The sequence below is a fragment of the Gossypium hirsutum genome, chromosome D03 (genome assembly GCF_007990345.1).
Source record: "Gossypium hirsutum isolate 1008001.06 chromosome D03, Gossypium_hirsutum_v2.1, whole genome shotgun sequence".
Classification (NCBI taxonomy): Eukaryota; Viridiplantae; Streptophyta; class Magnoliopsida; order Malvales; family Malvaceae; genus Gossypium; species Gossypium hirsutum.
In genome coordinates this window covers 7,225,320-7,297,408 of record NC_053439.1, presented here as the reverse complement: position 1 = coordinate 7,297,408, position 72,089 = coordinate 7,225,320, and the positions used below count along the sequence as shown (strand labels likewise).

At 32.2% G+C, this 72,089-nt stretch overlaps 3 protein-coding genes, 2 long non-coding RNA genes and 1 pseudogene across 7 annotated transcripts; 5 read left to right on the top strand and 1 right to left on the bottom strand.

Annotated features, from left to right (window-relative positions):
• The first annotated feature begins 4,728 nt into the window (after positions 1–4,728).
• Positions 4,729–6,359, top strand: LOC107950034 (citrate-binding protein-like; annotated as a pseudogene).
• Positions 6,360–16,683: 10,324 nt separating this feature from the next.
• LOC107950587 (uncharacterized) lies at positions 16,684–24,388 on the top strand. 3 transcript variants are annotated; one of them, XR_005911129.1, is made up of 5 exons: positions 16,684–17,197; positions 17,302–17,538; positions 17,638–17,973; positions 18,084–18,183; positions 23,789–24,388. It is a non-coding gene; the product is annotated as an uncharacterized lncRNA (long non-coding RNA). The 3 variants fall into 3 exon arrangements; XR_001698119.2 differs by having other exon boundaries at positions 17,302–17,973; positions 23,789–24,387; XR_005911131.1 differs by lacking the exon at positions 23,789–24,388 and adding an exon at positions 23,351–23,565 and having other exon boundaries at positions 17,302–17,973.
• Positions 24,389–27,185: 2,797 nt separating this feature from the next.
• LOC107950588 (non-functional pseudokinase ZED1) lies at positions 27,186–28,733 on the top strand. Its single transcript, XM_016885466.2, has 2 exons — positions 27,186–27,434; positions 27,575–28,733. The coding sequence occupies exon 2, from the start codon at positions 27,586–27,588 to the stop codon at positions 28,606–28,608; it is 1,023 nt and encodes a 340-aa protein (XP_016740955.1). The 5' UTR covers positions 27,186–27,434; positions 27,575–27,585; the 3' UTR covers positions 28,609–28,733.
• Positions 28,734–43,207: 14,474 nt separating this feature from the next.
• On the bottom strand, positions 43,208–47,072 carry LOC107950591 (uncharacterized). The gene is made up of 4 exons (XR_005911128.1): positions 46,879–47,072; positions 45,707–45,809; positions 43,663–43,721; positions 43,208–43,544 (listed from the first exon to the last, which is right to left on the bottom strand). It is a non-coding gene; the product is annotated as an uncharacterized lncRNA (long non-coding RNA).
• Positions 47,073–48,094: 1,022 nt separating this feature from the next.
• Positions 48,095–48,899, top strand: LOC107950035 (protein MAIN-LIKE 2-like). Its single transcript, XM_016884782.1, has 2 exons — positions 48,095–48,148; positions 48,258–48,899. Exons 1-2 carry the CDS (start codon positions 48,095–48,097, stop codon positions 48,897–48,899), a joined length of 696 nt encoding a protein of 231 aa, XP_016740271.1.
• Positions 48,900–59,911: 11,012 nt separating this feature from the next.
• LOC107950592 (cellulose synthase A catalytic subunit 2 [UDP-forming]) lies at positions 59,912–66,641 on the top strand. The gene is made up of 14 exons (XM_016885471.2): positions 59,912–60,481; positions 61,385–61,580; positions 61,665–61,891; positions 62,004–62,106; positions 62,190–62,376; positions 62,484–62,750; positions 62,862–63,207; positions 63,381–63,518; positions 63,846–63,971; positions 64,065–64,277; positions 64,362–64,638; positions 64,749–64,942; positions 65,041–65,391; positions 65,603–66,641. Exons 1-14 carry the CDS (start codon positions 60,401–60,403, stop codon positions 66,185–66,187), a joined length of 3,291 nt encoding a protein of 1,096 aa, XP_016740960.1. The 5' UTR covers positions 59,912–60,400; the 3' UTR covers positions 66,188–66,641.
• Positions 66,642–72,089: the final 5,448 nt, after the last annotated feature.

Below are 72,089 nucleotides of genomic sequence, written 5' to 3'. Positions count from 1 at the left end.
GGTTCTTTAAATTATATTTTAAGACACCATAAAAATAAACTTGAGATTTCAAGAGGCCAAAACTCAAGTCTAGACATTTCGAATAGAAATTCTCTAGACACATCATTTTTTTTATGAAAAAGAAAGATAATACAATAATTATATTAGACTATCCATATTTAATAGATTTTCTGTAAACAATTGTAGACCTTCATTCATGTTAAAAGTGAATTTAGCGATGCAATCAGTTACAAGGAATATAAATAATTTCCCATTAAACCATTGCGGACAACATCAGCTGAAAACATCTGACAAGTGTTGAATTAAAGGACTTTAAATTTAATTAATTAATTTTAAATTAATTAACTAATTAATCAGATTTTAAAAAGAACATTTGAATTTAAATGCTCAAGATTGCAGCATCTCAACTTTTGTCCGGCCAAAATCTTTTTGGCAATCAGATTTGCATTTTCTGTCGAATTATTGTTTCGTGGACGAAAGCAAATAGTAGGGCTGACTAAGAAAATTTGAGAAATTAAAAATACACTTATTTGGATGGTTTATGAGATGTAAGTTTAAAAATTGCGGTTACTTAAAATCGAATTAAACATAATTTTATTTTTATTTAATATATAATTAATTTAATTTTATGATATAAAAATAAAATTATATATTTGAAATAGTGAAAATAATTTAAATTTTTTTAAAATTATTTTTTTTATAAATATTTATGAAAAAGATTGTTAAAGTATACACAGTGCATGCTGAATACTATGCATGTATCATTTTTTATATCCTGAATATAGAAAGGGTTTAATACAGTATTTATAGCAAAGATGAGATAGACGTGAAACTGTTAGCTTTCTTTAACAGAATAACTACTAACCGCCTGACTGCTAACTAACTAACACCTAACTATCTTTCATATATTCTATCATTCTCCTCGTCGTCAACATCTTTGAAGATTGAGTTCTTTGCAATGACTCGAAGTGCTAGTCGAAAGTCAGAAAAATGTTTGGGCGAAACAGGTTTGGTGAGCACGTCAGCAATTTGATTGGCTGAGGGTACATAGTTGACATGGAGCTGGCCATTAAGAACTTTCTCACGTACAAAGTGGTGGTCTATCTCAATGTGTTTGACTCTTGCATGATGCGTCGAATTTGCTGCCATAGAAACCGTGGAGGTGTTATCACACCAGACCACTGGTGTTTGTTCCATTGACACTCCTATCTCTTTTAGCAGTTGCTGGACCCATACCAACTCAGAGACACAGTTGGCCAAGCTACGATATTCAGCTTCAGAGGATGACCGGGAAACCACGACTTGCTTTTTTGAGCACCAGGCTATCGGATTAGGTCCCAAATACACCACGTAGCCCGTAGTAGACCGTCTGTCTTCAACTGAAGATGCCCAGTCTGCATCAGAGTAACAGATTAGCTGAAACCGTCCTTTTGTAAAGAACAGTCCATGGTCCAAGGTGCCCACCAGGTAGCGTAGAACTCGTTTAACCGCCTTCCAGTGAATCTCACTAGGAGAGTTCATATACTGACTGAGTTTATTAACGCAGAAGGACAGATCAGGCCTTGTGATGCATAGGTATTGAAGCATACCAATAGTGCTACGGTAAAGCTGACCATCAACAGGCTGCTGATTGTCGGACGTGGCAGCAAGTTTTGGAAAACTCACCATAGGTGTTGGAGTGGTAGCTGCATCTGTCATACCACTTTTCGACAAAATCTCTTGAATATACTTCTTCTGACTAAGAAATAGCCCACGATTAGTGTACTGCACATCAATGCCAAGGAAAAAATTAAGACAGCCCAAGTCTTTGAGTGCAAATTGACTGTGGAGTTGACTTATTACACTGTCAATAGCTGTACTTGAATTGCCTGTAAGGACGATATCATCAACATAACCATGAGGAAAAGTTGGTTATTTTCATTGACTTGAATGAACAATGATGGATCGACTTTGGATGCACGGAAACCCAACTTACTGATCAAAAATTGTCTGAGAGTATGAAACCATGCCCTTAGAGCCTGTCCCAGCCCATATAAAGCTTTATTTAATTTTCATACCAACCGCTGGCCGTTAGGTCCTGACACTTCAAAACCAGGTGGCTGGTCCATGAATATGTCTTCAGACAATTCCCCATTCAAGAAGGCGTTGTTTACGTCTACTTGTCGAAGAGTCCATCCCTTCATCATGGCAACAGCGAGAACCGTCCGAATGGTCACTGCTCGAACTACTGGGCTAAAGGTGTCCCGAAAGTCCGTCCCTGCATGCTGAGAGTACCCCTTGGCTACCAGCCGAGCTTTGTATCGATCAACAGTGCCATCAGCCTTATTTTTAATTTTAAATAACCACTTACACCCAACTATACGACGATGTAAGGGTAATGGACAGAGACTCCAGGTGTTGTTGCGAGCAAGAGCCTCTAGTTCAACATGAACCGCATCCCGCCAACAAGAGTGTGTCATAGTTGCATGAATACTGGTGGGAATATCAGTATCGTCACTCACATTACTGAGATAAGCTTTGGGCTTGAACACGCCAGCTTTGCTCCGGGTAACCATTGGGTGAGAGTTTCGCGGGATTGGACATAAAGGTGGGAAACTTGGTATGACATTTGGTGAAGGTATCAACTGATTGGAGGTAGGAGAAGGGAACTGTGTGCTGGACTGAACAGGTGAAGTATTAGTGGATATAAGCGAAGGTGCTGCTGTTGGTAACACTGGCCTAGGCGGTGATGGAGCAGAATATAGGGAACATGAATGACACGGGTTTGACTTTAGAACAAGTAATTTAGAGCTGGTGGACATATGACTGTTGGTTGAGGTAGGATGTGTGGCAATAGTTTTGAAGGGAAAGCTGTTTTCATGAAAGGTGACATTGCGGGTGACATATATACGACTAGTGCTATCTTGACACCGATATCCTTTGTGGGTGAAGGAGTAACCAATGAAGGTACAGGGAGTGGAGCGAAACTGGAGTTTGTGAGCATTATAGGGTCTTAGGTTAGGGAAACACAAACACCCAAAAGTCTTGAGAAAAGTGTAATCGGGTTTGGTGTAATCCTGTGGAGAGGAGACAGTAGGCGAGGGTGGAATCACATGTTGTGTGGAATGAATCATGTAGGGATTAGTCCAGGCAGTCGAAGGTTGGACTGGATGAGGCCAGCTGGGAGGAGATTGAGCTGCTGGTGACACAGAGGACAGTGTCCATGGAGAAACACCAGGTGCAAGCATGCAGACATTCGCTTGGGAGGTGGCCTGTAGTTGGTGCTTTTGTAGGTTGCATCAAACCGATGATAGCATCGATCAACTAAATGGCCAGATTTTCCACACAACTGACATTGAATACGAGTTCCAGATGATCTTCCACGCCCACGACTCCTGGTGTTGGACTCACGATATGTTGGCACAGAAGTATCAGTGCTAGACTGTACAGGTTGTTGAGTTACCAAATTAGCAGAACTTGGAGTTTCGATCAACATAGCCTGTTGCCTTGCTTCTGCATCCAGGAGCATTGTCATAACATTTTGGATTGTGTAAGCATGGTAACCAGCAAGAATGATGGAAACAGTAGGTTCATACTCGAACGACAGGCCATTGAGAATAGCCGTGATATGCTCATGAGTACTAATGACCTCTCCATAGCTAGCAAGATTGTCACAATATGACTTTATTTTTAGTAGAAATTCTTTCATAGACAGATCACCTTTTCGTTGAGAGTGGAGTGCACGACGATAAAACATCAGTCGAGAGGTAGTTTTGCTACCATATAGATTGACAATAGCATTCCAAATCTGAGAACTGGTATCAAGTCCAATGAGATGAGGAAGAACGTCAGGACTTACCGAAGACAAAAGCCATGAAGCAAGAGCACTATCTTGCTGCTCAGACTTCACAAATTTAGGGTTTTCTTGCAGCACCCGTTCACCATTGGTGACCATCGAAGGAGGTGGTGTGACAGTGACATCAAGAAACTGCTGCAGTTTATGAGCCTTGACTGCTAACAAAACCTGTTGCCTCCATAAGAGATAGTTGGAGTCATGAAGGAGAATACTTATCTTCTTGATAGAAAAGAACTTGCTATCAAGAACACTATTGGCAAGAGTGGACGCCATTGTTGGAGCAGCTGAGTGAGCAGCGGAAGGACTCAACGACGGCTCCATGCAATATGTACAATTGAAAGAACAAAACTTAACTAATGAAAAGAGAAACCTCTGATACCATGTTAAAGTATACACAGTGCATGCTGAATACTATGCATGTATCATTTTTTATATCCTGAATATAGAAAGGGTTTAATACAGTATTTATAGCAAAGATGAGATAGACGTGAAACTGTTAGCTTTCTTTAACAGAATAACTACTAACCGCCTGACTGCTAACTAACTAACACCTGACTATCTTTCATATATTCTATCATTTATTAAATGATATTCAAAAAGTCATAAAATAAAGCTTATTTTATAAAAAATAAATTTAATTTTTTTAAAAATATATAAAAAATTGAAATTAAATTAAATTATAATAAATGATTTTAAAATAGTAAAAAAGTGAATTGAATGGAACCGATATCGCAATTAAACAAGATAACGAGTTGCCTCATTTTGGGGCAATATTAGACTATTGTCCTGGAATTATCCCAAGCTATTTCAAGTAAAAAAAGAACCTTGGCTTTTCCTAGCATTCATGAATAAACAATATCAAGTCCTGGAATCTGATTTTTGTGGAAAAAGTCATGGATATAATACAACATAGCACATGGTTGGGATCAAAAATCGAGAATGTAATTTGCTTATGGGTGCTCCTTAAGTAATTATTGGAATAGTAGGGTGGCTACATGTTAGGGTTAGGAAATTAGGTTAGATATTATTCACACACACAAAAAAATATTCATTTATGTCTCTTTCATTCAATTTGAATTTATTTTGTCATTTGGCATCGGCTTTTTTGCCTCAAAATTCAAACCCATCCCACTATAAAGATCTACAAAGCACAACATTAAGAGGCACAAACAAACCAAGTATAATAGTTCAATTTCATTTCTATCTTGGACTTCTCAGTTCTTTTGAAGAGTTAAAAAGATGGTTAAGTTTTCATTTGTTTATTAAGTTCTTTGTGGCTAATGCTCAAACCAGTAGATTTACCGCAGTTTCTTTATCACAATCAAATTTTGAGCTACAAAAACCTTACGATAAGTCTCCACACGAATGATATAGTTTCAACAATGGCATCCACACATTTTGGGTGTTTGCTAATGACGAACCTCATACCATAACTAGCGATACTAAACCACGCTCTGAAATTCGAATTCGAGTAAGTTACAAAATTAAAGTGTTTACATATATATTTTTTAAATCATATTTTAAATTTTAAATTCTTCACTAAAAGATAATTTAGAATTTCAAGAACCATTTATTTTTATTATACTAATTTTAAAACACTTTTAAATTTAAATATAAAGTTATTCTTTAATACTTTTAATTATTTTATTTTGTATTGTATTATATTCTTATCAGCCATCAAAATCTATATTATATTGTCATAGTACCACCATTGAATTGGGAAAAAACCAAAAATTGAAATATTCAAACAAATTAAATTAAATATTTTTATCAATTTTTTAAAAAATAATATCTAAATAATTTTTTTCTTTTTAGATATTTTTAATAAAAAAAACCTTGAACAATAAGATAATAATACACTCAAAATGGTTGGTAAAAACTATTTGAGAAAAAAAAAACTGTTTAATAATAAAATGTGATTAATGAGCAAATTATAATATAAGAATATTTCTTAGAAAAATACATAAATATTTTTGAACATTATAATTATAATAGCAAAATATTTTATGAAAATTCAGTTATGGGTAACTCCAAGGGAGTAAGGTGGATCCAATTGCATTTTGGTTTGAAAAATTAATAATTCAGTTTATATTTTTCTTAACAAAATTGTCTTTAATTTTGAAATTTTATATAGTTTAGCTCATCTTTCTAGGGCTATGATTATTCATCTGGAGTATGGCAATTTGAGGGAGAGGCATATATCCCGAGCGGAACAGATGCAACATCGGTGATGCAAGTATTTGGTGCAACTACCATCATGCTCCGAGTTTACTCCGCCAAACTCACGGTTTACAGGTCTCCGACGGTGCTTGAAAATGTATATAATAGATGGTTCAAGGTCAACGTAATCCATGACGCGGGAGCTTCCAATGTCAAGGTTTACATTGATGGCGTTCAAAGATACGAAGGATCTGGTGCTGGAGGAAGCAATCATTACTTCAAATTTGGAGTCTATGCGGAAGATGGCGCCTCCCACCGTGTGGAGTCTCGTTGGCGACAAATTCGAGTTCTTAGGAAGAACTAATAATTACCAAGTTCGATATAATAGGATAAATAAGAATGGCCAAAAAAGCAGATCCTCGATGCTAATATTGTGGTAATTTATACAATGTGAGAGTGATGAGATATCTTTGAAACTTCTATTGCGTAACTCAAATTCCAGAGGCCTTCTTTCTTATACTCCTAACAAATTATAAAGTAGTCATGCAATAAAGTATTTTCTTTTATCCAAATTTATAAATAATGTTTCAACTCTTCTTTTCATATTATAATTACTTTTAATATCATCTACGTTTCACCTGATTTTATATGTTTATTTTTTAATCATTAAATAATAATAATATATTTACTAATTAAAGTAAAGTTAGTCTAATTCATAATAAAATTTTATTAATTTTAAAAAAAATTGAGATAATAAAATAATATTTAACAATAATTATTATATTAAATAATTAGATAAAATAATTTGTCATTAAAATTTATTAAAATCAAATAAAAATAACTAAACTTTTCAAATAATAATCAAAATCATATCTTTTTTGGTGATCGAAATAAAACCCAAAAATATAATTTTTTTCCAGTAATTATTTAGATGTTATTTAAATAAAAATGTCTTGTTAATGCATATATTTATAGTACTAAATGTTAATTTTAATTGTTACATAATTGTAACACTAATTAAATGTTAATTAATCTAAAATAAGAAGTTGAATTTAATATGGATTCAAAATATAATTAAGTGATAAAAACTATTACACTGAAAATGAAAACATTATTAATAAAATAATTATAATCATTAATAATTTGTTATGAATGTAAAACTTATCTATTACTTCTATATTCAAGATTTAATATAAACATTATCAATAAAATAATTATTATCACATTAAAATAAAATTATACTTATAGATTTTATTTTTATTAATTATAAAAAATAATTTTAACTTTATAATTATTACCGTATTTAAAATAAATCATATTTACATATAAAATATATATTTATTTAATTAAAACTTGTAACTAAAAAACTTGGGGCTTTATTATTTTTAATTTATCTAAATATATTCAATGATTTTATAGAATTACAATTTTATTAATTAATAATATATAATATTATTTTTTTAGGCAAAACTTTTAAAAGATATGTCCAAATTAATTAATTTCACATTATTATACTATTCTATTAATTAATATTACTTTTGTTATTATCAAGTAATACTAATAAATTATTTTTAATATCAATAAACTCCTACTTTATATATATTATAGATTATAAATCAAGTATTAATGTAAGTGATGAACTTAAATAACAATATGTAATTTTTGTTGAGATTATAACAAGAATTATATTTACAAGAATTATAAATAAAATGTCTTTGATCCCCCCAAATAAAATGTCAAATTCCCAACTGATTTTACTAGTATTTCAATAATATAAAACTAAGACATGCTAATATAAAATAGATGTATTAACATTTAAAACCTTTGGTAGTTTCATTCAACTAGTTATTAATGATAAAAAAAATTCGATTGAATCTTAATTCGACTGGCATGAATATTGTTGTCAATATAGAATGATGTAAGTTTGAGTGTGCTGAAGCGTATTATCCTTCTATTTATGGGTTGGGGAGAAGCTATGGGTAGTTCTAGGTATCGTGTAAAAAAAATAGATATGATGATAACCTATAATAAGATTGTTTAAAACAAATAATCACAAGAAAAAAAATTCAATTTTTATTGTTAAAACATATTTTAATTTCTGTTTTAATTATGATTCAAAATTTTTTATTATTGTAACATTTTAATGATAAAAATAATTAATATATTTTAATTATGTTAAATAATTTAAATATTAATAAAAATATATTATTTAATAAATTAAACAAATAAATGTTTAAAATTAACAAACACAAATAGAATAAAAGGCAAACTATACAATTGGTCACCCAACTTTCATAAGTTTTTATTTTGGTAAAAAAAATAAAAAAAAAGTTTGTAATTTAGATATCATCGTTACATATTTTTATCATTTAGATATCATCGTTACATATTTTTATCATTTTAGCCACTATCGCTATACACTTTTATCATTTTAGTCACCCGTCATTAATATGCTATTACAATACTCATTTTAGCCACCCAACTCTAATAACTTTTCTTTTTGGTCACTATTTTCCTTTTTAGTATTAATTTTATTATTTTTCAAAAAAAACCTCTAAATGTTTATAGGGAATTAAGTTATTCAACTGTTGAGATGAAATTCATGTTTTTTACCTGTAACTCAATTCTATGTAAAAATTCAAGTTTTTCTTTATTAACCTAGGTAATTCCTTGTAAAACCTTAGATTTTTCCCTTTTACTAAAAAAAACTAAAATTAATTCTAAAAAGAAAAGACAAAAGAAACTAAAAAGATAAAATGGTTTTTCCTAAACTTTTTCATGTGTCGAGCCCCCTGACCTGAAGGTTTGCCCGAAAAGTGGGAGGGTTTGGGAAAAAATATAGGCCCAAAAAATAGGCTTGGGCAAATAAGTAAGGCCTATTTAGAAAACGGGCAAGGCCTCGAGTAAGGTTTTTTTGCCCGATCTGGCCCAAATTTGCAAAAAAAAAACTATTATTTTGCTATTGTTTTCCCACTATTTTGCTATCATTTCACTATTTTATTGTTATTATTTAGATATTGTTAATTTTGCTACTATTTTAGAGGCATTTGCTTGTTAAGTTGCACCTATCTTAGTATTATTTAGGGCAAATTACCAATAAAATTCTCTTTATTTTCAAAATTACCGAAATGGGCCAGGTCCTAAATTAATTACCGGAATGGGCCAATTTCCCCCACAACGCGTCCACGTTAGCGCATTGTCAGGGGATAAAGCAGGAAAACGCTTCCTCAGGGAAGTGCTTTGTCCACATGGACAGAAAACGCGTCCTTGAGGGCGCGCTTGGTGTCCACGAAGACAAAGCGCTTCCTTGAGAAAGCGTTTTCCCTATTTTTTAGGGTTAGGGTTTTCTACAATTAGGGTTAAGGTTTTAGGGGTTTTTGGGGTTTTAGGTTTTAGGGTTTTAAGGAAAAAAATTAAATAAATAAGGGTTTAGGGTTTAGGGTTTCTTAATTAAATTATTTATCAATTTTAAAAAATTAGATTAGGGTTTAGTGTTTATGGTTTTTAAGGAAAAAATTAAATAAATTAGAGTTTAGGGTTACTTGAGTAAATTAATTATAAATTTTAAAAAAATTAGATTAGGGTTTACTGTTTAGGGTTTTAAAGAAAAAAATCAAATAAATTAGGGTTTAAGGTTACTTGAGTAAATTAATTATAAATTTTAAAAAATTAGATTAGGGTTTAGTGTTTAGGGGTTTTAAGAAAAAAAATTAAATAAATTAGGGTTTAGGGTTACTTGAGTAAATTAATTATAAATTTTAAAAAAAATTAGATTAGGGTTTAGTATTTAGGGTTTTAAGGAAAAATTAAATAAATTAGGGTTTGAGGTTTAGGGTTACTTAATTAAATTATTTGTTAATTTAAAAAAGCTCCTACGTGGGCGCTCTTTTGCTATAGTAGTTCCTGGAAAAATAATTTTGAGAAGACGTTTCTGAGCAAATAGTGTAAAAAACGCTTTAAGCAAATAGTGTCTAAAAGGAACGCGTCATTTATCGTTAACATCGGTTGTGCGAGAGACATATTTTCATTTAGCGGTGCTATTTCCAAAGCGAGCAGCGAGTTATGCAGGCCAAATGCAGGGAGGCCATGTATGGTGCAGGAAGGTATTGCAAGAAATTAACAAGGCAAAGGCGCGGATGAACACCATACACACAGTGTGTCACGATCGAGACAACTTATGGTTTCGTGTGACGGAGTTTGACAGACCGCACCAAGGTATTACTGGAAGGCAATATCGTGTACACTTGAGAAATAGGACTTGCGACTGTAGGATGTCTGACGCACTTCGTTATCCATGCGCTTATGTAATTGTAGCTTGTCAGAATCTTCGTCTGGATCCCATGAGCTATGTCGACTAAGTATACAAATTAGAATATATGTACAACGTCTGGAGACACGTATTCCTATCGGTCCCAAATGAACGTAAGTGGCCATCTGTATCGGTTGCTCCTTTTAAGCTGTTACCAGATAAAGAATTGCATCACAAACCAAAGGGTCGACCTTGCTCGACTAGAATACGTAACAATATAGATAACCAAGAAATAGCCAATCAACAAAAGTTGTGCGGATGGTGTAGGAACCCAGGCCATACAAGTAAATCATGTCCAAATCGCAATAGTTGATAGTTGTTGTAAAAAACTATGTTGTATTTTTTATATTTTATTAAATGAAATAATATAAAAAAATTCAAAATATGGCCTTATTTAAAAGAATTTCTATTTTATTAAAAATATAAAAGTAAATTACAATTACTTTATTCAAAACAACCTTTTATTTTATTACATGAAATAATATAAAAATATTTAAAATGTTTGTACAAATATATTAAAATAAAAATTAATGTCTGTGCCCACCAGATTCGGTGCCACATGGAGGTCATCGACGGTTACGCACTGGATTCCTCCTTTGTCCAGCTTCCGGCGGGGATTCTGGTTCCTCCGGTAGGGGATCTGGTTGTCGGTGTTGGGAGGATGACCCACCTTAATATAATACTGATTGCAAAGGTGTTTGCATCACCAATGGCGAAGGTGTTTGAAACCCATAAGGTGATGGGGATTGGTAAAAAGAAGAGCTCCTCGACGACCCCTCATGTGATCCCTCATACGACAGCGACCTATAGATCGACGGTCCACTCGGAGTAATCAAAAATGGAGATGAGCCGGGCCATGCATTCCAACTTTCCTTAGGACTAGAAAAAGGAAACATATAAAGGTTAGGATACATAAAAGGGCTAGGATAAGCACCTGACATCATTTGAAAAGGCCGTGCTGTGGGTGTCGTCGGTTGAAGTGTTGGGCCTGGTGATTATGTAGGTGCTGTTGCTGGGCCTGGTGATTGTATGGGTGCTGTTAATGGGCCTGCATCGTCGTCCCTTCTTCTTGGATTTAAAGGGCCACGTCGTTCCCTTTAGACACGCAATTGCCGCTGACTCTCCTCTTCCGATAGTAAATATGGCTTACCATGGATCTCAAACTATGGCATGTATTCCAGCATGCACGCTAACTCTGGAACGATGATCAATTCCCGAGTAGGTATATAATCAAACCGGTCTTCCTACATTTGGATATAGTGTGACCAAAATCTCGGCCAATCCGTATGCAATTGCCGTAAGTTGATTATGTGATGATCATCCAACACCTTAGGTGCCACGGAAATCGGTTGTTAGAATCCAAATTGCCGTAATACTCTATCTGACTGGTGCATCTCCACGATCGCAAAGTTGACCAATGGGACATTCACAAGCCAAGCGTTCGGATTTTGCAAGTATTCATTCGAAATTACTGCCCGAATTGCCGGATCCTTGTATGGTGTCCATTGAAACTATATGAACATGATGGAAATATTAGTTATATACATAATACTAAATACTAAATACTAAATACTAAATACGAATCGACTATCTCATTATGCATATCTATTTTATTTAATACTTACTTGTGCTTCCGACCGTTGGTCTAATAGAAGCCGTATATCTTTAAGAGAGGTAGGTAATCCAACATAACTTGTCGAATGGTTCCACCTAATTAAATAAATTTTTAGCATACGATTATATTTTAAATCTACGTAATAATTGTAAAATCTAATATGAAATTTACCTCGTTATGAGTGGGAATGTATATGGATGGCCCACTCAAGGACGTAAAAATGGAAAGCAAAACTATGTCCATGATTGCAGTAGTGAGGCAACCTCCAATTTTTGCTTTATTCGGTCGCGTCGCCCCGCACATCTCCCAGTACAATGTTGCCAACACGACAAACCCCCAACTAAATTCACCAGCTGCTCTAAAATCAACGAGTTTCAGCAGCCATCTCAGATGTACAAGGTTTCGTGACAAGTCTGGCATCAAATAACTTTCAATTATCTCAATAATGTATGCCCGAGCATATCGTATTCTTTCTAGTTCGGTAGAATCATCATCCGGCTCCGGGAATGTGTCTCGTAACCAGCCCATCTCGATTCGACCTCCGTTAATATTATCCGGAATAGCACCCAAAAGCTCGTAGCATACCGCTCCCCAATCACCAGATTGAACGGACCCAGTGACTGCGTACCCATCCACCGGCAATCCCAATTGCAAATTCACGTCTTCCAAAGCGATAGTACACTCTCCACATGGAAGATGAAATGTGTGCGTCTCGGGTCTCCACCTCTTTATCAACGCGCTAATGAGTTTCGGGTCCAACTTGCACCCCCGACTTATCGTCGCCACGTGTCAAAAACCCGCTTCCCGCAGGTAATTCTCTATCAACGGTGATGGAGGACCAGACATATTACGGATATAGCATTGCAATATCCAATCTACAGACTTTTATAAGAAATAATAAAATAAAAATGATTTAAAATTGCATAAATGAAAAAAATCTTAAATAATATTTAAAAATTAAATTTAACACTTATCATTTTCATTTGTTCGACGGATATGTATTTATCATCGAGACGAATTAATTCTCCGGCCATTGCTAACACGATCAATTTTTTTTATTTAAAAAATAAATTCAGAAAAAATAAAATTAGAGCTTTTTCAAAAAAAACTAAAGAGAGCTTTGAGAGGAATTTGAGAGAAATTTGAGAGAATACTGAAATATTGAAGATGGAAAGGATTTAAGTGTCAAAAAAATGAAATTGGGGTTTTATAGTTTTTTTTTACCGTTGGGGGGTTACCAACGGTCAAAAAAATAGTCGTTGGGGGGTTACAGTAGACACGGACAAAGCGCTTCCTTGAGGAAGTGTTTTCCTGCTTTATTCCCTGACAACGAGCTGACGTGGGCGCGTTTTGGGGGAAATTGGCCCATTCCAGTAATTAATTTAGGATCTGACCCATTTCGGTAATTTTGAAAATAAAGGGGCTTTTATTGGTAATTTGCCCGTATTATTTATGTATAAAGACTTTTTAATTTATTTTCAATTTGTTGCAAAACATTTACTTTAATATTTTTAGTGTTTTTGATGTATTATTTTTAATTTATATATTTTTTAATTTATATATATAAATAAAACATTTTTTTAATACGGGCTGGCCACGCCAAACCCGAATTTTACCATTTTTATCCAGGCTAGGTATGGATAAAATTTTAGACTTATTTTTGAGTCGGACTTATCAATTGGGTCGGGCCCATGGACAACTTTAGTTTTTTCTATAAAAATCCAGATGATTTCTTATAAAACCTCATGTTTTTTCCTTTTACTGAAAAAACTAAAATTAATTCCAAAAAAAAGAAAAAAAATAAAGGAATTGTGAAAGATAAATTAGTTTTTCTTGTAAAAACTCAAGTTTTTTCTATAAAAATTGAGTAATTGCCTATAAAACCTCTTTTTTTTTCCTTCCTTTTATTGAAATTACTTCCAAAAAGTAAAAATAAAAATAAAAAGATAAAATGGATTAAAAACAAAAATTAAAAAGAAATTAAAAAGATAAAATGAGCGACTAAAATGAAAACTTACTAAAGCTAGATGACTAAAATGAGTGTGTTTAATGATATATTAACAGTGAGTGACTAAAATGATAAAAGTATATAATTGTAAGCCTAAATTACAAATAAATAAATAAAAATTCCTTTTCAAGTTTTGTTTGAAGCAAGAGAGGGCAGTGATCGGAAAAAGAATGTGATAAATATCTGACTGTATATTTAGGAAATAAACTAATCCACTCCAAATTTTCCATCCTTCTGTCAATGCGCACTTTAATATTTGTCTCCAAAAGGTTGCCCCTTTCTCGTGTAAACCAACGCCTTATAGATCTCATATCTTCAAGATGGCAATCATTAAGTGCTTCCTTAAATTCTTCCATACGTCTTTCTCCCCTTAGTAGACCTCCCTATTTTTCAAACGAGTAAAGAATTTCATTAAAATTCCCACAAACCAACCATGAGGTATTTTGTTCTCTTCTTAATCTTCTTAAAAGGTCCCATGCTCCATTCCTTCCCTGTGCTTCTGGGGCCCTATAAAAACCTGTTATTCGCCACCTTACTCCTCCTTCATCTTCTTCAATATAAATATCAATATGATTAATAGAAAAACTTCTTAAGTTGACAATTAAATCTCCCTTCCATCCTCAACCTAATCCTCCCCTTGTGCCCAAAGTTGACACATCAATCCCATTATAAAACCCACATCGTCGTCGCCCTCCTTCCGTTCTCTTGTGATCCAACTTTGTCTCAAACAAGAAGACAATTGAGGGATTATGTTGCTTCAACGTATGCCAAAGCCTTCTAACGCCTCATGGATTCCCCAAACCACGAACATTCCAATTTATGATTTTCATTGTCCGATCTGCTTGCCTATTGGCAGTCGTCGATATCTTTTTCTGTAAATTTCCTCAATTTTCTCAGTCACTTCAGCCATGAAAGCTCCAATAGTTTTCCCCAAAATTTGTTTATTTGGTTTAGGTCTTTTCTTCCCTTCGCTATTAATCAAATGAATCTCTTCACTATCATCCTCCATATCTACACTTCTCGTTCCTCTTGACAAATCAATTTCCTTCATTTTATCTAAAGGACATCTTCCATCCAGATTGAACCTTAAAATAGATCCCATAAAATTGTGTTGGCGACATAAGTCAAAGATTCCAATCGACCTTCCTTTTCGTTCAGTGATTTAGCTTTCCTTAGGCTCCCCAAAATTACCCCCATAATTATCCTCCCTCAACCATACACTCGAAGTGATCATTTCTCTCATTTGTTGTGCTTTCAACGACAGATCCCATCCACCCACTACTTCTTGCATTCCAATATCTAATATTTTTCGACAAAATCTATCCCCATGCCCTAGACAACCACACAGAAGCAAAATAAAGACAATTTTTTATATTCCAAATTTACATAAACAAAACTTAATTGCAAAGCCATAATTTTTTTCCTCCTCCTTAATGGTTTTCGGACATCCAACTGAACCCTAATATGCATGAAATTTTTAAATTTCTAATTGATTTATTTGTATCATATTTCAGGAATTTGCCCATAAAATTACCAAGCTGTCTTACCACATTATCTAAGAAAAAATCCAATAGGAGATCATGCACTTGTACCCGAAAATCCGTAAAAACCAAATGAACTAAATTTGGGTCTTCCCCTTCCTTCAGCTGATGCAAAACAAGATGGTTATTAAAATTTTATGGTGTGCCACTTATAACACACTCCATATCAACTTCATGGAAAAATCAAAGCAAAAACTGTCTATCTCCTAGGTTTGATATTTGAATTCCCCCCAAAGAATACCACAAATTTGCAATGGTATTTTTCAAAGCAGGAAAGTGAACCACTTTTTCCGTAAGACAACAGCCCACCAGACAAAGATCATAGCCTGATTTTTGTAGAATAATCTTTTCCCCGAATTGCAAGACTTCTTCTTCCTCATCTTCAAGGCATAGATCTGCCATGTCTTTCTCCATCGATCAATCGTTCTTAGTGTGCCTACTACTCTCTTGACACCGACTTGATTATAAAACAACTACGATCAGACTTCTTTTAATCTTGGCTTGTAATCAATTAATTTGTTATGAAAGTAAGCAGAATCGTAATTGACAAAGAAAAACCTTAGAAATTTCCTTACTGAATTAGCAAACGATTTTATGCTATCAAAGTAGACCTCTATAAAAAATGTATTTTTATATAACTATTTTAAATAATATTTTAAATTCTTCTTAACATTTTGTTTTCTTTTCAAATATCATTTAATTAAGAATTCATTTATATTATAAATAACTAGATATCCATTATTTTTTATTCATTAAAATTTAATACATTAATTATCATCATTTAAATATATGAATTTTGAAGTCATCCTTTAGAATGTTTTTTTTATAATTTGGGATTAGGGTGAGATTGCCAGGATGTTGGATAATAGTAAATACCAAAAGAATACTGGAAACCCAATTGATGACAATTTGAATATTAAAATTATTTTACAATATCTTTAAAAAAATTTTGAATAAAATTTGGGACTTTGCATTAAAAATGGGTCCTGGCCTGAAGTTCATTACAAAAGCAAAATAAGAAAAGAAAACCTAAACCTACAAAACCGGACTCACTATTCCTCCTAAAACATATACCTATACCTAGCCCAAACCCAATTTTTCTTAAGCCCACCAGGCCCCTATTTCGATACCCCCAATGCCTAGTATCGTTATTTGAGGTAGCCTCCACTATTTTCAACATCTTAAATACCCTTTATTATTTCCGAGGCTCTCCCATTGATTACTTGCACCGTTTCTATAAACTTTCTGCTAAACCCCTCTTCTGTCTTTTCATATGCCATGCTCCCCCTTACTCTTATTTTTGCCCTTATCTACAAAAATTTCCTTCAACTTCTTGCTTCATTTTCACAACTGTTCCCCATGTCTGTCAATCCTCTTGTCTCCTTTTGATGCTGCCAGACTCCTCACATCTTTCTCTAGTGTTAACATGGCCTTCCTCGGTAGTTGATGTCCCAAGTTGGTAATCCTTAGACTTTCAATTTCTCATCTTACAAGTTCATGAACAACCTTGTTACCAAATCTAGATATTTCTGAAAATGACACTCTTCAAATCCTCTGCTTAATATTTGTATATCCTGTATGTACGAACATAGTACTGATCGATCCTCTTTTAATGCCTTTACTCATCAAATAACATTGAGTGCATCTCCTTCAATGACTACCCATCGGAGGCCCATTTCTAACCCCGCCTAAACTTCCTGTAGACAGGCTATTGCCTCTGTCGTGAAAGGTGTAAATACTCTCTCATTAACTATCATTTTGGCACCCAAGTTTTCTCTTTTTGAGTTCTTACATATTATACATGTTTCTGACTGCTTCCTTTGTTTATTGTAGGCCCCACCAAAGTTTATTTTGGTTATACTCTGGTCTAGTGGTTTCCAGTGTTCACTGTTAGTGATCCTCCTTCATATGTTATTCTTTACTATTGACCATTCCTCTATATATTTCCTTATAAAGCATACTATCTTTGTGGTTGATTGTTGTATTTTGTCATGCAACATTCTATTTCATCCTATCCAAATCACCCATATGGTAGCAAATAAGAGTTGTTTCTGCTTGCCACTACTTTTAGTAAGTTGACCCCTTTATCCATTCCTATAAAGTCTCATTTGATGTTGTTCCCAGCATCCCGAACTCAAGTTTTGACCATACTCTTTTATTGCATGACAGTCCACAAATGCATGCTCCAAAGTCTTTGTTCCCTTCCTGCATCTTGGACACAGCACCGAGTTACTGATTCTTCTATTGTATAGGTTTCTAAATGTAGGGATATAGTTGTATATTTTCCAGTTTGTTGTATGTCAAAGATTACTGTAATATTCTTTGCATGGGTCATCATTGTTAGCCATTTCTAGGTTTTTATTTTTCGTCAATAAGTTTCTGTAACCACTCATTACTGTGTATTCCCTCGTAAGTTCTCCACTCCAAACCCTTCTATCCTCCAGTGGGTGTTTTGCCAAAGGAATGTACAGGATCGCCTCTTCCTCTTTGTTACTAAAAATTCTGGTAATTACTTTCTCTTTCCACTGTCTTAAATTTAAATCAATCAAGTTTACCACTTTTGTTACACTATGATCATTGACTGACTCTTGAACTCTTTGGTTTTCCAATCCAAGAACCCAGACATCTTGCCAAATTGAGATGTTATCACCATTACCAACTCTCTAGGCCATACTATATTGCAAGACTTTCCCTATTGCCCAAATGCTTCGCCAGGTATATGAAAGGCAGTTTCTTAACTCTACTTGCATAAAGTCTGTATTAAGATAATATTTAGCCTTAAATTTCTTTGCTAATAACGAATCGAGATACTCCAATAATCGTCAGCCTTGTTTTGCGAGAAGGGCCACATTAAACTCGGAAGCCCATCCCACTATCCTCCTTTAACACGCATAATTTACTCTAATTGCATCAATGCATTCCTTGCTTCCCCTTCCGTTTTTGCTACCAAAACTTACACATAATCTATTCCATTTCTCAGCATAAAGAATTTGGTAAAAGAAAGCACGACATAGTATAGATTGGGATTGCTTATAACACACTTTTAATAAATACCTCTCTCCCACACTGTGACAGTGCCTTAACGCACCCATTATTAACACGTTCTGCCATCTTGTCCTTTAAACCCTAAAAACTCTTCTATTTTTCTACCACATTCGACAAACCTAGATACTTTTCTAGTTCCTGCAAACATCTTACCAGCAAGGCTCATGAAATTAATTCTCTCTATCGTCTCGGACTATTAGAACTAAAAAATAAAGCAAATTTGTCCAAATTAACCTTTTGCCTCAACTTGCACTTGTAGTTCTCAAAAACACCTTTCAACTCGTTTACCCCTCGCATTATAACCTCTTCGAACAAAATGCAATCATCCATAAAAAGTAGATAGGTCATCTCCGGGACCCTTTTACTTACCTTCACTCCTATTATTTTTCTTCCCTTACTAGCCATTCTCATTAACATTGAGAGTTCCTCCCCACAGATTAAAAATAAATAGGGGCTAAGAGGGTTACCTTGTCTTAGCCTCTATTCAATTTGAACTTCTCCCCTATTTCTCCATTTAAAAAAACCAAATAAGAAACGAAATTAATACATCTCATTATGAAATTAATCCACCTTACATTAAATCCTATTTTTACCATAATTTATTGTATAAATCCTCATTCCACCTTGCTCATATCGAGCTTAAGCGAAAACAAACCTGCATTCCCTACTCTCTTCTGCTTGAGCATATGCGAAATCTCATAAGCAAGGAAAACATTATCAATAATAATTCTTCTTGGTACAAAAGCATTTTATGCTTTATCAATACATACATCAAGCACTTTTCGAAATTGATTAGCCACCACTTGTGAGATAATTTTGTATAAAATAGAACAAAGGCTAATAGGTCTAAAATCTCTTAAATTACCTAGTCTAGAAGTTTTCAGAATTAACATAATTAGCATAGAGTTAATATCTTCCAAAGACTCATCTTCGTTGAGAATGTTAAGACAGAACTCCTCCACTTCTTTACCACTGATATGCCAAAATTTTTGAAAAGATAGAGCAAGGAATCCATTGGCCCCTACTGCCTTAAGTGGGGCCATCTCTTTTAATGCTGATATGATTTCCTCAATAGTGTATTATGCTATTAACATCTTATTCATTTCTCCCGTTATGCTCTTCTCAACTCCTTCAAGACCTCGCATCACTTCTCCCCTTCCATCTAATATGAATAGATTTGAGAAATACTCCTTCGCTACTTCGACCATCTCCTCCGTATTGGTTGCAAACGTGCTATCCTCTCTTTTAAGTTCCTTTATATTATTTGTTCTTCATCTCTATAAGGTAAACCTATGAAAAAAAGTTGTATTTCGGTTCTCATTCTCCAATTCATCTTTGCCCTTTATTCCCAATATAATTTCATCTTGTCAATTTCCATGTTGAGTTCTAATTTTGTTTCAATAAGATCACCAAGAATAGTGTCCATTCGATCCTCTTTCTTGAGCTCATTCATTCTTTCCTTTAGGTCCTTTATCTTTCCAACTTTCTTCCTTCCCAACTTACTCGTCCATTTTATTAAGCCCGTCCCCACCATCTTAAGACGCTTCGGAACACTCAAATTACTACCCTCCTATAACTCTTCTATCTCTTTTTCACATGATTCCTCAAGTAACTACCACTATTTAAATAAAAAAATATTATATTTGGGGTCTCTGATTATCAAGCTCTATTTTCAATAACGAAGGGCAATGATTCGAAAAAGAATGTTCCAAATACTTGACCCTGTACTTAGGAAATAACTCTCACCATTCCATATTAGCCACAAAGCAATCGGACCTCTCATTATATTATTGTTCTTAAAATTACCCCTCTCCCAAGTATACCAATGACCAGTAAACCCTACATCCTCCAATTAACATTGATCCAACGTTTCCTTGATTTCTCTCATTTGTTCTCCATCTCTTACCACACCTCTCTTCTTCTCAAAAGAGTATAAACTTTCATTAAAATCACCACCCACTATCTATGGGTGCCTCGAATTCTGCCCTAATGATTTTAATAAATTTCAAGTCGTTTCCTTGAATCTAAAGTCAGGAAACTCATAAAAGCCTATAAAACTCCATTGCCTACCAACGGACTCATCTTCCACCTCCTCATTAATGTGATTTTTCAAAAAAAACTATTTAACTAACTTTACTTCCTTCCACCCATCTTAAATTCAATCCTCCTCTTATACATTCTATCGATACGTCAATCCCATTGTAGTAATCATATCTTTGCTTGACACACTCCATTCTTCTGCTATCAAGTTTGGTCTCTATCAAAAAGACCATGTGGGGATGACCGGCTTTCAACACATGCTGAAACCTCCTACAAGCCCAAGGATTCCCCAATCCTTGGACATTTCAACATAAGATTTTCATTACTGTCGGTCAGTCGACCTCATAGCGGTTGCCGATCTTTTTGTTTGATTGACTGACCCTTGACCCCTCGAGCATTCAATTGTATCTATTTCATCCTCTAAATTTGGATGTCCCACTCTTTGTCTCTTCTTACCCTTCAGCTCTGCTAATAGACTATATTTTTCTAATTGTGTTCTCAATCTTTCCTTTAGATCTCCTATAAACTGATCATCTCTCCTAACACCCCTTTTGTTCATCCTTCTAAATTAAAACCTAGAATTAGATTCACTTGTCTTCCCCCCTCAAGTTTTGGATTCATCTACTCACCTTCCCTTCTTCCATCATTTTGCTCCATCTTTCCAAACTTGCTTCCTTTCAACCTACTACCTGTGTCCTCTGTAATATCTCGTTTTTAGTAAAATCAGAATAATGGTTTCGAGACTACAAATCTGAGTTCAGAAGGAAAATTATTTTAATATTATCACATGGTCTGCATTATGATAGGAAAGTCGTATAAAAATTTTGTTAATAAAATTTTACCAATTACATGTTTAATTGATAAAATGAACAAATTGTATAAAATGCAAAATTTGAGTTCTAGTAGCTATAAGTATCAAATAACTATGAAATTCAAAATTAGATTTCCTTACATGGAAAATAGACCATTAAGAAGAGTTAGTAGATAAGTATGATGATTCATCCATGGAAATTTAAGAAAAGAAAATGACTAAATTGGAAAGTAAAAATAATAAAAGATGATAAGTAAATAATGAAAATATCATCTTTTTCATCATCTTTTCCAAATTTTTTTTATGAAAACCCTAGCTAAGAGAAAAGAACTCAAGCAAGCTTACTTGGTTTAATTGGGTAAGTAATCTTGTCCTGTTTTTAGTAATTTTTATATTTTTGAGATCGTAATAACTTAATCTATCTATCTCGGGGATTAATTTGCAAAGTTATCAAAGTACTAGGGTTTTGCCATGGATGAATATGCATGAATTATGAAATTTATGGTAGAAAATGAAAGGTTATTGATAGATAAACAACTTTTGTAAAGTGAATTTTGACGAAATTGTGATTTAGGGACAAAATTATAAAGATGTAAAATTTACGAAAATTTTTTAATATTATGAATTTAATGGGATACAAATGTTTCATGTAAAAATCGGTTAGGCTTGGAATAAGAATTAAATTACATGAATTTTATTTTCCGAGCCTAAGGATAAAATTGTAATTAATTAAAATATAGGGGCAAAATAGTAATTTTGCCTAAGATGTGAATTTGATTGAATTGAATGTGAGTTGTATTAAATATATGTTAAATTCATTCGTATAAATTCAGATAACTTAAATATGAACATAGATCGAGGAAAAAAAAGTGTCAGATTAGTAGGATTTTGTGTATACGAACAATTGTCAAGGTAAGTTCGTGTAACTAAATTGTGTATATTTATATGTTTGAATTAAATGTTGTATATCTGAATTGTATAAATGTTATATATATGAAATTAATCACATATCCGACAAAACTCGATAAATGTCAAGTCCCGTTTGATAAATAAAATTCGATGGATACAAGATTTTCCGTATTGGTTGTAGTCCTGCATATGTTGTGGACACACCATAGCTCAAAATAACGTCCTGTTATTGGCCCTCTTGAGTTTCCCGTTATATGGTTCTTGTGAGCTTCTTGTTAATAGCTCTTTAGAGCATCTTGATCGGTTGTGATCCTACATGGGTTGTAGGCATACCGCAGCTCTTATGAGCTTTCCGTTATATGGCTTTTTATGAGATTTTTGATTAAAGGTTCTTTGTGAGCTTCCTGATTAATGGCTTTCCTGAGCTTCTCGATATGGCTCACTTGAACTTCCCGATATATGGCTATCTAGAGCTTCTCGTTAATGGCTCTTCGGAGCTACCCATTATTGGCTCGCATGAGCTTCCCGATTATGACTCTTATGATCTTTCTGTTATATAACTTGGATAAGCTTTCCGTTACATGGCTCACACGAGCTTCCCGTTATATGGCTCGAAAGAAGGCTTCCCGATTATGTGCTTTAAGGAGTACTCTCGAATATGAATTGGCGAATTACAATTCGTACACTTCATGTGTACTACCCTTGTATCCATTGATATTTTAAATGATTCAACGGGTAAAGTTCTGATATGAGATGATATGAATTGAAGATGAATTACTATAAGAAGTACTTGAAATACAAAGATATGATATGTACATGTTCATGGATACTTGAAATGATAAATACTTGTATGCGGAAATTAAATATTGATGAGCTAATACATGTTTCTTGATATTCATGTGAGTTTTGTGACTAACATTCTTGATGAGGATATATGTGTTTAGGTTATTAGCCAAATTGTTTGGATGCATTTTTGTGTGCTTACCTTAAATGTAAATGAATGGTAAGTTTATTTTCTGTTATACGAATTTATTAAGCATTAAATGTTTACTCTGTTTTATTTCCTCTATTTTATAGTATTTCGAAAGCTCATTGGGTTGGAAGCTTGATGGAGATACCTCACACTATCCATTAGCTCGTTTTGGTATAAATAGTAAATTAAATTTAGGGTTATAATGACATGTATAGGCTAAAAGTGGTTAAGAATGACATGTATGTGTTTGGTTGAAATTAGCCATTAGTATGGCTTGTAATTGGTATATTTTGATATGTAAAAAGTGGCCTTAATGTGTTGATGTGTGTCTGAAATGGATAAATGATAGAAATCATAAAGGCATATTGAGGATTGGTTTGAGATAGTATAAGTTTGGTAGAATATGCATATATGTATGTATGGTTGTTTTGGTAAGTTTGTACACTTGGTTATATAAGATATTATATCATGTAAAAGACTTGATCTTGATTGGTTTTGAATGTCTTGTATTGGCTTGATAATGTATTTAAGTGTTTATGTAGGTGAAAGGCAAGATTGGGTGAGAAATATGGCTTGGAAATGCCCTTATTTCGTTTATACGGGCAAAGACATGGGCGTGTGACACATGGCCTAGCACATGGGCGTGTGTCTTGGCTGTGTATCCATACCCTTATTTCGAATGCCCACGCGGCCTGAGATACAGGCATATGTCCTCTGCACCAAGAAAAAAATTTTAAAATTTCGTGGAAAATTCTCTAAATACCAGGTTTAGTCCCGACTTATTTTTGATGTATGTTTTGAGCCTCGTGGACTTATAGAAGGGACTTTATGAATAATAACTGACATGAATGTTAAATGATATGAAATGTTTTTATTTGATTTGTGTATTCCGGTAATGCTTTGTAACCCTGTTCTGGCAATGGATACAGGTCAGGGATGTTACATCCTCCTTAAGTTATACGCTTGTGAAAAAATTTGATTTGTTTTTTTGCACCCTCAAAAATGTATCTTAACCTAATTCTAGGTCATGCACCTTTGCTTTTAACTCGTAGTGGACAGAAACCATCCTCATGGCCCAATCAACCACATAAAAAAACAAAACAAAGTCAACTTTTCATATTGGAATCTCGCATAAAACTGTTTTCCACTAGGTGTCACTAATTTCTTCCTCCTCTTCAATGGAACCCTCACATCCACCAATCTCGTATTCTCATATAACTCTAGTATCCCTTCCCTATCTGCCTTGCATCATATTCAATAAAAGACCCAATAAAGTCACCAAATTGCTTAGCAACCATCTTCGACATTATTCTTGGTAACAGATCATGAATCTGTACCCAGAAAAAAAAAGAATAAGTCAATGGCACCTCCATCGGGTCCTCATCCTCCAATAGCCTGTGAAAAACTAGCAGATGGTTATTAAAGGTCCATGGTGCCCCTTTTATCACTTTTTCAATGTCCACATCATGAAAGAATTTAAATAAAAATCTCTTCTCCCCCAGATCTGAGATAACTACGCCACCAATTGGGTGCCAAACATTAGCCAGCGTATTCTTCATGGCTTGAAAGTTTACCATTCTCGTTGTCATGAAACACCCTACCAAACAAAATTCTTATTCCACCTCCTCTTCCACATCCTCATCCACCGCCCAGATTTCCTCCTCCACAACATGAATTCTTAAATTTGCTAAATTGTCTTCTATCATAATGATTCGGTAAAAAACAAACTAAACGCTCCTATACTCAATTAATCAGAGTTCTACGCCAAAAACACCCAATCCCTAATTAACTAGAAACAAAAGTCTTAACAGCTCCTTCAGCTTTAGTAAACCGAATTAGAAAAGAACTGCCATTACGACAGAGGGAATTTAAAAGTGTAATTTAATATCTTTAAATTTAGTATGACTGTTAATATCAAAGGGTTTTAAGTAAATTTGTTAATTATTGATGTCCAATCAATTCGTGATATTAATATATCAATCTATTTTAATATAATTTTATATGTAATTAAAAAAAACATATTTTACAAACTCAACAAAAGTTGTTGATGAGCCTTAGTTTTGTTATATATATGAATTCTTGAGAGGAACATAAGTCAGATAATGTCTTCAATTGAAATTTTATTTTTTAATTTATCGAAATCTTAAATAATTTAATTGAATGAGAGTGAGTGGGTGTCTTAAAGTACCTCTGTACGTTGATAATGGTGGTAGAACGATCGCAAAGCAAGAATAAAAGAAAAATGAGAACACACAGATTTTACATGAAAACCCTTTCGAGAAAAAACTACGGACAAAAGAGGAGAAATTCACTAATATTGAAAAACGAATGAAACAAGAGGGGTTTCGATTATATCTATTTAAGGGTTGAAAAACCTTATTCTAATCAAAGTCAAATAGAAGAAGAATAGTTCTATATGAATTCAACTTGTGCTATATGGTCCGTATCGCAGGGGCTCCGCCCATGCACCGTTGGTCACAACCCCAGTCCAATTTTGTGCTTAATGTACGGCCCTCGGCCTTTCGCCCTCACAAATCCCCTTATTTTGCCACTACATTTAATTCTTTTACAAGTGACGGGATTCGAGTTACACAATTTATAACAGCCTCAATAAACAAAATCATATCTAATTAAAAAACTCACACATAATTTACAATAGTTTCCTAAGACAACGAAGTTATCATTAACTTTGGTTTGAAATCATGTTTCCTTTTTTTTTTTGTAAATTACAATAACAAGGCAAAGCTCAAACAACCAACCTGAAACGGTGAACACCCTTGACCATCAGGCCATCTCATGGGGTTTGCTTAAAATAATGTTTTGCTCTTTCTATTATGTAATATAGCACTTTTAATGGAAAGAAATTTCAACCATTTATCATAATTTAATATTATTAAAGAAATCTTTTACTATTCGAGCTTAACTTAATTTAAAATTAAACAATTTAATTTAAATATTATTTATGGTATAAATATTGCGAATAATATTTAAAATTTTCATATAGAATAAAAGAATTCAATTTTTTAAAAATTATATAAGTAATTTTTTTCTATAAATTAAAGTTTTATTATTGAAATGTGGATAGTATTAAGTAAGATGATTAAAAAAGATAAAAATTATTTTGTATTACAAAAAACACAAGGTTACATTAAAAAAAGTAAAATGCAAAATTTGTATTTAATATTATAATGAGTGTTTTAATGTTATGAATATAATGAAAATATTGATATATAAATGTAGCTATTTAATTGATTAAAAAGGTGATAGATATGTTAAGTTAATAAAATTAGCGAGATTTAAACTAAAATTTTATTAAATTTATTCTACCAAATTACGATTTTATAAAAGAATGTGAAGTTAAAAGGAGATCAAACATAATTTATTATATTTTAATACATTGAAATATGAATAAAAATAAATTTTAAGTGTATTTAGTTGAAAAGAAAAGTGAGAAGTTTTTATCTATGCTTAAAAACAAATCATTTTAGATTGAGAAAATAAAAGAATGTATTTTTAACATTTTCATTTTCATCCTTTCGTCTTTAAACTCTTCTTAGCAATTAAGGAAAATAAATTAATATTTTCTTTCAATTTTTTAATCTTTCCTACCAAGTATATCAATGTATATTTTCTTTCTAGTTTTCTACTTCTTTAAACTTTCTTCTTCTTCTTTTTCAATTTTCTTTCTACTCTACCTAGCAAATTAATCATACAACACATTTAGTATTTCTTTATTGCTAGTCAAGTAAGATTGAGGTGGTTTTGTTACGAGGTTTAAGTCTCATCATGAGTAAAAATATCATATGTGGGTTCTCTATCAAATTTATTTTGGGTAAGTTTCCTAAATATGCAAAGCTACTACTTGTGTTTATTATTACACTGGGCCATGGATCTCACCATCAATGATACGCCTGCCAAAACCTAGTTCTGAGATTGAAGTAACACTGAGATGAAATTGAAACAGTGAATTTGGACCCAAATTTGTGAGCAATGGGCTAAGTGGTGATCCAATGGATTTATTATGCCAATGGTACCTTATCAATTCTTGAAAAGAGAAAGTCAGAGAAAGCTGCCTGCCTTTTTATTGGTCTTAATGTAAGCTTCCTGAGATCGACTCTAATGCCTGGTCTGACTTTTATCATCTTCCTGCGGTTTTCACTTTCTCCCCCTTTTTTTCTGCCATTTTAGGTGCTTGCCTCTTCTGCTATTTTACTCTCTTTTTAATCTGTATAATAATTAAAGTATTGTCAAATGCAATCAATTAGAAGAAAATTGTCTTTTTTTGCTATTTTCCCGATGTATTAGTCTCTAATTTAGCATCTTTGCAGGTATTTATTGAATGTTGAAGGAAGGGGAGATGGGATCATGTTTCAGAATAAAAAGGCAAGGCAAGGATGAGGGACCATTGTTGAAGAATGGGAGTATGTTATTAGAAAAGCTTATTGCCTCATCTGATGGTAAATGTAATCCTATTTGTACTTTCTCCGCCGAGGAGCTGAGCGAAGCAACGAAAGGTTACGATGTCGGTCAGGAAATTTCGAGGTACGTTCATTTCGTGTTATACAAAGGCTTTCTGCGTGGTCGGGAGCTATCTGTGAAACGGTACGGAAGCTATAACAAATGCCTTGAAACAGCTATCACAGATATAGTAATTAGCTCACAAATGAGTGTGCACAAGAATGTTCTAAAACTCATTGGATGCTGCTTAGAGACTCAAAATCCAGTGCTTGTTTATGAATATGGTGGTGAAAAGAATCTCCAAAGATTAATGTTTGATGTTAGTGATGGGCAACTTGAGCCATTAACATGGAAGTCTAGAATAAAGATTGCAATGGATATTGCTAATGCAGTCGCATATCTCCATACTGCCTTGTCCAGGCCTGTTATTCATCGAGGGCTTTCGTTGATATCGATAGTAATAGATACGAATTATGTTGCTAAGCTTGCTGATTTCTCGCTCTCCGTGGCAATTCCGAAAGGAAAATCGCATGTCGTAGAAGATGCCATCTCCGGGGTAGTTGGGTATATAGCACCTGAGGTTTTGGAATGCAAAATAAATGAAAAGGCTGATGTTTATAGTTTTGGCATACTGTTACTTGAGCTTTTAACTAGAAGAAAATCTGGGGATCATAGTGTGGAGGAAGCACCCTTTAGAGCATTTGTGTCGAATTATGTCGAAAGCAATCGGTTAACCGAAATTGTGGATCAAAGTATTTTGAGTGAAAGAATCAATGGTAATGAGTTGGTAAGTTTGGCGAAGATTGCACTTTGTTGTACACAAGAAAATCCCGAGAATCGACCGATGATAACTGATGTTGCAAAACAGCTTAGGCAACTCAATAAAGATTGTAAGCTTTGTTAGCTCAGTAGCTCCAATTATGGTGTATGATACTTATACTGGCACTTGATCTTGAGTCCAGGGAACATAGGTTGCCTTAATCTGTAATACAATACTGAACTCACTGCAATCAACAACAACCTTCTGCAGCTTTCAATATTGTTTACCCATTTTGCTATAGATTAAATTATGCTAAAAGGAAACAGGACTCCTGAAACTTCCAAGCAAAAAGCAAAGGTTAAGTTATGCAGCAATCCGGATTTAATCTTTATACTTTAATTTGATATTTTTAATTTATGTATTTTTAGATTTTAAAATTTTAATTCTGACCAAACGGTAGTTATTGAATTAACTATGCTATTTTTAAGATCTTATACGACAAACATATTATTATATATGTAATGTCATGTTAACTTGTTATTTTACATATTACAATATTTCACTATAATGGTCAAGTTTCTTGGACAACCGAATCTTTATGTTTTATTTTAACATCTATAACACCTTTTCACTTATAATAGCAATATCCATAATTATGAAGTTCAATCTTATACCATCACATTGTCTAAACTTTTAAGTAAAATTATAGTTATTTCATATAAGCAAGTCTATTAATTATCATTTATTAAATGAAAATTATATTAATTAAAATATTATTTCAACAAAATGACTAAATTTCATGTAGAAAAATCTACTAATCATATTTTATTAAATAGAAATAATCTTCCATAAATGGAATTAAAGACATCAATTCAATAAAACTATTAAGTTCCTTAATTAAATATTCTACCATGAATTTAGAACATCATAAACTTATAAATTGATTACTTGAATTTAATTACTCATGATAGATTAATTAATTTAATTTGAGAACTCATATTGGTTAATTGAACTTGTTAGATCTATAAACTTTATAATTAATCATGTGAAAAAAATGTAAAATAAATATGCATAAAAGCAATAATACATGCACCTGCTATACATTTTTAAATTTGTTGATTTGATTTTCGCTTTCTTTTTTTTTTTTAAACATAATTCTCACTTTCTTTATTTTATAGAAATACATTATATGAATTCTACAGTAAGTTTACAACAGTTGTTTCTCTATAACAACAACTTCTCTAAAACAGACAAAATTTAAGTAGACAAATGGGACTATTGTAGAGAGGGTTGACTGTACTTGTAATAATAATTTAATGGGTTTAACAATTGTAGTTTAGGCTTCAAAAAAAAATATAGAGGCTAAGAACGATCCAATTAGAAAACATAAACTAAATTCACAACTTTAATGGTTGTTGTTTTGTTACATTCAATGTTTCATGAGAAGGAAGTAACTTAATTATCACTTTTACCATTATTGGATGAAGATTGATATTGTGTCAAATTGACATATTTATGTGTTTTATTTTGATAAATTTTTGGGCACGATACTACTAATTTTAGTGTTTATTGCCTAATTTCTATGTAAGTGCAATACGAATTCAAAATATAGACAAGTGAAAAATTTGGACATGAGAATAGTAATTTGACTACAAGGTTTTTTAGATGTTAGGATTATTTTATTTTTATTTAAATATTATTTATAAAGATATTTTTAGGAGTTTAATTGAGATTAAGTTTTATTTTTTATATTTTATTTAGATAAATATTTAATTTTATTTATAAGAATTTATGTAGGAATAAAATACTAAGTAATAATTTTTAGCTTAAAAACTGAAAATTAGAAGAGCCGGGGACATCTTTCTGTAAGATAATAGCTTTTCTTTCTTTCTTTTTTGATTTGGATTTTGTGCCTCTCTCTGTTTCTATTCTTTTTGTTTTATTAAATTTTATTTTTATTATTTCTTTGTTTAGTAAATTATGACTATTAACTAAATTATATTCTAGCCAAAGGTCGATTAAATCTTAATGTTGAGTTGTGAGATCCGAAATCATATTTAATTCTTTTTATTTGTATATTTATTTTTTCTCTGGTTCGAAAGATAGATAGGATTATCTAATAGTATTGTTTTTAGCCTTGTTTCAAGAAAGATCCCTTATTTGAGTTGAGTTCTTCTAATTCGCAAGGCAACTGACAAATTAAATTGTGAAAATATTTTTTTGGGATTATTCTTTTGGTATGAATTACTCGTTAGACGATTACTACAATTAATTTACAATTAAAGAAGAATTGGTGATCGCTTATAAGTGAACCACATATCCTAATTCTTTTTCAGTAGGTCCTTAATACCACCAACAATAGCAGAAGATTCTTGTGCATTATCCAAGCCATTGATTTGCTGCCTAGCAGCTTGGCTATCCATTTCTAAAATCACCTTTCGACAGCCAAGGTACCTTAGCCATCTGCCAGTCGAATCTCTTATAGCACTACCTGAAGTAGATAAACCGCCATCAGTGCTTACTTTCCAAGTATCATTTGGTGGAGGCCTCTAGTGTCACGGGGCTAGAGTTTTCTCTTGTGATCCGTGCGGCCTTAGGTGATCCGTTCGTCCAAGCTCGCCTAAGTCAACCTTAACTCAAGTGAGGATTCCTTAAGAACTCCTCCAAGGCACCAAATTGAAGAGCGGAAGCGATTTATGCCAAAAGAAGAACAACAAAGAACAACAAAGAACAATAGAAAGAACGCTCGCAAAGTGTTTGAGTAAATGCTCTCTACTCTCTTATTCACAAAGAATAATGAAACAATGAATGGAGTGAGTACAACTGAGGGGAGGCTCTCTATTTATAGTTGAGCTCCCCTAAAACCGACGGTCAAGATACAATTAATCGACGGACAAGATTAACCATATCCCTTTATTTTAGGGATTTACAAGATATGTCATATCAAATCTAATCTAATCTTTACAATATATGATTCACACTATCTTCTAAGATTAGTTATCATATTAGCCTAAGTTGTCATCTCTTCGTTATCGGGCCTACCAGGCTTCAATCTGACAGGCTTCTCCAATATCTCTTTGAATCGGGCCAATTCTCGCGGGCCAAATGATCCACATCTGAGTAATAGACCCCTATTGGATGCATTTGGTGCGATGGTCACGGGCTTTGAACTGCGGCCGGTGACACTAGGATACTGTCTGCCATTCCCTAACAATGTTGGAACTGCAAAAAGCCATAAACATTTGCAAAGTATAAATAATCTCAGAGCGCATCCTAAAACTTCTGCCAAGTAAACACTATTTCTACAAAATTGTCGTTTAAGACAAGATTATTCCTCCGCAACCATAGATTCCGGCATATTACTCCAAAAAGGATGTCCTAATCGACAGTATCAACAGCAAAATGATCTGGTCTACATAAATTATATGAAGCCATTCCTTAATATCCAGGCAAAGACAGCCATGAAGCATCCTCGCAAAATATGGCTACTATCTTCCGAGAAGTGCCCAAAGAGCAGGAAGTCATATGTCTTCGAACTCTTTTGGCATTAGTCTGATTTTTTTGCCTAGATCTTAAGGAATGGCTTCATGTTTTATGTAAGCATCTTGCTCAAGCTATCATGAAACATTAGGTTGATCTTCTTCTTTTTAAAGAAATTTTATACTTTTTTTAAATTTTTAGATGATATTTTAGAATATCAACAAATTGACAAGATGTATATATGTTAAAAGGCCAAATTTGTTTTTTTTTTAAGAATTAAAATTAAAATAATAAAATATATAATTATCAATGACTAAATTTATTATTATTAATAAAAAATATTAATACATGGTTTTCGAAATGAAGAATAAGTATGTAGTATATCTAAATATAATTGATTACAATTTTTATCAATTTTCTCTCTTGGAAAATATTCTACAGGTAAGTATGTAGTATATCTAAAGATGGAAGAATGATGTGAGACACTGTTTGACACTTGAAAATATTCTACGATAATTGATTACACATTTTTATCATTTGTCTAAACTTGCCCTTTTCTTTCACACATATTTGCCAAATTAATATTATTGTTAGAAGGCAAGACTTTGCTGAATTGGATCTAACACTCCTTTAATTCCCTTCCATACCCAAACCACTGTAAACACAACCACCAATGTTCATAAACAAATTAACTTCTATCTTCCTTTTTCATCTCTACGTTAAGTTTCCACTTCTTATGAATTTAAGTCGATTTAATAAAAAAATGATTTTTTTTCTTAAAAACTGTTTTTAATTAACTTTTTTTATTAGTAAAGAAACCATTTACGTCATTTAATTTTTATATTAAAAATATAATTATTTTAATAAATAAATATCAAATTTTCAGCAAAAATCTAAATAAATCATTATTATTTAATATAATTAAAATTATATAAAAAGAAATTTTGAAGCCCTTGCAGATTCACGGGCAAAATATTTGATATAAAAATACATATATAATTTTTTTAAGTTGTAGGATTATTAGCAAGATTTTCTTAATGAAAATTCACTTATGCATTTGTCTCCGAAAAATAACAATTTAATTTAATTTTTATTAATACAAAATTCTTATAATTTTAACTTGTCTCTTTAATACGGTTTATTGGGAGATGATGTGTAATTAACATTGAATCAATCAACCATTTTAATATGGTCTAATCGGAAACAAAAACGGAAAATACTATAAAAATCAAAGAAAACATTTGCTTCAACTCAATAAAGGTGATGCCTTTGTTCCGTTTGGGATACATGCTTCAAGTCTACTCACCGTCGAAAATATGTATAACAGATGGCTCAAAGTCAATGTAATCCATGACGTGGGACTTTCAATGTCAAAGTTGACATTGATGGCATTCAAAGATATGAAGAGTCTGATGATGAAAGAACCAATCATTACTTCAAATTTGGAGTCTGTATGGAATCGGGATTTTCACGAGGAATGAATGCTTGCCACCACCACCACTAATAATGATATTGCCAAAAAAGGCAGCTCATCTTGTATTAATTTACATATGCGAACAATTACATAATAAAATAAATTATTATATAATATCCATAAATGAAGAATTTAAATAATTTGAATTAAATCCACACATGATAGAGATTAACATACGACAATTGCGTAACTATTAATATGATTATAAGCTTTAACTTCAAAATTAGTTTGTTTCATAATATTTTTAATACAACTTTCTTAGCACGGAACTTTTTTTATTATAAGCAAAAATATATTTAATATATGTAAAAACATTATTGGTTGATATAACATTTTTGTTATTTTGAACATCTAAAACATTTTAATTTTGTTAGGATTACATTTTAAATTAAACATTTTATTGAATCTAATTAATAATTTTAAAATTTATATTTACATATAAATATTTAAAATTTATATTTACGTATAAATATATTTATAATAACGTTATTGAGACTTATTTGCATGTATATATAATATATAATTTATTAAAAACTAGACTATCTTTATATTTGTCAAAATTTTAAAATGATACATTGAAAGACACTAGGACCAGTACATACTAGTACTACGACAAAGACAATACCCTCATTGATACGGTACTTAATACCTTGTTTTGAAGGCAGAGTGAATCAATAGAGAAAAAAATTCCCTTGTTTTTATGAATATTGAAATTTGAAATTTTGAAGTTTAAAATTCAAAATTTATCATTTATGAAATTAAATTTGAATTTGCTTAAATTTTATTTTATTTATTAGACATCTAAACAAAATATTTGGATTTGATAATCCAAGTCTTTTTTTTTTAACCAAACCATCATGAAATTTTGAGGTACGTTCAGTTTAAATCAGGAAATTTCGAGTTAGACTCATTTCATGTTATACAAAAGTTTTTTGTGTGGTCACAAGATATTTGTGAAAAGACACTAAAGCTATAACAAATGTCTTGAAACGGTTATCATAAATATAGTAATTAGCTCACAAATGAGTGTGCACAAGAATGTTCTAAACTCATTGGATGTTGCTTAGAGACTCAAAGTCCAATGCTTGTTTATGAATTTGGTGGTGAAAAAAACTCCAAAGATTAATGTTTGATGTTTGTGAGGGGCAACTTAAGCCATTAACATGGATGTCTAGAGTAAAGATTGTAATGGATATTGCTAAGCCAGTTATATACTGTAGATACTTATTTTTGGTTTTTAATGCTCCTGCCTATAGTAGTGTCAACAAATATTGTTCCTTGCAAAATCACTCTATGTTAAGAAGGTTGTGGAGCGAAACATAAGAAGGTTGGCAAAATTTTTAAGTTTGTTCCACTGTTGGGATGCCTTCGAGAGCATAGCTTGGAGGCTCAAATACAAATATTAATGTTAAGAATTCTGTTTCTTAACATTTCTCTAGAGCACAAGTATTTGTTGTCTTTCCCTCTTTTCGTGGACCAAATTGTGCATTTGCACTTAAGTTTGCAAGTAACACTCTCCTTACTAAAATGAGTTACTCGAGTGTAACTTCCATAAACTATCATTCATCCATTATTTTCATAATTCTCCCCCATTACCCACTACAAAAAATATGAATGTGATTTTATTCATTCTCATGACCCATTAATTCATAACACGTTCTTTTGAATTAATCCATATTTTTCCCACGTTTCATAAAACTGTGCACTTGCACTTAAGTTTGTAAGTAGCACTCTTCTTGCTAAAGTAAATTACATGAGTGTATCTTTCACTAAACTACTATTATATCCACTATTTTCATAACTTCTCTCCCATTACCATTGCCCACTACAAGTAACATGAATGTGATATCATTTATTCTCATTATCCAATAATTCATAACACGTTCTTATGAATTACTCCACATCTTTTCTACGTTCCATAAAAAATGTCACTTGTTTTATAATCGTTATTTGAGGTAATTTCCTTTCCAATGCCTATAAATAGAGGTTTGAATGTCTCATTTTGGGACTTTGCCAACTTAGCTCTCTAAAATTCTCTTTGCAATTTTTTTTATATAATCACAACAACCATTGTAGCTTTCATCATTCTCAGCCCCTTATCGCGTCCAACACCACCACACTTATTACTCAGAGTTTGCTCTAATATTTCTCTCCGCCATCTCTTTACGACTACTCGTTTTACTAAATTGTAACGTCTGCTCACCTTACCAAATGAACCCTCTAAAACATATCTCCATACTATTGGTAATGCAAAAGAAAAGGGTTAGGCATTAGATTCTAAAAAGGTTTATATATAGACTTGCCTCCTTCCCTCATTGAGTAATTGGAGCTTGATAACTCTTCATGCTTTTAGACCTAACTAATTGACTATACTTATGACATTCCATTTGTAATTTTCATTGCATTACATTAAAAAGATTGGACTGTGCTTAAATGTGACTGAAAGGTTCGGATGTAAAAAATAGGAGAAGATAATTTTGGATTGTTTTACTTAATGTAGCAGCTGAGCAGAGGCGGAAAGTGGAAGATCGAAAGATATGCGAATTTTAGACTAGGAAACTTAAGTTGTCAACTTGATTAACTATACTAAATTGTAACGTCTGCTTTGTCCAAACCTGTTATTAATCGAGGCCTTTTGCTCATATCAATAGTGGTAGATACCAATTATGTTGCTAAGCTTTGCTGATTTCTCTCTCTCCGTAGCCTTTCCGAAGGGAAAATCCCATGTCGTAGAAGATACAACCTCTAGGGTAGTTGGGTATATAGCACCTGAAGTTTTGGAATTCAAAATAAATGAAAGAGCCAACCAGTTAACCGAAATTGTGGATCAAAGTAGTTCGAGCAAAGGTATCAATGGTGATGAGTTGGTAAGTTTGGCGAAGATTGCACTTTGTTGTACACAAGAAAATCCCGAGAATCGACCGATGATAACTGATGTTGCAAAACAGCTAAGGCAACTCAATAAAGATTGTAAGCTTTATTAGCTCAGTAGCTCCAATTATGGTGTGTGATACTTACACTGGCACTTGATCTTGGGTCCAGGGATGCCCTGCTCTGTAAAAGAAATGCTCGACTCACTGCAATCAACAAAAACCTTCTGCAGCTTTCAATATATTTATCCTCGGTATTTAGTTCATAGATATATGTGGATTATCAAATTAAAACTTTTCGCAACTACTATATATTCATGAATAGTTAGGTTGTTGACCATGTGGCACAAAGCTTCTGACACATTCACAATTATTGGTTTGAATTTTTAATTGCAATTTATTATTTATAATATTTCATATTACTTAATTTAAAAAAGGTCAAACTTTGTTTTAAAAAAATTAAGAATGTGTAAAATTATAAATATTTCTTTTATGAAATAACTTGGAAAATTTAAAAGCATTAAAATTATCTCCATAAATGCCAAATTAATATCTACTCAAACAACCCCATTATTAGTTTAATTTTTTTTAAATTAAAGAAAGAGTATATAATTCTCATTCTTCTTATTACCTTTTTTTTTCGAAATTTCTTTAAAAAATGTTTCTAAGAAAATAATGTAAACTATGCCTTTTTTTTTTTTACAATAGTTGAGTCTTCCTCATAATACACACCATATATATTATAAATAATAATATATAATTTTTCAAATACATAGTATGAAATTAATTCACATAATCAACGTGTACATCGCAAGGGTAAAAAAAACCACTATATATATATTACAATATTCTTTACACTCATGTTCACATTACAATTTTTTTTACGTACTTGTTTCCAATTTGGGTAAATTACTCTTTTACTTATTATTTTTTAAAATTTTTAAAGTTCTCCCATGACTTTTGTTTAAATTTATTTTATCTAGAATTTTTTATATGTTAAATATAAAATTGATTTTAAATAAGGAAAATTATTAGTATCAATAGAATTGTTAGACTCCACAAGCAGGTTAGGAGGTTGAAAAGTATAATAAAATATTTTTTTAAAAAAGACACATGATAATTTTTTAAGCTATTCGTGAAATAAAAAATATATATTACTAGTATACCAAATATTAACCCTTTAAATAAATTATCTCTTTATTTTAATATACTAATAATTGAATTAACTTTTAATGTTATAATATTAAAATTATGAGTTAGTATTTGGTAGGGGTGATATTCATTCGGTTCAATCAGATTTTTTAGATTTTTTGAACTGTCCATCATATTTGGTTCGGTTCTCTATTTTTCCATATTTTTTAGACTTATTTTTATAAAATGAGCTTTGTTTTATGGCTTTTGAATATTATTTGACAAAATTTTAAGGTTTTTTTCATAAATATTTCTAAAAATTAATAAAATTTCAACAACTTTTAAATCATTTTCAATATTTTAGATAATAAAATATTTATTTTTACATCATAAAAATTAAAATTAATTATATATTAAATAAAAAATAAAATTCAGTTCGGTTCGGTTTTAAGTAACCATGATTTTTGAACTTGCATTCCATAAATCATCCAAATACCTTGGTTTGGGTCGATTTTCGATTTGGGCAATTTTTTTCTCACTCCTATTATTTGGTACATTGGCAATATATTTTTTTATTCCACAAGCAACCTTAAAAAATTGACATGTGTCTCTCTTTTTTAAACATTTATTTTTTTAATTTTTATTATACTCTTATAGGACACTTGTTAACCCTTGACCCTGCTTGTGGGGTCTAAAAACTCTACTGATAATGTATCAAATATTTTCTCTAAAATTATTGATTATTAAATTGTTTAGCTTAAAACATGATTTTAAAAAGAAAGGCACATACTAATTGTTGAGGCAAGTTTTTGAAGTGGCTTGTTAAGTGTTAATCGAAAGTATCAACTTCCATTTTCCCTGTGAACAATTGATTAATTTTTCAAATTTGGAGTTCACATTTATTGTAACAAAATATTTGAATTTTAAATTATGTTGATATTGTGGATATATGAAAACTCAACTTTAAAGACCAATCAATTTAAACAAGTTATCCTTAGATATTGGATAGGCTCAAATCAAACAATTAAATCTCTTGGATTGCTGAAAACTAATCGGGGTTGCATTGAAGACTTCTTTGAAAAATGAATTTCTAATAGTTCACTTTACTTTAGTATTTATTAGTATTTAAGGGTTGGATTGTAATTGATCACTAGTATGTTAGCAAATCTCGAAAAACTTCAATATATTGTGAGACTTGTATAGGTTTTGTACAAGAGCATAAAAAATAATTTATTGTCTATTGAAGAACTTATTTGTGAGTGCCTTTGAAGAGTAAACTACTTGTGTTTATAGCTTAAATTCTGGGTCTTTTACCCAAATAATATTTTTAAAAAAATACCTAAATGGGTTGTTGCAAGAATTATGTACCAAAATGGTACATTTAAATGGGTGGAGGGTGGTGCATAGGTGGCACCACCCTGATTTTCTGACACAAATCAACATGAAAAAAATAATAATGGTGGAGGCATGTAGATAGGCGGCACCCAAGGTAAAATACGGGTCAAATGCGACGTATACGGTAAAAACTAGACCTGAAAATTGACCCGCTACCACTATAGGACAGCACACTGGGTCACGCCTAGGGAAAAGGCGGCACCTAGTGATGGAGGAGACGGCACAAGCGGTACTGGTGATGCCTCTGGTAGAGGCGGCACCACGGTGGCAGGCGCAGGCGATGGGACGGCTCATGCAGGATATTTGTTGTTATTGTGTGTTTGGGGACCTTATAATGGTCCCCAAGGTTCATTTTTGGCCGGTGAGTGAAAGGGAGAAAGAGAAGAAGAAAAAGAAGAAGAAAAGAAGAGAAGAAGAAGAAAGAGAAGGAGAGGGCGGGAAGGGAAGGGAAGGGAAAAAGAAAGAAAAAAAGAGAGGGAGAATAAAGAGAGGGAAGGAGAAAGAGAAGGAAAAAAATAAATAGAAAAGGAAAGGAGAGTTTGTTTTGTTGTTTAGGGAAGATTAGGGGCACGTTTGGTTCGCTGTAATGGAATAGAGGTGTAATGGAATAGAGGCGTAATAGTAATTCAATTGTTTGGTTGAATGTAATGGAATAGAGGCGTAATAGTATTCTTGTGTTTAGTTGAATGGAATGATGTTGTAATAGCATAAGGAAAAAAACTAAAATGACAAAAAAAATTTAGGTAGATGATTATTGTTATTGTTATTAAATTCTAATAAGATTATTAATATAAATAATAAATAATTTAATCATATTTTAACATAATTATTATTAAATATAATTTAATGAAAATATATAATTTAATAAAATTCTTACTATTAAATATTCTTATATGAATTTAATAAAATCATAATATATAATACTATAAAATATAATTTACATTAATTATTTTTAAATATAATTTAATAATAATATATAATTTAATAAAATTCTTAATATTAAATATTCTTAAATGAATTTACTAAAATCATAATATATAATACTATAAAATATAATTTGAAATAATTATTATTAAAAATATAGTTTAGTAAAAATATATAATTTAATAAAATTCTTAATATTAAATATTCTTAGAATTTACTAAAATCATAATATATAATACTATAAAATATAATTTAAATTAATTATTTTTAAATATAATTTAATTAAAATATATAGTTTAATAAAATTCTTAATATTAAATATTCTTAAATGAATTTACTAAAATCATAATATATAACACTATAAAATATAATTTAAAATAATTATTATTAAAAATATAATTTAGTAAAAATATATAATTTAATAAAATTCTTAATATTAAATATTCTTAGAATTTACTAAAATCATAATATATAATACTATAAAATATAATTTAAAATAATTATTATTAAATATAATTTAATAAAAATATATAATTTAATAAAATTCTTAATATTAAATATTCTTATATGAATTTACTATAATCATAATATATAATACTATAAAATATAATCTAAAATAATTATTATTAAATATAATTTAATAAAATTCTTAATATTAAATATTCTTAATATTAAATATTCTTATATGAATTTACTAAAATCATAATATATAATACTATAAAATATAATTTATAATCTACTTTATTATTTTTAAACCGGAATACATATTTAATGTGCTAAAATATCATTAGTGAAACAAATAATTTAATTATTCTACAATAAAAAAATTAGAAGTAATAAATAACTAGAGAATTATATTTTGCATAAACATAATATTCATATATTAACAAAAGGTTATATGAAATTCATGAAATTCTATGTCATAATCCATATGTTACATAGTTTTACAACATCAAAAAGTTAGAACATTGTAATGACATACCATCCCAAATATTACAAACAGAAAAAGTTAAGAAAATATCATCAACAGAACCATGATTTTTAATGGTCAGCAAGAAATCTTCTGACCCATTCCAACTGCACATCAGAAGGTAAACTAAAGAAAACGAGCATTTGAGTTGGATGATCTGGAATTTTGCTCAATGCTCGATAGCGCTCAGCCACAGTTAAACCTTCTATTTCACACAAGGTTGGATATAAATTTGTTGCTTTTTCATGGATGATCTGGAATTCTTCTAACTTTTGTTGAACTACCATATCAGAGGCAATACTCCTACTGATTTGTTCGCCAATGGCCCGCATGTTTTCCGCCAATAAAGTGGCAACATCATGAAATGAAGAAGAAAAATAATCACTTGCATCAGAATTCTTGGTTTCTATCTGGTTGCGGTTCCGTAGCAGAAACATCCATGTCATCCAAAGAGACATCAACTTCGCAGTCATAGAATTCGTTTCTTTCTTCATTAATATCTGTAGTAGGTACATCCTGAACATTTATTTCTTCAATAACATCAGCGGCTGTTTGAGCATCTTTCCAATTGCTCGATCTCTTGCGTATATGGCAGTAAGTTGGTCGTAGTAAGAGAAACTACGATGTCTGAATTGACCGGCTTCTTTATGACTCTATAAAAATGAGGAAATCATATTAGTTATAAGTTTGGCAGAAATAAGATAATAAAGACTTGAAATAATTCTTACATTTAAATAAGAGTTCCAAACCGCATCTTCAGCAACAACGAGCTGCCTATGCTCATCCCAACCAAACCGCTATTGTTTTGGCCATTAAGCATGTCATACACGATTGACCAATCCCTTTTTAGTAACCTAATCATCGATTCAATATTAGGTCTAGCCTTCAACATTGCATTGGGTAAAGCTTTTTCTAACATTTTTTCCAACTCGTTTAAATAACCGGCTTTGAACCCCGTATCAACATTAAAGGTTCCAACATTGTGCAAGTCCACCATACAGGAAACCAATGCTGCATCTTCTTCTGGAACCCATTTCCTTTTGGTTCCTTGAGAAGCTTGAGAAGAAACATTTGATTCTGAAACACCTGACATAATTATCTTAAGAAAAAAAACAAATTAAAATTAAGTTTAATATCATGAATCAAAAGGTGAACACTTTATAAAATTAAAATTAAGTTAAATATCATGAATCAAAAGCTCAACACTGTATAAAATTATAACACATGATGAATGAAAAGAAATTAAATTATAATTCAACAAGTTTAGTACAATACAAAAAACAATTCAAACACCAGCAAAGTTTCCCAAACTAGATACATAAAATCACATAAACAAATTAACTCAAACTCATTTTGTCCCTAAACCTAACTAATTTCTAGATGCTTGCCATTCATCGAACATTTGGTTGGCTAGTTCCATCCTCCAAGTAGCCCATGCATGCGATGGATAAATATTTATGATATTCGGTTCATCGTCATCTACCACATTACTAGGTAATCCTTTTCCCACCTCTGCTTCAATAGGATCAATACTCATATGGGTTCGAATAAAATTATGGAGCAAACAACATGCAATAATGATTCTATTGTGCACCCTTACAGGATAGAATGATGGACTCCTAAGTATTCCCCATCTAAGTTTTAATAACCCAAAGCATCTTTCAATAACATTACGTGCTAAGGCATGTTTCATATTAAAAAATTCTTGCAGAGTACTTGGTTGATAACCCTGATGCCACTCATTCAAATGATATCGTTGGCCTCTAAAAGGTGCAAGAAATCAGTACTTGGTTGATAACCCTGACGCCACTCATTCAAATGATATCGTTGGCCTCTAAAAGGTGCAAGAAATCCCTCACAATTTGTGTATCCAGCATCAACTAGATAATAACAACCTATAAAAAAAATTTTAAAATGATTAATTCCCCAAAAAAAGTTTGATCTTAATGAATAATTCAAAGTTCTCTAACCATCCACTTTACCATGAGGAACTTTTAGTCCATGTCTCATACTAATGGCATCTCGAAGAACCTGTCCATCAGCAACAGAACCTTCCCAACCAGGAAGAACATAAACAAATTGCATATCAGGTGTACAAACACTTAGCATATTTGTTGTTATGTCACCTTTTCGCGTTTGATATCTAGGTTTATCAACTGTTGGAACCCTAATCTTGATGTGGGTTCCATCAAGAGCACCTAAGCAATTTTATATCACATGTTATAAAACCTTGAGTTAGGATACTAAATTTAAATCTAAATCAACTAAATTATGTACAAGTTATATATAAAACTCAGTCCAATACCTTAAACCATTTCCACCTTGTGTCTGAAGAATTAGCTGTAATTGGCTCTGCCTTTTTAAATAACACATCTTATTAGCATATGACAACATTTAAAACACTATGAAATGATCTGCTAACAGTTTCCCCAGACCTATTAAACTGATGCTTGATAACTCGATTTTTAAGGTGATGGGAAATGATATGTAAAAACATTGTCACTTGCTCATCAACAAGCATGCTCCTTGACAACTTCAATCCCCCTAACGTTTGTAACATCTCACATAGTTTAAAAAAAGGCAAATCTATTCATCTTAACTTGTTCAATATAGGTCTCGCCACTAGCATATATAAGCCTTTTTACATCATCCCGTTTTGCATAAAAATCTAAAATATAGGACCTAATCCTTGGTCTATAAGTATGTAGGCTATGGCTGGCACCCAGTGTAAGTAAGAACCAACTCACAATTCTACAGATTTGCAACTATATTGTCAATGCAATATAAATTCTTTTACGCCTCACACTTTGTGCAATTAAAGGCAGACGAGCCATTACTGCAAGATATTAATGTGTTCCATATTGTCAAATCGTAGTAAAAGGGTCACATTTCTCCAATCATAATTTCAATAACAGTAAAATAAAATTAAATAATTTAATTGCCAAAGAACTTACAGTAATTGTGTGAATACAAGACGATCAACTGTGGGTGGAGGAAGCAATCAAACAAGCCACTTCAATAGGAAGCAATAACACACTATCAATGAAAAATGAACAATACAAATTTAGAATCTTTACGAAGCAAAAATTAGAAATTAAAATTATCTTTGCAACTTGAAAATCATTTCTTTATCAAATTAGTTGTCATGAACTAAAAGCACTTTAGGCCTCGATAATACAATCATAGATGGCATGCCTTAGTCTATTAACCGAAACCTTAAGTAAAAGTAGACTATCCTTGTGAGGTGAACAAATTTTGAAAATAGCAAGGAAGCAATTTGCATAAATTCTTCGTCTTCAAAATCTTTGATCATGTTATTATGTTGATACTTTGTAGGTATATGTATAATTGTGCTAAAATTAAAATTTCATCTATATATTGAATTAAAATTAAAATTATATTTATACAATTGCACCAAAATAACCTTTTTAAATCACATTCTACATTAAATTAAAATTTAATGTAATTTTAAGATTTATTTGAAATTTTGTTGTCACTAGCATTTAATATTCATTACAGTTAATTATGTACAAGCTTCTGTTAATTAAAACAATTAAAGACTTTATAATTATTAAATGGTATTTAATAATTAAATATATAATTTAATTATTTTTATTTTAATAAATTGGAATATTAAAAATAAAAAATATTAAAAATAAAAAAATTTAATTTAATTAATTTTTAATACATAATTTAATTAGTTTTATGCATTTAATTATTTTTATTTTAAAAATGCATTATTTAATAAATTGGAATATTAAAAATAAAAAATTTAATTTAATTTAATTTAATTAATTTTTAAATATATAATTTAATTAGTTTTATGCATTTAATTAATTTTATTTTAACAGATGCATTATTTAATAAATTGGAATATTAAAAATAAAAAATATTAAAAATAAAAAATTATAATTTAATTTAATTAATTTGTAAATATATAATTTAATTATTTTTATGCATTTAATTATTTTTATTTTAACAGATGCATTATTTAATAAATTGGAATATTAAAAATAAAAAAATAATATAATATAATTAATTTGTAAATATATAATTTAATTAGTTTTATGCATTTAATTAGTTTTATTTTAACAGATGCATTATTTAATAAATTGGAATATTAAAAATAAAAAATATCCAAACTTTACTTGAATTACAAAAATAAAAAAAATGCATTATTTAGTAAATTCAAAAACAATTGCATAAAACCAATCCATAACAATAAAATTAAAACTTGAATAATAATTGAAAAATAATAGTTAAAATTAAAAATAATAAAAATAAACTGTTTTGCACTAACTATTACAATAGTCACTCAAAACTGATTTGCACTAACTATTACAACCACCTTAGTCAACTAAACAAATAATCGAACAAGAAATGAAACAAACAAGCTAGTCGAAACACTAGTTGCGCATGTTGCTCTAACTCATATCTTTTTTTTGTGTGTGTGAATTGTCAATGTTTGCCATACATCCGAACAAGGGTATGGGAAAACATCAACTTAATATAGAAAAACATCAACTTAACAGAAACCAAAAATGAACCAAAACAATAGAGATAATCCATAAACAAAAACGGAAAACATCAACTTAATACAGAAAAACATGAACCAAAACATAAACCAAAACATGAACCAAAACATAAACCAAAACATGAACTTAATAGAAACATGAACATTATAACACATAAACCAAAACATGAACTTAACAGAAACTAAAACATGAACTTAACAGAAACCAAAACATGAACATTATAACACATGACCTTATTTATTTAATAGTTTTAATATATCATTTGCAACTTTTTTGGTTAATTTAGATTCCTGGTGCATGCATATATGAATCATACACAAAAAGTCAGAATCCAATACAGGGCGTACAAAGTTACACTTTTTTTTATTTCATTTTATACAATTGGATCCAACCTTCTTGTGTGGTATCTCAATTTTAAAAAAAATAATAATAAAATGAGATAATAATATGAATTACAACTTACCGTGTTTTATAGTTTGGACGAGAAAAGGCAGGACCTTCTTACATGCAATGTCACTAGTCAACAGGACTGGAATGCTCGCCTGTTTATCTTGGTGGAAATCAAACTATAAAACATAGTTAACATTTCTCAGCATAAAGTTTTATGTATCATCTTAGCATTGCTTTGCGTGATAAAGAACCAAAAATTTGGAAAAATAATTACAATCTAGCACGAAGAAATGGACCAAAGAAATAAAATTTTCACATCACAAGAAGAAGAGAAGAAAAAGATAAGGGAGACTCAGAACTCAAGAAAGAGAAAAACTTTTCAACTCTCAAGAGTCAAGCATGGCTCTCAAAAGATGTAAAACAGCTCAAATTCCCAAGATATCTCACTATCTCCCTCTACAAAAAATTGGCTTCTTTTCTCTGTTTTATCTCTTGCCATATAAAAAAATTGGAAATTTCACAGAGGAAAAAACACACTAATCATGCTATCTTCAAAGCGTGAGAGTGTTGTTTTAGTTTCAGACTCGAAAGACAAAGATGAGCACGTTCACTGTATTTCCCCTTATATTAAAATCACATTCTGCAGATTGACCAGCAAACACTCACTTACTCTCACAGCAAAGCACAACAAGGCAAAGACCAAATACATTAAAACCCAAAAAATAAAGAACAAAAAAAGTAAAAGGCTTCATCTTTTGTGCAAACAAATTTTAAATTAGTAGGCCTGGTTTGCAGGATTGGATCCTTGAAAGCCAGCAAGGTTTTATACAATCCAACGTTGCAGATCAATGCACATATAAGTATAATTCTTGACCCAGAACAATAGTCAAAATCACAAGCCATTCGGAAAATAATAGAATCAAACAAACATGCAATAGAATAAACAAATAATAGAACCACATTGAAAAATTTCATCTGTTCAATCGAACGTGCAATACAAAGAAAAGCCGAATGGAAAACGCTAGAAACGAATCAAAATTAGGAGAACAAAAACAAATATTCCAGATTTGAGAAAAAGCAAAATAGAATCAAAATCGATTTTACAGAAAAGAAAAGAAAAGAAAAACAGGAAAAGAGTGCGAGCATTTTTCGTTGTTGATAAAATGGAGAAAAGAAAAGAAACATGAGATGAAAAGAAGCGTACGAGAAGAAGAAGCAGAAATCGATGGAAGGGAAAAAAATTACCTTGCAATATGGAAGGGAAACTTCAGAGAGGATGAGGGCAGAAAACGGAAAAGAAAATTCGGAATTGGGGGGGAATCCCTAATCGGCGCTTAAACATCAGAATGGCTATTACAGCCAATATGGATAATAGGGGCGGAACACCCAACCAAACGCCCGTTTGGTGGTGGGCCCCGGGAATAGGGGGAATGCATACCGATTCCCCCTAACCAAACATACCGTAGGTGTTTAAAGAAAAGGTAATTTGTTTTGTTATAAATTAATGGATTAATGTTAATTTAATTTGTTTTTGTTGTTATTATTGTTGATTTAATTCGGATTTAATTTTTAATTTTATTTTTGTAAGGTATTATTTGGTTAAAAAAATCTATTAGGGTATGTTTGTATTTATTTTATATTTTTATTCATTCATAATTTAATTCTAATATTTATTGAAGTAAAAAAAACCTATTTATGTTATGTACAAAGAATGTTTTATTTTTTTATGTAATTTATTTATTATGTGTGTTTTAGGTTGATTAGATTTATTTTTTATGAAATTTATTTAGCATGTTATTTTGATTATTTTAATATTTTTTATATTTCATGTAGATAAAAGATGAGACCATTGATATGGAATTTAGAATTTATGAGATAAATTAGGAATTAGTTTATATGTTCTAATTTTTTAAGATTTTATAATTGAGAATAAGAGTTTATGTTTTTAAATTTTATTTTATGTTATTTATAAATATTATAAATGAAATTTCTTTTGAAGTTCTATGCAAAAAAAAAATTAGACAATAATTAAGTTGGCATGTTATTATATATATTATATTTTAAACCAATACATTTTACTTATTATCATTTTAAAATAATAATAAAGATATTTATATTTATTATGTATAGTTTACGTTATGTTTTTGTTATATTTTTTTTATTGGCATGTTATTTTTATTATTTTAATATAAATTTTTTGTTTTTTATGTAGGTAAAATATTAAACCATTGAGATGGAATTTGTGAATGAGACCATTGAGTTGGAGTTTGAGTTGGAATTTATAAGATATATTTATTTTGTTAATGTAGTATAGCAAAAAATATGATGTGGACAAAATTGTTTGGTATTTTTTTGTAATTAAAAGCAATCTATAAAATTTAGGTATTTTGATAAATATTTAAAACCCATCAAACTTTGAAATTAATAACCGAAATTTATTTTGAAAATTGCAGGTATCGCAATGGGTTCATTGATTAAGAACGATGGTCACATATCAAACACAGTTAATAATATGGTAATGTATTGTTATTTGTTAATCATGGGTTCCCTTAAAAAAAGATCTATATAATTTACGAAAATAAATTATGTTATTACAACTATTTTCTGTAATTTAATACTGTCAGGGCCCGTATCGCGCATTAAGGGGTCGGGTGAATGATTTAGGATATTCATTGGATGAACGACTAATGCCATACTTGGAGTTAGCTGGATTCGGGTCAATAGCACTGATCCGAACGTTTGATTTGTGGTACGATTTAATATCCAAATTAGTCAAGCGTTGGCGCCCGGTGACCCACGCTTTTCATTTGCAGTGTGGGGAGTCCACTGTCACTCTAGAGGATGTTGCATTGCAACTTGAGCTCCTAATCGACGGAAGTGCCGTAACAGGCATAAGTGCGATAGCTGAGCCGGTTTCCCTTTGTTATAGCCTACTAATAGTCTCGCCCGCTGATGCTGAGTTCAATTTTACGAGTTTGAAATTTTCATGGCTGAAAGCTAATTTTGAACATTTATCAATTAATGCCACTGAGCATGAGGTGATGTGTGCAGCTCGAGCGTACATTATGCATATTATAGGGGGTTTACTAATGCTGGATGCGAACAACAACAGGGTTCATTTGATGTATTTACCCTTATTATCTGATTTGCAGAATGTTCGCTCGTATAGTTGGGTTTCCGCAATTCTAGCTATATTGTATTATGAGCTTTTTCGGACGACAAAGCCTGATTCCGTAGACATAGGCGGATGCCTTCTATTGCTGTAACCATGGGCTCTTTATCGGATGTCATTCTTGGCATCTGTTAGGCACCAACCATACATATTTCCACTAGTGAACAGGTGATAAAATTTAACTTGTTATTAACTGACATTTTTTTCTAATGATATTATTCTAACGATACTATTCTAACATGGAATTTGTTTTCGTAAATGAAGTTTTTATCTGGATATCGGGAGGTCGTATACTGTTTCGAGATATAATCTGATGATTGTCAACATACTGGGGAAGGGTTAAGTTATTCCAATATTCGTGACATGTAATTACTTTGTATATCTTACTTGAACCGTGTTAAATTTTAACCATGTTATTAATCGTGCAGTTTATCTGGATGCCGTATCGGAGACTAGAAATTGCAACTGTTATACCCTCGTCTACCCACATTCGTTCTCACCTGTGGTGCATTAATGCACCAATTATCAATTTCTAGATAGTTGAGTGGTATAACGGAGATCGAGTACTCCGGAAATTTGGTTGCATCCAGTATATCCCGGATTCGCCGATACAGTTGGGGAAGATTCACTTGATCAACAAGAGAGAAAAACATGGAAATAATTGGTGGTTGTGCACCGGAAATATATTGCAATGTGGGATAATCGGATGGTGCGGAGACCTCTGATGGATATTTCTTCTGATTTGCAACCATCGTTAGAGTACATACAATGGTACTCTAGTACGGGAAAACTATATTTACTTGGTGGGCAGTCGACTGTAGTCCCCTCGTACATGCATCGACCTGGGGCATACGAGCCAGTGCCTAATATAGAGGCCGAGCCAGAGCCAGAGCCCGAGCCCGAGCCCGAGCCCGAGCCCGAGCCCGAGCTCGAGCCCGAGCCTGAGCCTAAGCGATCGCATACACATTCAGCTGATAGTTTTTATATCCGGAGTTGTAGGTCAATGACTATTTCTCAGGCTCGCCAGGACATAGATATCATTCCGGGTTTGATATCTTTGGGTCGTACCCACCGTAGTACAGCACTCCTCTCGGCCCGTATCCACTGCATTACTCCACTCCTCCTGGGTTGTATCCATCGCAGTATGGCACTCCTTCCGGCTCAAGTTTATCAATGGCGTTCGGGGCATATGATTTTTCTTCCATGTTTTGCACACCTCCACTTGCGACTGAAGAGGATGTTGATCGTCGCGATCACCCACAACGTGAACATCGACCCCCGCAGAAATATACCCCTAGGACCACACCATCAAACCATCAATTTTAGGGGTCTCTTGCAATTTAAATATTACAAAGTTTGTAATTTTTTATTCTAAAAAATATATAAAAAAAGACAATCTTTATATTTATTTAATTAGATTAATTATAACATTAAATCTTGAAACAAACTTTATGGTCATAAATTAGATTAATTGCAACATTACAACATTAAAACACTAAAACTTGTAACAAACTTTGTAATATAAATTTTATTATATAAATTAAATACATTACAACATTAAAAATTGGAACAAACTTTGTAATATAAATTTTGTTATATAAATTAAATACATTACAATATTAAAAATTGGAACAAAATTTGTAATATAAAGTAGGTACATTGGATTACATAAGCTCAATTCCTACCCGATCGTGACTATTGTCCAACATGGTAATTTCGCTGCGGGCATTTACTCCGATTATGACCAGCTAATCTGCATAATCCATAACGCTGACTGTCAGATTTCTCCCTAATGTCCATTTCATTACGGATTCTGGATGATTGCGAATGACCTTTCAGATTCCTACGTAACCTTTTGTCTAGGACAAGCTCAAAAGTCATCGGATGCACCTCCCACGTAGACAGGTCGCGTAGGATGGGGAACTCATTCTCCCAGACACGCAACGTGCGCTCGAGTGTGTACATATCATCGACAAATTGTTCAACATTGAGCGAGACTTTAGCACACACTGCCACGGCATACGCACATGGATAATAAAGTGTTTGGAACCTCCTGCAATTGCACCGTCTACTTCAGATATCAACTCTAAAGGACCTAGGTGGTATACTGGGTCGACGACCGATGGTCTCCGTAACTCGAAACGTTTGAAGATGTCGTGAATATACTTCTACATTCATCGATCTCGCCATCCGACGATTTGCAACCATTGCATCCCTGACATCTTCGACAAACATGTATCCCGCCTCTATCTGGTTGACTTGTTACTGACCCATTCTTGGCATCAAGGTAGCCAACCTGTAGAATGTAGTCGAGAAGACAATGAAATCATAATATGTCGTGTTTTCAAAAACACAGCGTTGATCCCCTTCACCAAGTTTGTGGTCATTTGACCATAACGAAAGCCCTTATCAAAACTTTGAGCCCATTGTCATGGCTCTATAGTACCCAACCACTGCCGAAAAGATTTGTTCGTTTGACCCTCCATGTCACTCTCAAGTCAAGTCATTCTTTGGCGGAAAATGTGTGGCTCTAACTCGTGCGCTGTATATGTATTAAGAAAAGATAAGTTACAGTATTGCCCTAAAACATTAAAACTTATATGAAAAAGATAATGTTATCCTTTACCCATTTTCACAACTTGTCTCTGCCAGTCTGCATTCTTATAATCTCGATGGAAGTTGGTCGCGATGTGCCGGATACAGTAAACAGATTTCCATGGCACACCGGAATACGGCAATTAATCATTTTCCTCTATTGGAGATGATGCAAATATTATCGTTGTTAATAACATACCTCCGCAGGTTGGTAAGGAATAATTCCCACGATTCCATGTTCTCTTTATCTACGATGGCAAATGCTATCGGGAGCACGTTCTTGTTGTCATCTTGAGCAACCGCAAGAAGTAGGATCTGTGTATATTTTACATATAGCCAAGTCCCATCTACTTGCACAAACAGTTTGCAGTGGAGAAATACGTGTACACATGGATCAAACATCCAGAACATCCGATGGAAAATTCTTTTTCCTGATTGTAGTTGGTCATCCGGGCCGTAATAAGGTTATGTCTGTAACTCAATGACAATCCCTGGTATGTACTCTCGCATAGCGACTATCCATCCTTGTAGCTCATTATACGACACATCAAAATTCCTGTACAGGTAACACCCCTAACCCGTATTCGTCGACGGATTAGGGTTACGAGGCATTACCGAACAAGACACAGTTCAGCACAGTCATTTATCACCTTTTATACACCAAAGAATAACGATACATTTATAACATTATCAAACTTGAATATCCTCAATTCACTTATTTTAAATTCAAATATATAAATGATAATTACAATTCAAATCAATCATACCTTACTAAGCATGTATCACAAATAAACACATTTCAAAATTCAAACTAATTCAATTTAAACATACATCAAAGCTCAATCGAACATATTCTATAATTAACAAATTCGAACCAAACTTGTATACATTAGAGTCATATTAAATTATATAATACTTTCAATATTCAATTTCCCTAAATCCATCGTATTAATGATATTTTCATAATTAAATCATATTCAAGCACATATCTTCACTTTTCATATACAGAAAATATGTCTGTACATAATTTCACTATCTAAATATCAAACATTGCATTTCATAACTTTTGTATATGTACACAATGAAATCAATATGTATACAACTTAATGTCCAATCACATATACAACATTAGTAACATTATATTATGGTCGTACATACCTTTGATGTCATTATATTATACACATATGACCATTTCAATGAAATCATTCAATCATAAACTATACACGCTCAATACAAATCAACTTATCCTTTAATCGACTAATCCAATAAATTTATAAAAGCTAAATTCAAACTTGTATTACTCACTTAACTATCATTACCCGAATTTGTATGTATCTTATTCATAAACTTTAAGCCTACTTTAAAATAATTTTTATATATCATTTAAAATACCAAAAACATTCATATTTATATATTAGAAGTTTGCGCATATGAATACACTATTTTAGCCATACCCAAAAATCCATACAATTCATATAATTTTACAATTACAAATATAAAATCGAATATTAAGTCCACTTGCATAAGAAAATCGTACCTTTATTAAATACTCCACATTCTTAATTTATTTCATAACAAATTGACATCCATAAATAACCTCATAAATTGTACAAGATTTAGCCATTAAATCATAAGTAAAAATATGTCATTTCCTAATCAAACCATATCGATTCAAATAATAAAATCATACATATCAATTCACATTTTCTAAACCTATATCCATACACCAATTTATAGCAAAAAAACACACTTCCAAAACAGGTCTAGATCATGACCAAATATACACATATTCTTCCATACCTTATAACCGTACATACATATGCACATTACTAGTTTCTTTCAAATCAATTTATTAATGCAAATATACTCTTACAAACCAAATTTAACTGTCATTTCATCTATGATTTACTTAGCATTTCACCTACATGCCATAACCGAGTTCACTTAATTACTAAATTACATAACAATACCTTAACAAAGCATATCAAACAAGATTCACATATATTTACTTATAAATAAACCATAACCGAAACACCAAGACCAAAACCAAACATATCACACATATCATATATATATAACACATAACCAAGATTAATTAAGCTTGAATATCATTTACCTCATTATCAAAGCACATGACTAAAACACCATAACATATATATATCAAACTCACTTCACTTATATGCTTTAACTAAGCTCACCTATGCCGAATTATTTACCACCTTCTTAACAAAACATATCAAACATAATTCACATAAATAAATATGCCATAGCCGAAATACCAAAATCAACATATCTATCACTTGATCAAAAGCATAAAAACCATGCTTAACAAAATAAATAAGCCATTTTCGCATGGCTCATATTTACAACCCAAAAATCAAACATATTAACTAGATTATACATGCCATAAGTTTAAATTCAAACTTAGTAAAATACCGAAAACAATCGATAGTGTGATAGACTTCTCTGACGATCCCCGTGCTCTTAACCAACTTCCAAATGTATAAAATTGAAAGCAATTACACACAGTAAGCTATTAAAGCTTAGTAAGTCATAAGCAAATAAACATTTAATCATTTACGTAAATTAAGCTAGAAAATTAGTAGTAAACCATTATAATTTCACATATAATTCAATTTATCAACTTTTAAATCAAAACTTATATAATTTGTAATAACTTCCCTTTTTACCGAATAAATAATTGAACATTAATATAACCAATCATCACTTTCCTCAATGCACATATACATCAAAGGTCGAATACATATATATTCAAATATGCAATCACATAATTCATATTTCACATAACCTCATATCATCAATTCAAGTATACAACTTACCTTATTTTCAAATAGGTAATCAACTATCACATACCTGGTCACTTAGCCTGATTTATACATTCGTACACAACTTATCTTTGCCCGTTGAACCATTCGAAATTAAAAAGGATACTCGGATAGTCGGAAGACTCGTACAATGCCAACGTCCCAGACGTGGTCTTACATGTAATCACATATCGATGCCACTGTCTCAGACAGGGTCATACATCAATCAAATACGATGCCAATGTCCCAAACATGGTCTTACATGTAAATACAAGTCGATGCCAACGTCCCAGACGTGGTCTTACACGAAAACACATATCGAAATCCTATGTCATGACATATGTATCCTAACTATTCCTAAGGCTCATACGGGGCTTTCGGACGTCGTAACTCAGTCGAAACGAATTCATAAACATAGCTTCCAAGCTTGTACACATTCGGCTAATACATATATTTATTCACATATTCACTTCAGCACATATAATTCACATTTAATTAAAATTAACAACATCTATTTGCTTATAAACTTACCTCGGATATCGACGGACAGAATAGACGACTATTCGATTATTTTTGTTTTTCCCCGGTCCAAATCTGTTTTCTTTGGTTCATGATCTAAACATATTCAAATTAAACTTATTTAAACATAATTCCATTTAATTTAATCCAAAAACACATAAATGGAAAATTTACTATTTTCCCCTAACATTTTACACTTTTTATAATTTAGTCCCTATTGCATAAAAGACAAAATACACAAAATTTCATAATACCCATGCTTGGCCGAATATCACTCTAGCTCATCTAAGTCCATACATTTTATTTATTTCGCATTTTAGTCCCTCAAAATTTTATTTTCACAATTTAGTCTAATTTACTCAAATTCATCAAAAATCCAAAGACAAAACATGATAATTTAACACATATATTTAATATTTCATCATCAAACAACAAAAATCTCAAACATTCATCAATGGCACATTTCAAAATCACCATCAATTCACAAAATTAAAGCATGGGTTTTGAAGAACACGAAGCAACGATCTCAAAAACATAAACATTATCAAAAACTAAAGTAAAACATACCTTGAATCAAGCTAGATAATGCCGAAACCTAAAGAAAGCATGGATTGTTTCTTTCTTTTCTCCATTCGGCCAACAAAGATGAAAATAGCCATCTTTTATGTTTTATTTTATTATAACTTAATTTATTAACTAAGTTACAAAATTAACCTTTTAGTAATAAATATTTATAACATATAATATAAGGCTAATTTTGACCATTGCCACCCACTAACATTAAAATGGCCTAATTGCCACATAAAACCTCCATTTTATAAACACAACAACAACTAAGCACTTTCATATTTAACCCTCAAATTTTTACTTTACGCGATTAAGCCATTTTCTCAAATTAAGCACACAAACAATAAAATTATTTCATGAAACTTTCACACATATAAATTCACACATATTTAATACAGAAAGTAATATTAAAATATTTTTCAGACTCAGATTTTTAGTCCCGAAACTACTGTTCCGATTAGGGTCAAAATCAGGCTGTTACAGTACAATTGCTCCATTACTATCTGTTTAGCTATCCACGTATTCGATATGATACTCGATACTAGAATTGTGCCTGTATTTCGACAATCAGTACCGAAACTTTAATGGTCGGCATGTCCTTCACTATTGACATGATATACATACAGATAGTTTTAGAATCAAGTTTTCAATGATCTTCTGTCATACGTGTTGATGTGTATGTGTGAGGCCCAACAAATTTTCGTATCTCCCACATTTTCGAATTTTGAATAAATACAGCTCGTACCCACCAATTACAGCCTTCTGCCGACTTCCAATATTCCCCAATATATAATGTCGATTTAGACACTGCGACTTTATAGTCCACTGATATATTCATGTTATACTGCTTAATAGCAAATACGCACTCTTCCTTACTTTCAAATCTCTGGCCTATGAACAACTCTTTAGGATTGGAATTTACATCCAGTCAGTGAGTAGGTAATATTTTAGGGTACTCCGAGAACTCAGTTACGTGTGCCGCATCGGGGTTTATGAGCGACATGTGTGGCCCAGAATTATTGTGTATCATAATACGTCGAATCTGGTTCCCGACTGAAGACGCATTAATGTTTCCATCGTCATTCACGTCTTCATCGTCAATATCATCGGGGACCTCGTCCACATCGGGATCACTATTACTATTGACCTCTTGATCACAAGGATCACTGCTATCGTATCCATCATCACCAACCACATCAATATCGGGTGTAACATTAAGATCGATATCGATCCCGTTTATAGTTGATTCACTAGCAACGTATGATATTGGAGCCACCGTGCACGGTTCTTGAGCTCCATGTTCTTCACCATATGCAGTGAGATCTTCATTTGGCTCCGCACTGGCTAACTTAGCAAATAAGTGAATCGGTGCATTTTGGTCACTCCAATTCCCACAATAAAGAACAATCATTGTCTCCACGTCTTCATCGTCTACAAGTTCCATTTTGGTGAATTTGATGAGATCTGTCGAAACTGGAAACTTGTAGAAAAGTTTCGAGATCCTTCTCCTACAACGTCTAACAATTTTTACGCTAATACTTTCCTTCAAATCATCGAATGAGACATTTCTATTAAATCTCATTGCTATTTGTTGCCTACATTCAAATATACATCCAACGGTTGTTGTCAAGATGATTCTATCAAAATAAACGTATACGAAAAACTAATTATCCATTTTTAATACTCAATCTGTTAAAAAATAAACAAAAATTCTCAAAACAATTTCGAACAGCATAAAAATACTTACATAAAAAATTTAATGAATGAAAAGAGACCATTTCTAATAATATCAAATTTATTGCCATTTCTAACAATATCTATGACAAAAATATTTTCAGTATTTATCTATTTTTTTTCCTGTTGTTATCACTAACTAACAATTACTTTATAATAGTTACTAATATAAAAAACTTTCAAATATATTAAAAAATTTTAAAACATAACATTCTCAATAATCTAAACACAAAATTTACTAACAAATCACAATAAACAAGATAATTTTAAAAGAAAACATAAAAATAACACTAAACAAACTATATAATACTAACAAAATAATTTTTTCTTATCATAATTTATTATATTTGAAAATAAAAATAAAAATAAAAATACATTTTCTTTCTTTCTTCTCTTCTCCCTATCTTGTTCTGCTAATTTTTTTTAAACTGATACGAGCCGGATGGGGGAGTGGGGGGAGGGGAAATATACTAGGTGTGCCGCCTATCAGATAGGCACCACCAGTGCTGCCTATAAGATAGGGGTCACTGGTGCCGCTTATCAGATAAGCACCACACCCCCTTCATATTTTTGTACCCGTATATACCAGAATGGAAAAGTGGTGCCGCCTATCCCTCTGATACTACTACTAAAATATTAATATTATTTTTAACTATATTGTGTCAGAATGAGGGTGGTGCCGCCTATGCACCACTCTCCACCCCATTTGAACAACCCATTTTGGTATTTTTTAATATTATTTATGTAAAAAACCCTTAAATTCTTAAACGGAGAATTTAGATGTGAGTGTTCTAATTTTAAGTATGAACAGGCTTCGCATATATAAAAAAATAAACAAATTGTGGAAACAATTTTGTGTATTCAGTGTTTACTTTATTTACTTGTTTATCGTAACCACTCGTTGGTGCGGTAGACAGTTCCATTTTAAAAAAAAATTATTAATGATTTAAAAAATAATATTATAAAAATATTATAAAGTATATAGACATAGAAACTGGTATATATATATTAGTAGATAACAGCTAGCTGTATTGGGTAGTCTGCTCTTTGCGTGTTTTTGTTAGGCATGTACAAGAAAAAAGTGACATAAAAAAACTAATCATGTATCTTTAATTTTTATCTCTTTTTATCTTCTTTCACTTACAATCTGGTTGTTGATCAAAATGGGCAGTTCAAGATATAAAATTTTTTTCCCTGTGTTGTGAACATTAAGTTAGAAAAAAATATCTGAATAAATAAAACACGAGTCCAAAATTTTGCTAAAAGACATCAAATTTTGTTTTCTTTAGAATTTCAATGCAATTTGATTGTGAATCCAAATTACGAGGGACTTAAACTAAAAATATGTAAGTTTTAGTTAAGCAAGGAATAACTTTTTCATATCGAGCCTTGACTGGACGTTACTTTATCTAACATGAAAAAGGTCAAAATCCCTCGGTTTCCATCACGTTAGAAACAAAGAAATGTCTGTAAATCTTAATATTATATTGCTTTTACTGAAACATTTTCCAAGTAGGTGTGTTGTTCATAAAAAAAGAAAATAGCTCCACCGACAGTGTAATAACACACGTGGCATGAGATGCACAGTATCTGACCAATCTCACATGAAAATGACTCGATGTGGCACCCACTACATTTACAATAAAGTCAGTTTACAATTTAATTTTTCAAAATATAGAATTTTGTCGGCAAAAGTTGTGATTTTTAATTTTGTTGGAGTTTTAGGGTTTTATAAAAAAATAAACCCAACTGTTTTACTATAATAATGTATATACGTAGTAACGTATAGCAGTTTGTTTTAAGAGTTTTAAATAAGTATATCAATTGATTAAATATATTTTTATATTTTGTTTTTAAAATATAATAAAAATACATTTTTAATATCTAGAGTATCTTGACTTTACTTTTAAGCTGAAACTTTTTTTTATTGTATTATGCACGTTTTGTTGAAGAATATTTTAAATGATATTCTTTAGTATAATAAATTATATTATATTATTTTAAAAAAAGTTATACACAGGAATTCAACTTGATTCGTACAAATTATTTTACTGAATCAGTAACTCATTGATTTAAATGTTAATTCTTTTAAAATTAGGTAAGTATTAGAACTCATGAATTTAATTATCTTTTATTTAAAATATTAAAATAATAATTTGAGAACCACAATCATAAATTTCCACAATAATATAAACATGAAAAATATTAAAATAAAAATTATTTTTTTTGATAAACGAGTTTATTACGTTAAATGCATTCTAATTAATCTATAAAAAAAATAATACTAAAGCTATGTGCGAAATAGTTTAAAAACAACAAGAAGCAGGCAGTAGGATCTATTTACGCATTATTATTTTTTGCAATCTACAGGTCTACGAGTATGCTTTTTTAAAAAAAATAAATATTATTCTTTTTTTTATTATCATCAGTATTATTTTATGTAATCCAATCCAATGATGGATTAATGATATCTGATACGATTTTATTTATATTTATATTATCAAATTCATGATAAATTTATTAAAATGATATTCGTTCGAAAAAAAGAGATAAATTTTGATCAGATATCAGAAGATATACTTAAATACATATTTTTACAAAAAAAAAGATTGCTAAAATATTTAATAAGTAATTAACATAAAAGTACCAAATCATTTTATATTTAAGAATATATATTATCAATAAAAACATTCTCAATATAAAAAATAATCCCATTTTTAATGTAAAATATTTTCCCCCATGGAACACTTTGCTTTGAATAATTATTGTCTGTCCACCAACTATGGTGGGGGCAACATATCAGCGCCACCATCCTTTTATGGGCCCCACCACCATTGCTAGCTAGCTTTTATCTTGCTGTCTTTTTTTCTTTTTTGGGATTTTTTTTGTGTGGTTTCTTTTTTCATATATATTATATTTGAGATAAGTATGGTTTTTCATCTTCCTTGTCCATCTCTAGTTTAATGTTGTTCTGTTTTTCTCTGCGTGTGTCATCTCCTCCTTTGTTACGCGTCTACATTTCAACACGCTTTTTTTTTTCTCTCTCTCTCTTTCATTGGCATTTTAGATTGATACCAAAGTAGCAAACTTGGCTTGCTTCTCAATACAAAAGCCTACACCTTTTTGCTCTTTTCCATTAAATTTTATTATATTATTATTATATCATCCAAGGTGGGTTGTTTTTCTTTTTTTTTTTTTCGGTGGAGTTGTGATTGGGTTTCGTGTGATGAGAGGTGAAGGGACCAATATTGAATCTCTTCAAGGAATTTGATGTTACTGAGACTTGACTTCATTTGGTGAAGAAGAGACCCAGTTTTCCCTCAGTTTGTGTTATTGTTGTTGCTGTTAGTGATTTATGGACACTGGTGGTCGACTCATTGCTGGTTCTCATAACAGAAACGAGTTCGTGTTGATCAATGCAGATGAAAACGCAAGAGTAAGACGCTCCAAATCTCCAAAAAGAAGGGAAAAAAAAAAGAAAAAAAAAGCTTTTGTTTTTGGCTTGATTTGGTAGTTTTAGGACTACCCATTTCCTTAATTTGCTCTTTTACGAAATGGGTTCTTTTTTTAAATGATCTGAGTTTCACTAGGTAGGGTTTTATGGCTTTGTTTGATTTACACAGTTTGGTGCCTTTTTCTTGCTGTTTTGAGTCGTAAATCTTTTAAATCTTGTATGTTGAGCTGTTCGAGTGTTGCTCCGTTAATAGGCATTTCCTTAAAAATGGGTTTTTTGGTTGTTAATTGTATGAGTTGTGATTTTAGCCTGGCTAATATTCTTTGCAGTCGAGATATTTGTTTGGATTCTGGGAATTTGGCACGATTTGGAAGAAAGCATAAGATTCTGTGATTGTGGTGGACATGTCGGTCACGCCAAACTGTTTAAATTCTTCTGAAAATTCCAAATCTTTTGGAATTTTGACAAGTGGATGTTGTGAATTCAAAATGCTGAGTGAGCTCTGCATTTGTTGGAGATATTGATGTAAATCCTTGATGAAGTAGCTTATAACTTTTTGTATTTCTTCATCGGGATATGGGGAATGAAGCTATAATAAAACATGTTAATTAAATCTTGTCCTTTCATACTCCTCCATCTCTCTTCCTGTTCTTAGTTTCATATGAACTTGCAATGGTTTCCTATGGGGAGTGAATAAATTCCTTATATCTGCAATTCTGTTTTGTTTTTCAAAATCTTGCATTGCATCAAAATGTTGCATAGTAAGTTGAAATGAAAATTATAGAATTTTCTTCAGTCGTTTTGGTTTCTTCTGGATTTTTTGTGTCAACACGTTTCATGATCAGGAGCTGATTTTGATCTTGTTATGGTTGGGGTTTGTATCAGATAAAGTCTGTGCAAGAATTGAGCGGGCAAACATGTCAGATCTGCGGGGATGAGATTGAGATTACAGTGGATGGAGAGCCCTTTGTTGCCTGCAATGAATGTGCTTTCCCGGTTTGCAGACCCTGCTACGAGTATGAGAGAAGAGAGGGTAACCAAGCTTGCCCTCAGTGCAAAACCAGATACAAACGAATCAAAGGTGAGATTGTTACTGTAATGTAAGGTCAAAATTGGCAGCCAACAACGGCTTAAGAGTGTCACTAATTAGAGATGTAAAATTCAGGCAGTCCTAGGGTTGAAGGTGATGAGGAAGAAGATGGCATAGATGATCTGGACAATGAGTTTGACTATGATGCTTCGGACCCTCAACAAGTTGCTGAGGCCATGCTCAATGCACGCCTTAACACTGGCCGTGGTACCCACCAAAATGCCTCTGGAATGCCTGCATCTTCAGAACTTGATTCTTCTCTTCCTAGCTCTCAAATTCCTCTCTTGACCTATGGTGAAGAGGTAAGTGTCTCTTCTTATACATATTTAAAAGAGTTTCAAACTATACTGCATTTTGTTTTTACACTCAACTGCTAAAATAGTATTATGTATAACAACTCTTTTATTGTTTTAGGATTTGGAGATTTCTGCTGATCATCATGCTCTCATTGTACCCCAATTTATGGGCAATGGAAATAGAGTTCATCCAATGCCTTGTAGTGATCCATCTGTACCTTGTAAGTCACTATAGCTCTCTTTGTTACCAATTTTGAGTTAATTGTCTCTCTAGTCTTGGACCTTAGTGTTTCCATTTCTGCAGTGCAACCTAGACCTATGGTTCCTAAGAAAGATATAGCAGTATATGGCTATGGAAGTGTCGCATGGAAGGATCGGATGGAGGAGTGGAAGAAAAGGCAGAATGACAAACTTCAGGTAGTTAAGCATGAAGGAGGGAATGATGGAGGAAACTTTGATGGAAAGGAGCTGGATGATGCTGATTTGCCAATGTAAGTGACTGCTTGAAGTTTGAAATTTGACTGTTGATATTTGTGTTTACAAACGACAGTTTTTAGGCTGTTTTCTTTGTCATTTAACAAATGGACTTCCTTTTCAGGATGGATGAAGGCAGGCAACCACTTTCAAGGAAGCTACCAATTCCTTCAAGCAAGATAAATCCATACAGAATGATTATCATACTCCGTCTTGCAATTCTTGGCCTATTTTTCCACTATAGACTGCTGCATCCGGTCAGGGATGCGTATGGCTTGTGGTTGACATCTGTAATATGTGAAATATGGTTTGCTGTTTCATGGATTCTGGATCAATTCCCTAAATGGTGCCCTATAGAACGTGAAACATATCTTGATCGCCTATCTCTGAGGTTTGTGGTGGTGCATGCAGCTTATTAAATTAAGATTTCCAAATACATTTTAACTTTCGTTCATGTGATTTTTGGTGTCACTTTCCTTGCTAAATTTACCTTTTTGGACAGGTATGAGAAAGAAGGGAAACCGTCAGAGTTGGCTAGTGTAGACATTTTTGTGAGTACAGTGGATCCAATGAAAGAACCTCCACTGATCACTGCAAACACTGTTCTGTCCATCCTCGCTGTTGATTATCCTGTCGATAAAGTTGCATGCTATGTATCAGATGATGGTGCTGCCATGCTTACATTTGAAGCTCTCTCTGAGACAGCTGAATTTGCTAGGAAATGGGTCCCTTTCTGTAAAAAGTTCAATATTGAGCCCCGTGCTCCAGAGTGGTATTTTTCTCAGAAGATAGACTACCTAAGAAACAAAGTCCATCCAGCTTTTGTCAGGGAAAGGCGAGCAATGAAGGTGTGTGACTTCTTGTCATTCATTGTAGCATATGTTTGAGCTATTTTATGTTTTGATTTCTACAAATCATCTGCCGTTTCTAATCAAGCAGATGTTGAATTTAGCAATTATTATTTTTTGCTCTTGATAGCATCAAATGCTTTATTTTTATAGTATATTATTTGACTGTGCAGAGAGAGTATGAAGAATTCAAAGTTCAGATAAATGGTTTGGTTGCCACAGCACAGAAGGTTCCTGAGGATGGTTGGACAATGCAGGATGGAACTCCATGGCCTGGAAACAATGTTCGTGACCATCCTGGCATGATTCAGGTCAGATGGCATTGCATTTCCTTGCTTTGTTTTTGTCATTATATTTTGAAGAACTTTAAGTGCGTAAGAATTGATGGATGAAGGGAGAGCTTTTACTGAGGAGGATTGATGTAGTTCATTCTTTGATGCCTCCTCTTAACTCTGTGTTACATTGGAGACTTGCAGCATTATGTGTTGTTGGGAAAATAAGGTTATTTATTTTATGCGACTTTTGAAAGTAGCTTGCAATTAGGACTTGGTTCATCTTTGATTCCTCTTATGTGCATGGCCTGTTGTTCGTCTCATTGAATTTCTTATTTACACCCCATAACTTTTTTTTTCTCACAGGTTTTCCTGGGTGATAATGGTGTTCGAGATGTGGAAGGAAATGAACTACCTAGCCTAGTTTATGTTTCTCGTGAGAAGAGGCCAGGTTTTGAACATCATAAAAAGGCTGGGGCTATGAATGCTTTGGTAAGGCACAAGTTCTATGTTTTTCTGTTTTGTTCCCTTTTGGTGTTTGGCACATGATGTTAAACTTATGAATTTTCTTTGTGTGTAATGAAGATACGAGTCTCGGCTGTCCTTTCAAATGCTCCTTATCTGCTGAATGTTGATTGTGATCACTATATTAACAATAGTAAAGCACTTAGAGAAGCCATGTGTTTCATGATGGACCCAACGTCCGGGAAAAAAGTTTGTTATGTCCAGTTTCCTCAAAGATTTGATGGAATTGATAGACATGATAGATACTCAAATCGCAATGTTGTGTTCTTCGATGTAAGTTTATTTCATTTCTTCTCGGTTGATTATCTGTTTTTTTCTTTTATCTTTCAAATCCCTAATATTGTAAATTGAAACCAGATCAACATGAAAGGATTAGATGGCTTACAAGGACCGATATATGTGGGAACAGGGTGTGTTTTCAGAAGACAAGCACTTTATGGTTTTGATGCGCCAGTTACAAAGAAGCCTCCTGGTAAAACCTGCAATTGTTTGCCAAAATGGTGTTGCTTTCTATGCTGTTGTTCTAGAAAGAACAAGAAACAGAAGCAAAAGAAGGAGAAGACAAAGAAGTCTAAGCAAAGGGAAGCCTCAAAGCAGATACATGCTCTTGAAAACATTGAAGGAGCAATTTCAGGTAATGGTTCACTTGCAAGGACGGAAACTGACAATTTCAGTAATCTTATTATTTTTCTATGTTGTATTTTTAGTACAACACTCTAAACTAGAATCTGTGTGCACCGTCAGAGTCAAACTCTCAGTCATCAGTGACATCTCAAATGAAATTGGAGAAGAAATTTGGTCAGTCTCCTGTTTTTGTGGCTTCGACTCTTCCAGAGGATGGAGGAGTTCCTCAAAATGCTAGCCCTGCTTCATTACTGAGAGAAGCAATCCAAGTCATAAGTTGTGGTTACGAAGATAAAACAGAATGGGGAAAGGAAGTAAGTATAAACTGGAAAGCGAATCTGAATACTTCATATAGACTGCTTGTAACTTATTGGTATCTCTTAATCATTAAAACTTTCAACTTTTGAACCAGGTTGGCTGGATATATGGCTCTGTGACTGAGGATATATTAACAGGATTCAAGATGCACTGTCATGGCTGGCGATCTGTGTACTGCATACCTAAACGACCTGCGTTTAAGGGTTCAGCTCCTATTAACCTCTCAGATCGTCTGCACCAAGTTTTACGTTGGGCTCTTGGATCTGTTGAAATTTTCTTGAGCAGGCATTGTCCCATTTGGTACGGTTACGGGGGCGGATTGAAATGGTTGGAACGATTTTCCTACATAAATTCAGTCGTATATCCATGGACCTCCATTCCCTTGCTTGTTTACTGTACCCTTCCAGCTATATGTCTCCTTACCGGGAAGTTTATTGTTCCTGAGGTAAGCTATCCTGATATTAAAGCAGTGATAACTGATAACTGTTCCATCTACCTATGCTGGCATCATAATTGAAGCTTTATATCTGTAATTGATTGGTCAACCAACCTATTTTGTTGGATTGCCTTGTTCCCTAAGTTATAGTTTGTTGGTTTTTTATCTTGTACCTATTATATGGCCTTGTCTAACATGGAATACTGACTCTCTTTTGCAGATTAGCAACTACGCCAGTCTAGTATTCATGGGTCTCTTCATATCAATTGCTGCAACAGGTATTCTCGAGATGCAGTGGGGTGGTGTAGGAATTGATGACTGGTGGAGAAACGAACAATTCTGGGTGATTGGAGGTGTATCATCACACCTCTTTGCCCTCTTTCAGGGTTTACTGAAGGTTCTGGCTGGTGTCAGCACAAGCTTCACTGTGACCTCTAAAGCAGCCGACGACGGTGAATTTTCTGAGCTTTACCTCTTCAAGTGGACATCGTTACTCATCCCTCCCACCACCTTATTGATCATAAACATAGTTGGCGTCGTGGTTGGAATCTCTGATGCCATTAATAATGGTTATGATTCATGGGGCCCATTGTTTGGGCGACTATTTTTTGCCTTTTGGGTTATTATCCACCTCTACCCCTTCCTCAAGGGTCTGCTTGGGAAACAAGACCGAATGCCAACCATTATTTTGGTTTGGTCAATCCTGCTGGCATCGATCTTGACACTTATGTGGGTCCGAATAAACCCATTCGTCTCGAAAGATGGCCCTGTACTAGAAATTTGCGGGCTGAATTGTGATGACTAGGAGCATTACTTGAATGAAGCAGTAGCTTTGGCTCTTGAGTTGTGAAGTATGTTGCACAAGGCATTTATTTGTGTTCATTTGTGCTGAATGGTTGAGGTAATGTTTACATGAGCAAAGCAAAAATTTTGTGGGAGACAAATTATAGGTTGGGCTGATTGTAGATATAGGGAGGGGTGGATGACACATTGTTCTTTGTTTTACAGTGTTTTTTATTATTATTTAGTATTAATTCTTTTATTAAAATTTGCATGGGTTTTAGGCCTTTTTTTAATGTATTCTTTTGGAGGGTCTGTATTCCTAAAGTTTACATGGGATAGGGTATCTCAGAGTTTGCTCCCATTAAAATATCCTCAATTCTATTGGCATAATCTGGACTTATGGAGTATGTTCACTCAATGTGTACTCTTATAAATTGATAGTAATGAATAATAATAGAATTATATTTGTTCCCTCATTTCCCTGCATTTATTTATTTTTTCTTTTGGTAAACTTGTATGGAAGGTTTTTTTTTTTACAATAATTCTTATGGAGTATGTTCAAGCAGTATCCACTTCTTATGGTTTCTTTTTTTTTTTTTTGTTGGTCACCATTTGTTTTCTTCATCCATTTCGATCCCTAGGTTTTTGGTGGTTGAGTTTAAGTCAAAGCAAGAACTTAAGCTAGGTGTGGTGATGATTAAATCGAGAAAAGCCATTTCAGATGGTAGTTGTGTAGGAAATATTTAATGGAAAAAACAGTAAATCATAAACTCAAAATATCTTAAAGAAAAAAGTTTTTTTATATACAAACTGTTGGACAAGATGCAACCTTGATTGAAATTTTAAATCCTTCAATCAAAATCTTTATTACTTGACACTTTTATTCTATTTATTTTCAGAGAGCAATTAGAAAATGGGATAAAAAGGTGTCTCCGTTTCAGACATTATAACGTCGGCATAATTTTCAATTTTTTTGCAGTCCCAATGGCAGTTTTATTAATTGTAAATTCACTTAAATTTTTTCAATATCCCAAAAAAGTGTCAAATACGTGAACATTTTAAACATTTATCACCGTACATCTTATGGATGACTTGAAAGTCTCATCCTTATAATATGTTCTATATATGTCTTCGGGGGCAATCCTTTAGTTAATGTATCAGCAAACATAAGTTTAGTACTAATATTTTTAGTGGACACTTTTTTGTTTTTGGACTTTTTCTTTAATAACTAAGTACTTTATATTCATGTATTACCACAGTATATTCTCAATGGCTTGGCAATTGAGTCAATTACACCAAGTCCTGAGATAAAATTTCACAACCACAAAGCAAGACTCGAGGCTTCAAAACAAGCTATACTTCTCCACGAGATTGCCCCATCTGCTAGCATAAGTACAAAGCTAGAAGTTGACTTTAAGGTGTCGAGGCAACCCTGAATCTGAGTATCCAACAACCTTTAATTCTTCTGATCTTCTATAAGTGAGTATGTAATCCTTTGTCCCTTGAAGGTATCTCATTACTTTTTTTGTTGCTTTCCAATTTCATAGCCTGGATTACTTTGACACCTTCCCAACATTCCAACAACATAGCTAATATTCGACCTAATGCATGTTTGAGTATTCATTAAGCTTCCAGCAAATGATGGATGAGGAATTTTCTTCGTATGTTCCTTTTCTAATTCATTCCTTGGGCACTATTTATTACTTAATTTGTCACCTTTTTCAATGGGTGCAACGAACATAACTGCATATTAAATCTCCTTAGAACTCGATTAATATACCCTTTTTTGACAAAAACAATCCTCAAGATCGATCACTAAAAACCAAGATCACTACTAGCTAGCAAAATGCCATCGACATGCAATATTGAAAATATAAACTTGCTCCCACTGACTTTTAGATAAATGCACTAGTTAACAGTGTTTTCCTTAAACCCAAACGATGTAAAAGTCATTAAATTTTATATATCATTGTTTGGAAGCTTGTTTAAGACCATAAATGGATTTTTTGAATTTGCAAGTTAAATGTTCTTTTCCTTTCCTTACGAACACTCCAGGTTGCTCTACGTAGATATCTTCATCCAAATTCTCATTTAGAAAAATAATTTACACATTCATTTTATGTAACTCCAAGTCAAAATGAGCTACAAGTGTCGTGATATTATAAGAGAATCCTTCTTTGAAATCGAAGAGAAGGTTTCTTTATAATCAACGCCTTACTTTTTAGTAAAACCTTTGGCCATTAGTCTAGCTTTAAATTGTTCAATGTTACCTCTAGCATCAGCTTGATTTTATAGACGTAATTACACCTGATAATTTTAAAATTAGTAGATAACTCAACAAGCTCCCAAACACCATTATGGTCCATTGATTTCAACTTTTTATTCATAACCTTAACCCATTTATCATAACCATCACTTTTCATGGTTGTGAAAAAGAATCTGGATCAGTCTTCATCCCAATATCAAAATTAGATTCTTGTGGATACACCACACAATCATTAGAAATTGCAAGACTTTGTTCTTTTTAAGATCTTCTCAAAGTTAAGGTTTTGATGGTTCTGCAACATTTTCAATGACGAAGTCTTCTTGGAGTTGTAAACCATTTTCATTTTGTTGATCATTTATCTTAACTTGCTATGAAGGTTGAGGGACAACAATTTCTTGAGGTAAAAAGAGTGGTGTGAAATCCACTCTTATTTCCTCTAGTTCTACCTTTTGAAGTTCATTATGTTAGATAATGTACTTATATTGTAGTAAATATTTTTTGTTTTATATGTATTTGAGTGATGAATAAATAAATAAAGTTAATTTCACATTTCACTATTATGTCTTTTGTGTTTCTGTCTTTCATGTTTTGTATGCATAGCAAAATTGTGACAAACAAATATTAGCTCATTGATTGTCTAAGTTCAAATTGATGATAAGTGGCACTGTTAGAATGCTTACATTGCGAAAAAGATAACTTACTTCAGTAGATAATCTAAACGAGTCTGTAATCCCGTAAAAGAATCAACATGAACATTTGATTCAAATACTTAGAAGGATTATTATGTCATATACAATTCCAATTGGGGAGATGGCCAGTCTTGGCTATTGAAGCAGTTGACTCCAAAGGTAGAGACATAGATGTATTCATTGAAAGAATGATACATTGAATTAGACCCAAGATGAATTAATTCTGAATTCGTTTGTGAATTAATTCACTTGTAATGTTAATGGTGTGATTTACCTAAATTCTGAGTTAGTCACTGACCATACATATGTAATTCATGTGCTTTGATATAAGTGAAGGCTTATGCTCTAAAGATGATTGAGCCCATAGCTGATATACATGACTTTACTAGCAACAATGGAATTCATAACTCGATTAAAGAGTTAATGATATACTCTCATTAAGAAGACACAATGGTGATAATGAGATAAAATAGGATTGTATTGAGTGAACGGATTTAACTCAAAGGAATCAAGGATATTATATAAGGGTAACACACACATGACGAGGTCATTGGAAAAAGCAGTTGGATGAATTATTATCGTAAAGAGTATACAAGAAGGAGTTTTCAATCATGGTACTTGTAACAGCCTGTTTTCAATGAAATTGGAACAGTGATTTTGGGACCACAAATCTGAGTTAGAAAGAAAAATTATTTTAATAGTATTACATGGTCTGCATTATGATAGAAATAACGTATGAAAATTTTGTTGCGAAAATTTTACCGATTTCATGTTTAATTATAGAAAGCACCAAATTGCATGAAGCGCAAAAGTTGAATTCTATAGCTATTTGATCGTTCTAGCTACTAGAATTCAAAATTTGAGGTCCTTATATGGCAATTAGACCATTGAATGAAGTTTGTAGATATTTATGATGATTCATCCATGGAAAATTAGAAAAAGAAAAAGACTAAATTGGAAATTGAATTAATTAAATATGGAAATAAGCTAATATCATCTTATTTCATCATCTTCCCCAGATTAAAATACATGGAAACCCTAGCTAAAAGAAAGTGAGTTCAAGCAAGTTGTTTTGGCTCAATTAGGTATGAATTCTTGTCCCGTTTTTAGTCATTTTTATATTTCCGAGATCGTAATAACCTAATCTATCTATTTTTGGGATCAATTTGTAAAGTTATCAAAATATAAAATTTTTTCCATGGATGAGTATGCTGAAATTTTGAAATTTATGGTAGAAAATGAAAGGTTGTTGATAGATATACAACTTTTGTAAAATGAATTTTGATGAAATTGTGATTTAGGGACTAAATTGTAAAGATGTAAAATTCATGGAAAATTTCTGAATTTTATGAATTACATGGGCTGTAATTGTTATATGAAACATCCAGTTAGACTTGGAATAAGGATTAAATTGCATGAATTTCATTTTCTGAGCCTAGGGACGAAATCAGAATGAATTAAAAGTATAGGGGCAAAATGATACTTTTGCATAAGATATAAGTTGGATTGAATTGAATATGAAATGTGTTAAATTGATGTTAAATTCATTTATATAGATCCGGAAAGATCAAATAAAGAGTTAGATTGAGGATAAGAAAAAGTATCGGATTAGTAGATCGCCGTATACGAGCAAGTGACGAGGTGAGTTCGTGTAACTAAATGTATGTTTATATGTTTAAATCGAATGTTATGATTGTGAAATGTATGATTGTCATGTATAAACATTAATAACATATCCGATAATGTCTGACAAATGCTAAGTCCTGTTTGAATAAATGAAATTCGATGGATACAGGATTTCCTGTATTAGTTGTGGTCTTGCATATGTTGCGGACACACCATAGTTCTTAAGAGCATCCTATTATAAGCCCTCTCGAGCTTCCTGTTACATGGTTCCTGCGAGCATCCCGATCAGTATTGACCCTGCATGTGTTGCGGTCATACCGCAGCTCTTTGTGAGCGTCCTGTTATATGATCGGTATGAATCCTGCATAAAATGTAGACATACCGCAGCTCTTTATAAGTGTCTTGATATATGCTCTTTATGAGCTTCCTGATATGGATCGCTTGAACTTCTTCTTATATGGCTACCCGGAACTCCCTGATAATAACTCTTCGAAGTTACCTGTTAAGCTCAATGAGCTTCCTATTTTAAACTCTTATGAGTTTTCTATTATAGCCCGGATAAGCTTCTTGTTACATGGCTCACATGAACATCCTGTTACATGGCTCGAGAGAGTGTTTCCTGATTATGTACCCTAATGGGTACCCTTGAATATGAGTTGACGGATTACAGTTTTGTACACTTCGAGTGTACTACATGTGTATCCATCGATATTTCAAATAATTTCAACGGGCAAAGTTCTGCTATGGTTAAACTGAGCTTAAGATGACTTGTCATAGAAATGCACATGTTAAATAGAAATATGATATGAAAATTATATGTATATGAAAGTTATTACATGATGAGCTCATCCTTGATTCTTGATATTTACATGTAATACATGACTAATAAGTTTCTTGAGATTATATGTGTTTAGGCAAATTGCCAAATTTCTTTGGATGAATTTTGTAAGCTTATCTTAAATGTAAATGAGTGGTAAGTTAATTTTCTGTTATACGAACTTACTAAGCATAATATGCTTACTCTATTTTACTTCCTCTGATTTTATAGTACTCGGAAGCTCGTGAAGGTTAGAACTTGGTCGAAGACACATCACACTATCCTTTGGACTTCTCGGTATATAAAGCAAACTAACTTTAATATATTGGCATGTATAAGCTAAGTTAAGCATAAAGAAGAAATATTTTGGTTGGAACTAGCCATTGGAATGGCTTGTAATAGTTATATTTTGAAGTAAAAGTATATATATTTGTGTGTAGCTTTATCATGCTTGGTATGTATTTGAAATGGTTAAGTGATGTAAAGCATATCGTTATATTGATGGTTAAATTGAGTTAGCGTATTA

Bases quoted from the DNA above. Each gene is read 5' to 3' on its own strand.
- LOC107950592 (XM_016885471.2), top strand. From the start codon at position 60,401: ATGGACACTGGTGGTCGACTCATTGCTGGTTCTCATAACAGAAACGAG. The intron at 61,581-61,664 runs GTGAGATTGTTA...TGTAAAATTCAG, and splicing joins CAGATACAAACGAATCAAAG to GCAGTCCTAGGGTTGAAGGT. The intron at 63,519-63,845 runs GTCAGATGGCAT...TTTTTCTCACAG, and splicing joins ACCATCCTGGCATGATTCAG to GTTTTCCTGGGTGATAATGG.
- LOC107950588 (XM_016885466.2), top strand. From the start codon at position 27,586: ATGTTGAAGGAAGGGGAGATGGGATCATGTTTCAGAATAAAAAGGCAA.
- LOC107950035 (XM_016884782.1), top strand. From the start codon at position 48,095: ATGGGTTCATTGATTAAGAACGATGGTCACATATCAAACACAGTTAAT. The intron at 48,149-48,257 runs GTAATGTATTGT...TAATACTGTCAG, and splicing joins CAAACACAGTTAATAATATG to GGCCCGTATCGCGCATTAAG.